The sequence below is a fragment of the Tachyglossus aculeatus genome, unplaced genomic scaffold (assembly GCF_015852505.1).
Source record: "Tachyglossus aculeatus isolate mTacAcu1 unplaced genomic scaffold, mTacAcu1.pri scaffold_219_arrow_ctg1, whole genome shotgun sequence".
Lineage (NCBI taxonomy): Eukaryota > Metazoa > Chordata > Mammalia > Monotremata > Tachyglossidae > Tachyglossus > Tachyglossus aculeatus.
In genome coordinates, this window is record NW_024044935.1 from 84,612 (window position 1) to 155,561 (window position 70,950).

Sequence of the window (70,950 nt, forward strand, 5' to 3'; positions counted from 1 at the left end):
CAGCAGAGAACACACTCGCTGGTCCTTCCGTCCCCCCCCCCACCCCCCGCATTCAGTGGGGCGCCGATTTGTTGGGTCAAGGGATTTCCCTGCAGCTCTAGGGCGCTGCCAGGCTATGGCGCCCTCGCAGCTTCTCCCATCGCCCGCGAGTAAGTGGAGTGCGGGGATTGGCTGGGGCCGAGGATTCCCCTGTAGCTCTTGGACTCTGTCAGCAGGGGGCGCCCCCTCAGCTTCTCGCGTCCCCTCCAAATGAACTGGTGCTTGGGGATCGGCTGATGTCGGGGATTCTCCTTAAGCTCGCGAGGCCACCTAGCAGGGAGCGCCCTCGAAGCTCCTCCCGTTCCTTCCAATCAACTGCTGCTTGGGGACTGGCTGCGTTCGGGGGTTCTCCTGCACACAAGCTCAGCCAGCAGATGACGCCCTAGCAGCTCTTCCCGTTTTCCCCCTTCTCCTTAAATGAGTGGACCGTGGGGATCGGTTGGAGCCCGGGAACCACTTTCCGCTCCTGGGGTCGGCCAACAGAGGGCGCCCTCTCAGCTGCTCCCGGCCCACCACACATTCAGTGTAGCGCGGGGATTGGCTGGGGTCTTTGCCCGTCCTGCAGGACTCTGGTGGGGGCCAGCCGAGAGCACCCTCCCAGCTCCTCCCGTTCCCCCCAATCAACTGGTGCTTGGGAATTGGCTGGGGTAGGGGATTTTCCTGCCGCTCGCGATCTCGACCGGCAGAGGACGCCCTCGCAGCTCTTCCCGTTTCCCCCCTCTCCTTAAAGGAGTGAAGCGTGGGGATCGGCTGAAATAGGGGACCGTCCTGCAGCTCCGGGGCTCGGCCAACAGGTGGCGCCCTCGCAGCTCCTCCCGAACCACACCCGATTCTGGGAAGCGCGGGGATTGGCTGGGGAAGGGGCCCGTCCTTCAGGTCTCTCGGTGGGCCAGCAGAGGGCGCCCTCACAGCTCCGCCTGTTCCCCCCAATAAACTGGTGCTTGGGGATTGGCTGGGGTCGGGGATTCTCCTGCAGCTCGTGAGGTCTGCCAGCAGAGGAAGGCCTCGCAGCTCTTCCTGTTTTGCCGCCTTCCATTTAAATGAGTGGAGCGTGGGGATCGGCTGGAGCTGGAGACCGTCCTCCAGATCCTGTGCTCCGCCAGCAGAGAGCGCCCTCGCATGTCTTCCTGACCCGCCCCCCACAAAATCCAGTGGGCCACGGAGTGGTTGTGGTAAGGGAATTCCCTGCAGATCCAGAGCCCGGCCAGCAAATGGCGCCCGCGCAGCTTCTCCCGTCGCCCCAAATCAGTGGAGTTCAGGGATTGGCTGGGGCAGGGGATTCCCCTGCAGCTCTTGGACTCGGTCAGCAGAGAGCGCCATCTCAGCTACTCCCGTCCCCTCCAAATCAACTGGTGCTTGGGGATTGCCTGAAATCGGGGGTTCTCCTTAAGCTCGTGAGATCGGCCAGCAGGGGGCACCCTCGCAGCTCCTCCCGTTCCCCCTAATCAATTGGTGCTTGGGGATTTGCTGGGGTCGGGGATTCTCCTGCAGCTGAGCTAGGCCAGTAGAAGACGTCCTAGCAGCTCTTCCGTTTCCCCCTTCTCCTTAAATGAGTGGAGTGTGGGGATCTGCTGGAGCTGGGGAATTCCCTGTAGCTCCTGGGATAGGCCAACAGAGGGCGCCCTCGCAGTTCCTCCCGGCCCACCCCTCATTCAGTGAATCGCGGAGATCTGCTGGGGCAGGGGACCGTCCTGCAGGTCTCTTGGTGGGCCAGCAGATGGCGCCCTTGCAGCTTTTCCCATCGCCCCAAATCAGTGGAATGCAGGGATTGGCGGGTCCCGGGGATTCCCTTGCAGCTCTTGGACTCGGTCAGCAGAGGGCGTCCTCTCAATTTCTCCCATCCTCTCCATATCAACTGGTGCTTGGGGATCGGCTGAAGTCGGGTGTTCTCCTAAACCTCGCGAGGTCGGCCAGCAAGGGGCACCCTCGCAGCTCCTGCAGTTCCCCCCAATCAACTGGTGCTTGGGGATTGGCTGGGGTCGGGCCTTTTCCTGCAACTCACGAGCTCGGCCAGCAGAGGACGCCCTCGCAGCTCTTCTCGTTTCTCCCCTTATCCTTAAATGAGTGGAGCGTGGGGATCGGCTGGAGCCGGGGACCGTCCTGCAGCTCTTGGGCTCGGTCAAATAAGGGCGCCCTCGCAGGTCATCCCTCACCGCCCCCCCATTCAGTGTGGCACGGATTGGTTGGGGCCAGGGATTTCCCTGCAGCTCGAGGGCCCGGCCAGCAGATGGCGTCCTCGTAGCTTCACCAGGAGCCCCCGAATCAGTAGAATGGGGGCATTGGCTGGGGCCTGGGATTCCCCTGTAGCTCTTGGATTCGGTCAGCATAGGGCGCCCTCTCAGCTTCTCCCGTCCCCTCCAATTTAACTGGTGCTTGGGGATCGGCTGAAGTCGTGTTTTCTCCTTCAGCTCGCGAGGTCGGCCAGCTGAGGGCGCCCTCGCAGCTCCTCCCGTCCACCCCAATCTACTGGAGCTTGAGAATTGGCTGGGCTCGGAGATTCTCCTGTAGCGCGCATGGTCGGCCAGTAGAGGACTCCGTCACAGCTCTTGCTGTTTCCCCCCACTCCTTAACTAAGTGGAGCATGGGGATCGGTTTGAGCCAGGGACTGTCCTGCAGCTCCCGGGTTCGGCCAGCAGAGAACGCACTCGCTGGTCCTCCCGTCCTCGCCCCATTCAGTGGGGCGCGGATTGGTTGGCACAAGGGATTTCCCAGTAGCTCGATGGCCCGGTCAGCAGATGGCACCATCGCAGCTTCACCCGTCGCCACAAATCAGGTGAGTGCAGGGATTGGCTGGGCCCGGGGATTCCCTTGCAGCACTTGGACTCGGTCAGCAGAGGGCACCCTCTCAACTTCTCCCGTCCCCTCCAAATCGACTGGTGCTTGAGGATTCGCTGGGGTCGGGCATTCTCCTGGAACTCGCGAGCTGAGCCAGCAGAGGACGCCCTCGCAGCTCTTCCCCTCCCCCCCCCTTAACTAATTGGAGCATGGGGATCGGTTTGAGCCAGCGACTGTCCTGCAGCTCCCGGGATCGGCCAGCAGAGAACGCACTCGCTGGTCCTCCCGACCCCCACCCCACCCCCATTCAGTGGGGCGCGGATTGGTTGGGGTAAGGGATTTCCCTGAAGCTCGATGGCCAGTTCAGCAGATGGCGCCCTCACAGCTTCTCCCGTCGTCCACGAATCTGTGGAATGCGGGGATTGGCTGGGGCCGGGGATTCCCCTGTAGCTCTTGAACTCTCCCCCTTCTAGACTGGGAGCCCACTGTTGGGTAGGGACCGTTTCTATATGTTGCCAACTTGTACTTCCCAAGTGCTTAGTACAGTGCTCTGCACACAGTAAGTGCTCAATAAATACGATTGATTGATTGATTGACTCGGTCAGCAGAGGGCGCCCTCTCACCTTCTCGCGTCCCCTCCAAATTGCTGTTTGGGGATCGGCTGATGTCGGGGATTCTTCTTCAGCTCGGGAGGTCGCTTAGCAGGGGGCGCCCTCTAAGCTCCTCCCGTTCCTCCCAATAAACTGTTGCTTGGGGACTGGCTGCGTTCGGGGATTCTCCTGCAAACAAGCTCAGCCAGCAGAGGGCACCCTCGCAGCTCCTCCTGCTTCCCCCAGTCAACTGGTGCTGATTGGGGGAACTGGCTGGGGTCGGTCATTCTCCTGGAACTCGCGAGCTTGGCCAGCAGAGGACGCCCTCGCAGCTCTTCCCGTTTCCCCCCTTATCCTTAAAAGAGTGGAGCGTGGGGATCGGCTGGAGCCGGGGACCCTCCTGCAGCTCCTGTTCTCAGCCAACAGAGGACGCTCTCGCAGCTCCTCCCGGCCCACTCCAAATAAAGTGGAGCGTGGGGTTTGTCTGGGACCGGGTACCGTCCTGCAGGGCTCTGGGTGGACCAGCAGAGGGCGCCCTCGCAGCTCCTCCCGGTTCCCTCAATCAATTGGTACTTGGGGATTGGCTCTTGCAACTCGCGAGCTCAGCCAGCAGAGGACGCCCACGCTGCTCTTCTCGTTTCCCCACTTATGCTTAAATGAGTGGAGCGTCTGGATCGGCTGGAGTCGGGGACCCTCCTGCAGCTCCTGGTCTCAGCCAGCAGAGGGCGCCCTCGCAGCTCCTCCCGTTTCCCCCAATGAATTGGTGCTTGGGGATTGGCTGGGGTAAGGGATTTTCCTGCAGCTCGCGAGGTTGGCCAGCAGAGGACGCCCTCGCAGCTCTTCCCGTTTCTCCCCCCTCCTTAACTGAGTGGAGCATGTGGATCGGTTTGAGCCAGGGACCGTCTTTCAGCTCCTGTGCTTGGCCAGCAGAGGACGCCCTCGCAGCTCCTCCCGTTTCTGCCCATCTCCTTAAATGAGTGTAGCGTGGGGATCAGCTGGAGCCTAGAACCTCCCTGCAGCTCCTGGGCTCGGCCAACAGAGGGCGCCCTCGCAGCTCCTCCCGGCCCACCCCACATAAAGTGGAGCGCGGGGTTTGGCTGGGACCGGGTACCGTCCTGTAGGGATCTGGGTGGGCCAGCAGAGGGTGTCCTTGCAGCACCTTCCGTTTCCCCCAATCAACTGGTGCCTGGGGAATGGCTGGGGTCGGGGATTCTCCTGGAGCTCGCAAGATCGGCCAGCAGAGGACGACCTCGCAGATCTTCCCGTTTCCCCCCTTAGCCTTAAATGAGTGGAGTGTGGGGATCGGCTGGAACCGGGGACCGTCCTGCAGCTCTTGGGCTCGGTCAAATAAGGGCACCCTCGCAGGTCATCCCGCCCCCCTCCCCCCCCAACATTCATTGGGTCGCGGATTGGTTGGGGCCAGGTATTTACCTGCAGCTCGAGGGCCCGGCCAGCAGATGGTGCCCTCGCAGCTTCACCAGTCGCCCCCGAATAGGTGGAGTGTGGGGATTGGCTGGGGACAGGGATTCCCCTGTAGCTCTTGGACTCAGGTAGCAGAGGCCGTGCTCTCAGCTTCTTCTGTCCCCTCCAAATTAACTGGTGCTTGGGGATCGGCTGAAATCGTGGTTTCTCCTTCAGCTCTCGAGGTCGGCCAGCTGAGAGCTCCCTCGCGGCTCCTCTCGTTCACCCCAATCACCTGGTGCTTGGGGATTGGCTGTGGTCGGAGATTCCCCTGCAGCTCGCGAGTTCGGCCAGCACAGGATGCCCTCGTAGCTCTTCCCGTTTCCCTCCCTCTCCTTGAATGAGTGGAGCGTGGGAATCGCCTGGAGCAGGGGACCGTCCTGCAGCTCCGGGGCTCGGCCAACAGAGGGCGCTCTCGGAGCTCCACCATTCAGGGAAGCGCGGGGATTGGCTGGGGCAGCAGCCCATCCTGCAGGTCTCTGGGTGGGCTAGCAGAGGGTGCCATTCCATCTCCTCCTGTTCCCCCCAATCAACTGGTGCTTGGGGATTCGCTGGGGTCGGGGATTCTCCTGCCGCTTGCGAGGTCGGCCAGCAGAGTACGCCCTCGCAGCTCTTCCCATTTCCCCCCTCTCCTTATTTGAGTGGAACCTGTGGATCGGCTGGAGACGGTGACCGTCCTCTAGGTCCTGTGCTCGGCCAGCAGAGAGCGCCATCTCAGGTCCACCCCATTCAGTGGGGTGCGGATTGGTTGGGGCAAGGGAATTCCCTGCAGGTCCAGGTTCCGACCAGCAGATGGCGCCCTCGCAGCTTTTCCCATCACCCCCAAATCATTGGAGGGCGGGGATTGGCTGGGGCCGGGGATTCCCCCGCAGTTCTTGGACTCGATCAGCAGAGCGCCCCCTCTTAATTTCTCCCGTCCCCTCCAAATCAACTGGTGCTTAGGGATTGGCTGAGGTCGGGGATTCCCCTGCAGCTCACAAGGTCAGCCAGCAGGGGCGCCCTCGCACCTACTCCCATTCCCCCCAATCAACTGGTGCTTGAGGATTGGCTGGGGTCGGGGATTCTCCTGTAGGTCACGAGCTCAGCCAACGTAGAACACCCTCGTAGCTCTTCCCATTTCCCCCTTCCTTAAAGGGGGGATCGGCTGGAGCCAGACTGTCCTGCTGCACCTGGGCTCGGCCAACAGAGGGCACCCTAGCAGCTCCTCCTGTCCCACTCCCCATTCAATGGAGTGCGGTGATTGGCTGGTGCCTGGGCCCATCTTGCAGGGCTCTGGGTGGGCCAGCAGAGGGCACCCTCTCAGGTCCTCCCTTCCCCCATCTTCTGTGGGGCGCGGATTGGTTGGGGCTTGGGATTTTCCTGCAGCCCACAGGCCCGGCCAGAAGATGGCGCCTTCTCAGCTTCTCCCGTCACCCTCACATGAGTGGAGAATGGGGATTGGCTGTGGCCGGTGATTCCCCTGCAGCTGTGCTACACGGTTAGCAGAGGGTGCCCTCTCAGGTATTCCCATACCCTCCAAATCAACTGGTGCTTGGGGATCGGCTGAGGTCAGGGATTCTCCTGCAGCTCGCGAGGTCGGCCAGCAGAGGACGCCCTCGCAGCTCCTCCCGTTCCCCACAATCAACTGGAACTCGGGGATTGTCTGGGGTCGGGGTTGCTCTGGCAGCTCGAGAGCTCGGTCAGCAGAGGACACCCCCGCAGCTCTTCCCTTTCCCCCTTCTCCTTAATTGAGTGGATTGCGGGGATCGGCTGGAGCTGGGGACACTCCTGCAGCTCCTGGGCTCGGCCAACACAGGGCATCATCGGAGCTCCTCCCAGCTCGCCCCCCATTCCGTGGAGCGAGGGGTTGGTTAAGGCCGGAGCCAGTCCTGCAGGGCTCTGAGTGGGCCAGGATAGGGCCCCCTCTCAGCTCCTCCCGTTCCCCCAATCAACAGGTGCTTGGGGACTGGCTGGGGTCGGGGATTCTCCTGCAGCTCGTGGACCCGGCCAGCACAAGACGTCCTCGCAGATCTTCACGTTTCCTCCCCCCCTTAAAATGAGTGGATCGTGTGGAATGGCTGGAGCCGGGGACCCTCCTCCAGCTCCTGGGCGTGGCCAAGTCTGGGGGCCCTGGCTGATCTTCCTGGCCCACCCCACATTCATTGGAGCGCGGGGATTGGCTGGGGCAGGGGCACGTCCTGCAGGACTCTGGGTTGGCCAGCAGAGGGTGCCCCCCCCCCAGCTTCTCCCTTTCCCACCAATCAACTAGTGCTTGGGGATTGGCTGGGGTCGGGGATTCTCCTGCAGCTCGCGAGCTCGTCCACCAGAGGACGCCCTCGGAGCTCTTCCCATTTCCCCCCTTCTTAACAGAGTGAAGCCTGGGGATCAGCTGCAGCCAGGGATGCTCCTGTAGCTCCTGGGCTCGGCCAGGAATGAACGCCCTTGCAGGTCCTCCCGTCCTCCCCCCATTCAGTGGGGCAAGGATTGGTTGGGGGAAGGGATTTCCCTGCAGATCGCGGGCCCGGCCAGCAGATGGAGTCCACACAGCTTCTTCCATCGCACGCAAATCAGTGGAGTGTGGGAATTGGCTGATGTCGAGAATTCTCCTTAAGTTCGTTAGGTCATACACAGGGGGCGCCCTCGCAGCTCCTCCCGTTCCCCTCAATCAACTGGTGTTTGGGGATTGGCTGGGGTCGGGGATAACCCTGCAGTTCACGAGCGCGGCCAGCAGAGGACTCCCTCGCAGCTCTTCGCCTTTACCTCCCTCTCCTTACCTGAGAGGAGCGTGGGGATCGGCTGGAGACGGGGACCCTTCTGCAGCTCCTGGGCTCGGCCAACAGAGGGCATCCTCGCAGCTCCTCCTGAACCACCCCCTATTCAGTGGAGCACGGGGATTTACTGGGACCGGGACCCGTCCTTCAGGGCTCTGGGTGGGCCAGCAAAGGGCGCCCTCGCAGGTCCTCCTGCCCTCCCCACTTCAGTGGGGCCCGCATTTGATGAGGCAAGGGATTTCTCTGCAGATCGCGGGCCCGGCCAACAGATGGCGCCCTTGAAGATTCTCCCGTTGCCCTCAAATCAGTGGAGTGCGGGGATTGGCTGTGGCCGGGGATCCCCTGCAGCTCTTGGACACGGTCAGCAGTGGGCACCCTCTCAGCTTCTCCCATCTCCTCCAAATCAACTGCTGCTTGGGGATCGGGAGAGGTCAGAGATTCTCCTGCAGCTCGCAAGAACTGTCCCCCTCAGTCTTTCAGCCCTGGTCCCCTTCTCCCTCCAGACCTAGGTCTAATCTACCTCCCTGCCTTGGTCCCCATCTTCTGTCCGGACCTGGTCGCCCTCTGACTACCGGCATTGGTGCCCCGGTTACTCCCAGCCCTCGTTGCCTTGTACCTCTCAGCCCTGGTCCCCCTGTGTCTCCCGGCACTGGTCCCCTTGTACCCGCCAGCCCTGGTCTCCCTCTTCCCCCAGGCCCTGGCCCCTTTCTCCGTCCCAGCCCTGGATCCCCTCTAACTACCGGCCTAGGTGCCCCTGTCTACAGGCCCAGGTAATCCTCTGCTTCCCAGCCCTGGTTTCCCTCTCCCTCTCTGCCCTTGTCACCCCTGCTTCTCGGAACTGGTCCCCTTTGCCTCCCGTCCCTGGTGCAACATCCACCGGCCCAGATATCCCTCTGCCTCCTGACCTTGGTACCCCCTGCCTCTTGCTCCCACTCTGACTCCCTACCCTCCCTACCCGGCCTGGGTCCCCCTCTACCTCCCGGCCCTGGTCCACCCCTCCTCTTGGCCCTGGTCCACCCAGCCACCCTGCCCTGGTCCCTTTCTCCGTCCTGGCCCTGGATCCCCTCTATCAACCGGAATAGGTGTCCCTGTCTACAGGCCCAGGTACCCCTCTTCTTCCTGACCCTAGTCCCCTATCTCTCGGCCCTGGTCCTCCTCTGCCTCTAGGCCCTGGTCGCCCTCTGCCTCCCGACCCTGGTCCCCTTAAGCCTCTTGGCACTGGTCTCCCTCTACCTCCAGGCCACTGGGTCTCTCTTCGTCCCGGCCACGGGTCCCATATACCTCCGGGCCTTGGTACCCCTGTTCTGCCAGCCCTGGTCTCCCTCTACCTCCAGGCCCTGGACCCTCTCTCCGTCCCGGCCCCGGGACCCTCTACCTCCTGGCCTAGGTCCCCCTGTCTCCCAGCACTGGTCCCCCTGTCTACTGGCCCTGGTCCCTCTCTGCCTCCCTGACCTTGCCTGTCCCTCCCGCTTCTCGGCCCTACTCCTGCTTTGCCTCCGGGCCCAGGGACCCCTCTGCCTCCTGGCCCTGGTCCCCCTAGGCCTACCGGCCCTGGTCCCCCGTCTACCTGCCCGGGTCCCCCTCTGCCTCCAGGCTCTGGTTCCCGTTTCCCGGCCACGGTCACCCTCTGCCTCCTGTCCCTGGTCCCCCTTTGCCTCCCGGCCCTGGCCCCTTGAGCCTCCCAGCCCTGGTCTCCCTCTACCCCCAAGCCCTAGCCCCTCTCTCCATCCCGGCCCTGGGACCCTCGACATCCTGGTCTAGGTCCCGCTGTCTCCCGGCCCTGAGCCCCCCGTCGCCCAGCCCAGGTAATCCCTTGACTCCCAGCCCGGGTGCCCTCTGACTCCATGCCCTAGTCACCCCCGCTTCTTGGCCATGGTCCCCCTTTGCCTCCCGTCCCTGGTACCCCTCTGCCTCCCGTCCCTGGTACCCCTCTGCCTCCTGGCCCTGGTTCCTCCCTGCCTCCCTGCCCGGGTACCCCTCTGCCTCCTGGCCCTGGTCCCACCCCTGAATCCTGGCCCTGATCCCCATCTGCCTCCCTGCCCAGGAACCTCTCAGCCTGCTGGCCTGGTCCCCCGTCTACCGGCCCTGGTAACCCTTTGCCTCCTGGCCATGGTCCCCCCTTTCCGCCCTGTTCTGGTCCCCCTCTGCCTCCCAGCCCTGGGTTTCCCCTACCTCCCGGCCCTGATCCCGTCTCCCAGACCAGGTACCCCTCTGTCTCCTGGCCCTGGTCCCTCTCTGCCTCCAGAAACAGATCCCCCTCTGCACCCCTGCCCTTGTCCCTCACCGCTTCTCGGCCCTGGTCCCCCTTTGCCTTCCGGCCCAGGTACGCCTCTGCCTTCTGGCCCTGGTCCTCCTCTTCCTCCCAGCCCTGGTCCCCCACTCCCGGCCAAAGTACCCTTCTGCCTCCTGGCCCTGGTCCCCCACTGCCTTCTGGCCCTGGTCCCCATCTGCCTCCGTGCCCAGGTACCACTTAGACTGCTAGCCCTGGTCCCCCCTCTGCCTCCCTGCCCAGGTACCCCTCAGACTGCTGGCCCTGGTCCCCCATCTACCGGTCCCCCTCTGCCTCCCGGCCCTGGGTCCCCTCTGCCTCCCGGCCCTGGTCCACCTGTCTCCTGGCCCAGGTACCCCTCTAAATCCCGGCCCAGGTCCCCATCTGCCTCCCGGCCCTGGTTCCTATGTTACACCAGCCCTAGTTCCCCTTTTGTTCCACAAAGCAGGGGGACAAGGGTAGGGAGGCAGAGGAATCCCCCTGTCTCTCGGCCCTGGTCCCCCTGTCTCCTGGCCCAGGTCCCCCTCTGCCTCCCGGCCCTGGGTCCCCAGTCTACCATCCCTGGTCCCCCTCTGCCTCCCACCCGTTGTCACCCTCGCTTCTCGGCTTTGGTCCCCTTGGCCTCCCATCCCTGGTACCCCTCTGCCTCCGAGCCCTGGTCCCCCCAGCCTCCTAGCCCTGGTCCTCGTCTGCCTCCTTGCCCAGGTGCCCCTCAGCCTGCTGGCCCTGGTACCCCTCTGTCTCCTGGCCATGGTCCCCCCCTTGTCACCCTGTCCTGGTCCCCCTCTGCCTCCCGGCCCTGGGTTCCCCCTACCGCCCGGCCCTGGTCCCCCAGTCTCAAGAACCAGGTACCCCTAGGCCTCCTGGCCCTGGCCCCGTGTCTCCTGGCCTAGGTACCCATCTTCCTCCTCTCCATGGTCCCCCTTTGCCAACCCACCGTGATCCCCATCTGCCTCCCGGCCCAGGTACCCCTCTACCTCCCGGTCCTGATCCCCCTGTCTCCTGGCTCAGGTACCCCTCTGCCTCCTGGCCTTGGTCCACCCCTGCCACCCTGCCCTGGTCCCCCTCTGCCACCCAGACCTGGTTACTCTGTGCCTACCAGCCCTGGTCCCCCACGGCCTCCCAGCCTTGGTTTCTTCCACCTCCAGGCCCTTGCGTGAGTCTCCGTCCCGGCCCTGGGTCCCCTCTACATCCCGGCCCTGGTCCCTTGTCACCTGGCCTAGGTACCTCCCTGCCTCCTGGCCCTGGTCCCTACCTGCCTCCCAGCCCTGGTCCCCCTCTACCTCTTGGCACTGGTCCTCCTCTGTCTTTCGGCCCTGGTCCCCTTGTCTCCCAACCAAGGTACCCCTCTGTCTCCTAGCCCTGATTCTTCTCTGCCTCCAGGCCCTGGTCCCCCTAGGCCTCCCTGTCCTCGTCACCCCCGATTCTCTGCCCTGGTCCTGCCCTGGTCACTCTTTGCTTCCCGGCCCAGGAACCCCTCGGCCTCCCGACCTGGTCTCCTTCTGCCTCCAGGCCCTTGTTTCTCTCTCCATCCCGGACTTGGGTCCCTTTTACCTCCAGGCCCTGGTCCCGCTGTCTCCCGGCATAGGTACTCCTCTGCCACCTGGCCCTGATCGACCTCTGCCACCCTGTCCTTGTCCCCCTTTATCTTTAGGCCCTGGTCCCTCTGTGGCTCCGGGCCCTGGTCTCCTTTTCATTCATTTAATCGTAATTATTGAGTGCTTACTGTGTGCAAAGCACTGTACTAAGCGCCTCCCGGCCCTGATCCCCATCTCTCGGCCCAGGTAACCCTCTGCGTCCCGGCCCTGGTCCCTCTCTGCTACCCTGCCCTGGTCTAGCCCTGCCTATCGACCCTGTTCCCCCTCTGCTTCTCGGCCTTGGCCTCTTGGCTTCGGCCTCTTCTAGACTGTGAGCCCACTGTTGGGTAGGGACTGTCTCTATATATTGCCAACTTGTACTTCCCAAGCACTTAGTACAGTGCTCTGCACACAGTAAGGGCTCAATAAATACAATTGATTGATGGATTGATTGATTGGTCCCCCATCTCCCGGCCCACACACCCCTCTGCCTCCCTGCCCTGGTCCCCCTGCGTCCCGGCCCAGGTACCGTTCTGCCTCCCGGCCCTGGTCCCCCACCTCCCAGTCCAGGTAACCCTCTGCCTCCTGGACCTGGTCGCCCTCGGCCTACCTTCCCTGGTCCTGCTGTCTCCCGGCCCAAGTACCTCTCTGCCTCCTGGACCTGGTCCCCCTCTGCATACATGCCCTCGTCCCCATCTGCCTCCCAGCCCTGGTACTCTGAGGTCTCCCTGCCCTTGTCTCCCCCGATTCTCGACCCTGGTGCCCCTTAGCCTCCCGGCCCAGGTACTACTCTGCCTCCTGGCCCTGGTCTCCACCTGCCCCCATGCCCTGATCCCCCTCTGCATTCCGGACCTGGTCCCTCTGTGCCTCCAGGTCTTGGTTTCCTTGTATCGCCAGGCCCTTGGGTGAGTCTCCATCCCGGCCCTGGGTCCCCTCTACCTCGCAGCCCTGCTCCCCCTGTCTCCCGGCCCAGGTACCCCTCTGCCTCCTGGCCCTGGTACGCCCCCACCACCCTGCCCTGGTTCCTCTGTGCAACCGGCACTGGTCCCCCAGGGCCTCCTGGCCTTCTTTTCTGCTACCTCTACGCCCTTGGGTGAGTCTCCGTCCCGGCCCAGGTCCCCTCTACCCCCTGGCCCTGGTCCCCCTGTCTCCCGGCCTAGGTACTACTCTGCCTCCTGGCCCTGGTCCCCCTCTGCCTACCCATTCTGGTCCCCATCTGGTTCCCGGCCCTGGTCCCCCTCTTCCTCCCTGCCCTTGTCCCCCCCCCCCCACCCCCGCTTCTCGACCCTGGTCCCCCTTTGCCTCCCGGCCCAGGTACCCCTCTGTCTCCCGGCCCTGGTCAGCCTCTGCGTCTATGACCTGGTCGTCCCGTGCCTCTCGGCCCTGGTCCCACTCTGCTTCTCAGGCCTTCTCCTCCTGTCTCCCGACCCAGGTACCCCTCTGCCTCCTGGCCCTGGTCCCCTGTTTCCCGGCCCAGGTACCCCTATGCTTCCTGGCCCTGGTCCCCACCTGCCTCCCTGCCCTGATCCCCGTCTGCCTCCTGGCCCTGGACCCTCTGTGCCTCCCGGCCCTGGTCTCCCTGGACCTCCAGGCCCTGGTCCCTCTCTCCATCCCGGCCCAGGTCCCCTCTACACCCCGGCCGGTCTCCCTTTTCTCGGCCCAGGTACCCCTCTGCCTCCCGGCCCTGGTCCGCCTCGGCGTCTATGACCTGGTTGCCCCGTGCCTCTCGGCCCTGGTCCCCCTCTGCTTCTCAGCCCTGGTCCTACTTTCTCCTGGCCCAGGTACCCCTCTGCCTCGCGGCACTGGTCCCGTTTCCTGGCCCAGGTACCCCTACGCTTCCTGGCCCTGGTCCCCCTCTGCCTCCCCGCCCTGGTCCCCATCTACCTCCCGGCCCTGGTCCCCCTGTCTCCCGGTCCAGGTCCCCCTATGCCTCCCGATCCCAGTCCCCAATACTTCTTGACCATGGTCCCGCTCTACCTCTCGACCCAGGTACACCTCTACCTCCTGGCCCTGGTCACCTTCTGCCTCCCAGCCCTGGTCCCCCATCTTTCCCTGCCTCTGGGTCATGGTCTCCCTGTCTCCGAGCCCAGGGCCTCCTCTGCCTCCTGGCCTTGGTCCCCCTCTGCCTCCCTGTTCTGATCCCCATCTGCATGCCGGGTCTGGTCCCTCTGTGCCTCCCGGCCCTGGTCTCCCTCAACCTCCAGGCCCTGGTTCCTCTCTCCGTCACGGCCCTGGGTCACCTCTACCTCCAGGCCCTGGTCCCCGTTTCCCGGGCCGGGTACCCCCCTGCCTCCTAGCCCTGATCCTCTCTGCCTCCAGGCCCTGGTCCCCCTCGGCCTCCCGGCACTGGTCCCCCTCTGCTTCCCTGCCCTCATCTCCCCCGCTTTTCTGCTCTGGTCCCCCTTTGCCTCCATCAATCAATCGTATTTATTGAGTGCTTGCTGTGTGCACAGCACTGTACTAAGCGCTTGGGAAGTACAAGTTGGCAACATATAGAGGCCAGGGCTGAGAGGTGAAGGGGGGCAAGGACCGGGAGGCAGAAAGGAGCCTGGGCCGGGAGACAGGGAGACCACAGCCTAGAGGCAGAGGGGGACCAGGGCAGGGAGACGGGCAGCAGGGCCGGGTGGCACATCGGACCCAGGGCTGGGAAGGAGAGGGGGACCCGAGCCTTGAGGCAGAGGGGGACCCGGGCCTGGATGCATAGTGGGACCAGGGCAGGTAGGAAGAGGGGACCCAGGGCCAGAAGCCAGAGGGGTACCTGGGCCGGGAGATGGGGGTCAGGTCCGGGAGGCAGAGAGGTACCTGGCCGGGAGACAGGGGAACTTGGGCCAGGAGGCAGAGGGGTACCGGGGCCGGGAGACAGGGGGGCCAGGGATGAGAACTAGAGGCGGACCAGGGCCTAGAGGTAGGGGGTGACCAGGTCAGAGAGGCAGAGGCAGACCAGAGCCGGGGGGAGGTAGAGGGCTACTTGGGCTGAGAGACAGGGGACCAGGGCCGGGAGGCAGAGTGTGAGCAGGGCCAGAAGGCAGAGGTCTACCTGGGCCGGGAGGTAGACTGGGATCAGGGCCAAGAAGGCCGACGGGGGGGAACAGGGCCGGGTGGCAGAGGGGGACCTGGCCAGGAGACAGGGGGACCAGGGCCGAATGGCAGAGGGGGACCAGGACCCGGGGGCAGAGTGTTACCTAGGCCGGGAGACAGGGGGACCAGGGCCGGGAGGCAGAGGGGTAACTGGGCCGACAGACGGGGACCAGGGCCTGGAGGCAGAGAGTGACCAAGGCCAGGGATCAGAGGCGTACCTGGGCCGGGAGGCAGAGAGTGACCAGGGCTGGGAAGCTGGGGGGACCAGGGCAAGGAAGCAGAGGTGTACCTAGGCCAGGAGACGGGGGACCAGAGCCGGGAGGTAGAGATGACCCAGGGCCGGGATGAGGAAAGGCCCACGGGCCTTGATGTAGAAGGAGACCAGGGCCGGGAGGCAAGAGGGACCAGGAGGCAGAAGGGTACCTGGGCTGGGAAACAGGGGGACCAGGGCCGGGAGGCATAGGGGTACCTAGGCCGGGAGACGGGGTACCAGAGGGGGAAAAGGGGCCAGGATGCAGCCAGGAGGCGGCAGGGTACCTAGGGCGGGAGTCAGAGGGGGAACCGGGCCAAGAGGCAGGGAGACCAGGGCAGGGAGGCAGAGGATGAGCAGGGCCGAGTGGTAGAGGGGGACCAGGACCAAGAGGAGGGGGAGACTAGGGCAGGGAGGCAGAGGGCGACCATTGCCGGGAGGCAGAGGGGGACCAGGGCCAGGAGTCAGGAGGGATCAGGGCCACGAGGCAGTGGTAGACCATGGCTGGGAGGCAGAGGGGTACATGGACCGGGAAACAGGGGAACCAGTGCCGGGAGGTAGAGGGCTACCTGGGTCAAGAGACAGGGAGACCAGAGCGGGCAGGTAGAGGGTACCCAGGGCTGCAACAGAGAGAAAACCAGGGCCTTGAGATTGAGGGAGACCAGGGCCGGGAGGCACAGAGGGACCAGGGCCTGGAGGCCTATGGTGATCATGGTGGGGAGGCAGAGGGGCTATTGGGCCGGTAGACAGGGGGACCAGGACTGAGAAGCAGAATGGTCTGAGAGGCAGGGGGCAACCAGGTCAGAGAGGCAGAGGTGTACCAGGACCAGGAGGCAGAGGGGTCCTGGGTCAGGAGACAGGGGGACCAGGACCAGACCAGACCAGGACCAGAAGATGGAGGGGATCCAGGGCCAGGAGGCCGAGGGGTACCTGGGTCAGGAGACAGGGGGACCAGGGCAAGGAGGCCGAGGGGTACCTGGGTCTGGAGATGGGGACCAGGGCCAGGAGGTAGAGGGGACCTAGGGCCAGGATGGAGAGAGACCCAAGGGCCTGGAGGTGGAAGGAGAGCAGGGCCAGGAGGCAGAGGGGGACCAGGGCCAGGGGGCAGCAGGGGGGACCAGGGCCGGGAGGCAGAGGGTTACCTGGGCTGGGAGACGGGGGATCAGGGCCGGGAGGCAGAGGGGAACCAGAGCCGGGACAGAGATAGACCAAAGGGCCTGGAAGTAGAAGGACAAAAGGTCTGGGAGGCACAAAGGAACCAGGGCCTGGAGGTAGAGGGGGACCAGGGCCAGGAGGCAGAGGGGTACCTGGGCCACGAGACGGGGACCAGTGCCGGGAGGTAGAGGGGACTCAGGGCCGGGAGGGAGAGAGACCCAAGAGCCTGGAGGTAGAAGGATACAAGGGCCGGGAAACATAGAGGGACTAGGGCCGTGAGGCAGCGAGTGACCAGAGCAGGGCGGCAGAGGGGGACCAAGGCCAGGCAGCACAGGAAGACCTGGACCAGAATGCAGAGGGATCAGAGCACAGAGGCAGAGGGGTACTTGGGTTGGGAGATGGGGGACCAGGGCCGGGGGTCAGTGGGAGACCAGGGCCAGGAGACAGAGGGGTACCTGGGCCAGGACATAGGGTGGCCGGGGTCAGAAGCTGGAGGGGACCCAGAACCGGGATGGAGAGAGACCCAAGGGCCTGGAGGTAGAGGGAGACCAGGGCCTGGAGGCATTGAGGGACAAGTGCCAGGAGGCAGAGAGGGACCAGGGCCGGGAGGCAGAAGGGGACCAGGGCAGGGTGGCAGAGGGGGACCAGGGCAGGGTGACAGAGGGGGACCAGGGCCTGCCAAGAGGCGGAGGGGTACCTGGGCCGGGAGGCAGAGGGGGACCACTTCACTTCAAGTTTATCCTTTCCTGCCTTAACTCAGCCCTCTCCTTTGCCAGACAAAACTATTTCTCCTCCCTCATTGACACCCATGCCGATCATCCCCGCCAGCTCTTCCATACATTCAACTCCCTTCTCAGACCCCCGGTTCCTTCCTCTCCTCCTTCCCTCACCCCCAAAGATCTGGCCTCCTACTTCATTAACAAAATTAAATCCATCAGGTCCGACCTCCCCAAAGTCACGTCCCCCCCCTTCTCCAACCCCCCGGCTCTCAACACTCTCTGCTACTCTCCCATCCTTCCCAGCAGTATCCTCAGAGGAGCTCTCCTCCCTGCTCTCAAGTGCTACTCCAGCCACCTGTGCTTCTGACCCCATTCCCTCTCATCTCATGAAATCTCTCGCTCCATCCCTTCTCCCCTCCTTAATTTCCATCTTCAACCGATCACTCTCCACTGGTTCCTTCCCCTCTGCCTTCAAGCATGCCCATGTCTCTCCCATCCTAAAAAAACCCTCTCTTGACCCCACCTCACCTTCTAGTTATCGCCCCATATCCCTCCTACCATTCCTTTCCAAATGCCTTGAACGAGTTGTCTACACACACTGCCTCGAATTCCTCAGCACCAACTCTCTCCTCGACCCCCACCAGTCTGGCTTCCGTCCCCTACATTCCACGGAAACTGCCCTCTCAAAGGTCACCAATGACCTCCTGCTTGCCAAATCCAACGGCTCATACTCCATCCTAATCCTCCTCAACCTCTCAGCTGCCTTCGACACGGTGGACCACCCCCTTCTCCTCAACACGATATCTGACCTTGGCTTCACAGACTCCGTCCTCTCCTGGTTCTCCTCATCTCTCCGGTCGTTCATTCTCAGTTTCTTTTGCAGGATCCTCCTCCCCCTCCCATCCCCCTACTGTGGGGGTTCCCCAAGGTTCAGTGCTTGGTCCCCTTCCGTTCTCGATCTACACACACTCCCTTGGTGACCTCATTCGCTCCCACGGCTTCAACTATCATCTCTACGCTGATGACACCCAGATCTACATCTCTGCCCCTGCTCTCTCCCCCTCTCTCCAGGCTCGCATCGCCTCCTGCCTTCAGGACATCTCCATCTGGATGTCTGCCCGCCACCTAAAGCTCAGCATGTCCAAGACTGAACTCCTTGTCTTCCCTCCCAAACCTTGCCCTCTCCCTGACTTTCCCATCTCTGTTGACGGCACTACCATCCTTCCCGTCTCACTAGCCCGCAACCTTGGTGTCATCCTCGACTCTGCTCTCTCATTCACCCCTCACATCCAAGCTGTCACCAAAACCTGCCGGTCTCAGCTCTGCAACATTGCCAAGATCCACCCTTTCCTCTCCATCCATGCTGCTACCCTGCTCGTTCAAGCTCTCATCCTATCCCGTCTGGACTACTGCATCAGCCTTCTCTCTGATCTCCCATCCTCATGTCTCTCCCCACTTCAATCCATACTTCATGCTGCTGCCCAGATTGTCTTTGTCCAGAAACGCTCTGGGCATGTTACTCCCCTCCTCAAAAGTCTCCAATGGCTACCAATCTGCGCATCAGGCAGAAACTCCTCACCCTGGGCTTCAAGGCTTTCCATCACCTCGCCCCCTCCTACCTCACCTCCTTTCTCTCCTTCTACAGCCCACCCCGCACCCTCCGCTCCTCTGCTGCTAATCTCCTCACCATGATTCGTTCTCGCCTGTCCCGCCATCGACCCCCGGCCCATGTCATCCCCCGGGCCTGGAATGCCCTCCCTCTGCCCATCCACCAAGTTAGCTCTCTTCCTCCCTTCAAGGCCCTACTGAGAGCTCACCTCCTCCAGGAGGCCTTCCCAGACTGAGCCCCTTCCTTCTCCCCCTCGTCCCCCTCTCCATCCCCACCATCTTACCTCCTTCCCTTCTCCACAGCACCTGTATATATGCATATACGTTTGTACATATTTATTACTCTATTTTACTTGTACATATCTATTCTATTTATTTTATTTTGTTAGTACGTTTGGTTTTGTTCTCTGTCTCCCCCTTTTATACTGTGAGCCCACTGTTGGGTAGGGACTGTCTCTATATGTTGCCAACTTGTACTTCCCAAGCGCTTAGTACAGTGCTCTGCACACAGTAAGCGCTCAATACGATTGATTGATTGATGATCCTCCCTCTCCCCCGAAGCGCGCGCCGACTGCGCATGCTCCGCCCTCTACAGGGCGGGGCCCCTCCTCCCCTCGCCGAGTCTCCGACTGCGCATGCGCCCCGCTCCGAGCTCCCTGCCTTCTCCCCGTTTCCCGGACTTTGACTGCGCGTGCGCTGCGCTCTCCAGGGCTGAAGATATAGATTTGGGGACTATATTGTTCATTCATTCAATCGTATTTATTTATTGAGTGCTTACTGTGTGCACAGCACTGTACTAAGCCCTTGGGAATAGGATAGTATATAGTATATTATAGTATAGTACTATACTATACACTACACTATACACTATAGTGTGGTTCAGTGGCAAGAGCCCGGGCTTTGTCAGAGTCAGAGGTTCAAATCCCAGCTCCACCGGTTGTCAGCTGTGTGACCTTGGGCATGTCACTTCACTTCTCTGGGCCTCGGTTCCATCTGTAAAATGGGGATGAAGACTGTGAGCCCCGCGGGGGGCAACCTTATCACCTTGTAAACCCCCAGCTCTTAGAACAGTGCTTCATTCATTTTATTGAGCGCTTACTGTGTGCAGAGCACTATACTAAGCGCTTGGGAAGTAGGGAAGCAGCCTGGCTCAGTTGAAAGAACCCGGGCTTTGAAGTTAGAGGTCATCGTTTCAAATCCCAGCTCTGCCACTTGTCAGCTGTGTGACTTTGGGCAAGTCACTTCACTTCTCTGGGCCTCAGTTACCTCCTCTGTAAAATGGGGATTAAGACCATGAGCGCCAGGTGGGCCTGATCACCTTGTAAATTCCCCAGCCCTTAGAACAGTGCTTTGCACATGGTAAGCGCTTGATAAATGCCATCATTATTATCCTAGAGCTATCCCCCCGCCCCCACTCTGCCTAGTGCTATCCCCCCTACCCCGCCTCGGGCTGTTGCCCCCCGCCCCGCCTAGTGCTAGGCCCCCTACCCCGCCTACGGCTGATGCCCCCCGTCTAGGGCTATCCTCCCCGCTCTGCCTAGTTCTATTCCCCTGCCCTACCTACTGCTGTCGCCCCCTGCCCCGCTTAGTTCTGTCGCCCCCCAGCTCCACCTACTGCTATCCCACCCTGCTCCGCCTAGGTCTGTTGCCCCCCGCCCCGCCCGGGTCTGTCGCCTTCTGCCCCGCCTAGGTCTGTCGACCCCGCCCCGCCTAGTGCTAATCCCCCAGCTATCACCCCCACTCTGCCTAGTGCTATCCCCCCCCTGCCCTGCCTACGGCTGTGGTCCCCGCCCCGCCTAGTGCTATCCTCCCGCTCCGCCTAGGGCTGTAGCCCCCCCCCCCTAAAATCCCCTGGCTCTGTCTATTGGGATCCCCCAGCTCTGCCTAGTACTATACCCCCCAGCTCTGTCTAGTGCTGTTGCCCACTGCCCGGCCTAGTGCTGCCCCCCGCCCCCCGCACCGCCTGGCCTAGTACTGTAGCCCCCCGCTCCGCCTAGGGCTGTCGTGTCCCCACCTGATGCTGTCAGCCCCTGCCCCCCGCCGAGGGCTGTCGCCCCACACCCCGCTAATGGCTGTCGCCCACTCACCCTGCCTATCGCTATCACCCTGCTCCGTCTAGTGCTATCCCCCCCATGCTCTGCCTAGTGCTAATCCCCCCCCACAAGTGCTGTCCCCCAGCTACGTCTAGGGAATAGTTCCAGACCGAGCAAGGCAGGAATAGTTCCAGACTGAGTCTGGAGAGAGCGAGCGGGGGCAAGTCTGGAGGGAGCGGGGGGGGGGAGGCAGGTCCAGAGGGAGCAGGGGGGGCAAGTCCGGAGGGAGCTGGGCTGCAGAACCAGAGAGAGAAGGGGGCAGAACCAGACAGAAAAGGGGTGACAGAACCAGGTAGAGAAGGAGAGATAGGACCTTACAGGGAAGGACAATAGGTATAGAGGGAACAGGGAGCATAGGCCCATACAGAACACTGGGGATAGGTCCAGACGGAGCTGGGGGCGGGGGAATAGTTCCAGACAGAATGGGGGAGGAGGGGGGGATACTTCCAAAAAGAGCGGGGGGGGCGGTCCGGAGAGAGCAGGGGGGCCGGGGCCGGAGAAAGCAGTAGGGGCGGGTCCGGAGAGACTCGGGCTGTAGAGCTAGACAGAAAAGGGTGGCACATCCAGACAGAGAATGGGTGATAGGACCCGTTAGAGAAGGACCTTACAGAGAAGGACAATAGGACTAGAGGGAGCAGGGGGAATAGTTCCATACAGAAGAGTGGGGATAGGTCCAGACAAAGCAAAGGCGGGGAATACTTCCAGATGGAGCAAGGTGGGAATAGTTCCTGATAGAGCCGGGTTGGGGGGGGGGGTGGAGAAATACTTCCAGTCGGACCAAGGCGAGAATATTTCCCGACAGAATGCGGGGGGTACGGCGTGGAAATACTTCCAGAAAGAGCGGGGGGGACGGTCCAGTGACAGTTGGGGGTGGGGGGGGAGGTCCAGAGAGCGGGCTGCAGAGCCAGACAAAGGGGGCAGAACCAGACAGAAAAGGGGTGATAGGACTAGACAGAGAAGGAGAGATAGGACCTTACGGAGAAGGCCAACAGGACTACGGGGAACAGGGGAGATGGTTCCAGACCGAGCAAAGGGGGGGAGGAATAGTTCCAGACCGAGCAAAGGGTGGGGGGGGGACTAGTTCCAGACCGAGCAAAGGGGGGGGGACTAGTTCCAGACCGAGCAAAGGGAGGGGACTAGTTCCAGACCGAGCAAAGGGGGGGGGGACTAGTTCCAGACCGAGCAAAGGGGGGGGACTAGTTCCAGACCGAGCAAAGGGGGGGGGAGAATAGTTCCAGACCGAGCAAGGGGGGGGGGGGTAATTCCAGACTGAGCAAAGGGGGGGAGGAAAAGTTCCAGACCGAGCAAAGAGGGGGGGGGGGAATAGTTCCAGACCGAGCAAAGGGGGGGGAGGAATAGTTCCAGACCGAGCAAAGTGGGGGAGGAATAGTTCCAGACCGAGCAAAGGGCGGGGAGGAATAGTTCCAGACCGAGCAAGGCGGGGCGGGGGGGGCGGGAGAATAGTTCCAGACCGAGCAAGGCGGGGGGGGGGGGGGGGGGAGAATAGTTCCAGACCGAGCAAGGGGGGGGGTAATTCCAGACTGAGCAAAGGGGGGGAGGAATAGTTCCAGACCGAGCAAAGGGGGGGGGGGGAGGAATAGTTCCAGACCGAGCAAAGGGGGGGAGGAATAGTTCCAGACCGAGCAAAGAGGGGGGGAGGAATAGTTCCAGACCGAGCAAAGAGGGGGGGAGGAATAGTTCCAGACCGAGCAAAGAGGGGGGGAGGAATAGTTCCAGACCGAGCAAAGGGAGGGAGGAATAGTTCCAGACCGAGCAAAGGGCGGGGAGGAATAGTTCCAGACCGAGCAAGGCGGGGGGGGGGGGGGGAATAGTTCCAGACTGAGCAAGCGGAGGGAATAGTTCCAGACCGAGCAAGTAGTTCCAGACAGAGCAAGGTGGGAATAGCTCCAGACAGAGCGGGGGTGGGGGGGAAAAATACTTCCAGAAAGATAGGGGGTGGGGGGGGGGCGGTCCAGAGAGAGCACGGGTCCCAAGAGAGCAGGGTGGGCGGGCACGTACAGAGGGAGCAGGCGGGGGCGGGTGCGGATGGAGCAAGGTTCACAGCCAGACACAGAAGGGGGGCAGAACCAGAAAGAGAAGGGGTGATAGGACCAGATAAAGAAGGGGACATAGGACCTTAGAAGGACAATAGGACTAGAGGGAGCAGGGGAGGCTAGGTCCATACAGAACAGTCGGGATAGGTCCAGACAGAGCAAAGGTCGGGGGGGGGGGGCGGGGGGATATTTCCAGACGGACCAAGGCGGGAATAGTTACAGACAAAACTCGGTGGGGGAATACTTCCAGACAGCGGGGGTAGGGAGAGCGGTCCAGATAGAGTGGGGGGCCGGTCCAGAGAGAGCTCGGGGGAGGGCGGCCCAGTGATCTGGGGAGGGGCGGTCGAGAGAGAGCAGGGGTAGGGATCCAGAGAAAGTGGGGGGGAGAGACCTTACAGAGAAGGACGATAGGGCCAGACGGAGCAGGGGGAATAGTTCCAGTCAGATGGGGGGGCGCATCGGACCCGACGGAGAACGCGTAGCTGGGAAGGATGACGGTGGTTGTGGAGTGGTTGAGGAATATTTGGAGACAAGGCAAATCCAGTGGCTCAAGTCTCTGATAGCAAAGTACTGGTTATGCAGAGTAAATTATTAAGCCCTGGAAGTTGCCTCCTTTGAGAAGGAAGGGGTTGTGGTCCCTGGGGGCTCAAGGTAGGAATTAAGTCTACAATAGATGGTCAAGGAAATAGGCATGGGAGTCAGTGAGAGAGGGGAATCACTGTTGCTGAGCAGATGACAGACCAAGTTAAATTACTTCTCACCGGTTATATCGTTGAGGTGGTCCTATTGCCGAGATTTCCCCCAGCAGCGCTTCATGGAAGGATAGGTCTGATGGTGTTCCTGCAAGTTGAGAAGGAAATGAGTAGAGATGCAAATGACGCAGTTTCTTTAACAGAGACATTCCTCCAATACCCCACAAGTCAACCTGGTTTTCAGTAGGTGTGAGAGAACAGCCAAAGATAGCCTGGATTCTCCACCTTCCCTACCCCTGCCATTGAATCTCCATACCCCCAGGTTGGGACAGGCCTGGACTTAAAGGACAAGTCTCCAGTGGCAGACTAAACAGTGGAGTGGGAAGGCTTGCAGTACTCTGTAACCAAACCCTTCTATGTTCCCTGCAAAGATGCACGTTGGATGCTACCGAACTCCACATGAGAATAGGATGGACGAACAGACGGACACGCGCATGCACACACACACACACACACAAACACACTTTATTTTCCCTTCCAACTCACCCATGCACTTAATCCCACCCCCCAAGAAATGAAGCATTCACCCCATATGAAGTATATGAAATTAGGTACATATACTTAGCTCTTTCTCTCACTTGTATCAGCTGGGACCCTCCAATAAACTGATGCTGGACCTAGACTATTGAAAAGGAACTATGTTACAATATGTAAGACATGCCTAACAGTCTCAAGGAAGGAGACACCACAATGAGCACACAAGTGGGGACAAGTGTGCTGTGGTGGTGAGTCTGGGCTACAGGGAACACACCTGCTAATTCCACTGCACTGTACTCTCCCCAAGCACTTAGGTTAGTGCTCTGCATGTAGTAAACATTCCAGTACCATCGATCGATTGCAGGAACCCAGTGTCCATCAGAACTAAACACAGCCACAGCAAGAAGCTGAAGACCGGAGAGGCAGCGTGAGTGGCCAGATAGCCTTCCTATATGGGGTGCTAGGCCCTTCGCCCCTCTACCCACCCCTGACCCCCAACGCAGGCATTAATGAGATCAGGATAGGGGAGGGATGATATCCCCCATAAACGGCCCCGGGGAAAGTTGGGGAAATTTCCTGGCCTAGAAGAACTCACGGCTAGCAAGCCAGAAAGCACCTAGCCAGCTAGACTATTAAACACTAGATTCCCCCTCCTCCCATTCACCTGCCCCTGACATCCTCCTGACTCCCTCAGAGGTAGTCACTGTCACACACAGAGGGATTCCAACTCTGGAAGGACTGAGGATGTGGCATGGTGACCCTATGGCTGGGGCCACATCATGTACCTATCTTTTTACTCATATCCTTCCCTTACCTGTGTTGTATCATCTGGGACTCCCCAACAAACAGATGCAGGACTTATAAGATGGAAAGGGAACTCTTAGAATTGCAGTCAACTGGGGACAGGTGTTCTGAGATCATGAGTCACGGTGGCAGGCAACAGGTGTGCTAATTCTATTGCTTTGTTTACTCCCAAACACTTAGTACAGTGCTCTGCATATACTAAGCACACACATACCATTGATGAATTGCAGGAGCCAAGAGTCCTTTGTAACTTCCACAGCCACACTGAGAAGCTGGAGAATAAAGGGGCAGTTTGAGTGGACAGGAAGCCTTCTGAGAGGGAGCCTTAAGACATTCACCCCAGTATCAATCCCTGACCCAGGGCATTAATGAGGTCAACATCCCTCTGGATGATACCCCCAAATAACAGTCCTGCAGGGAGAACCTTGGGGAAGTTTTCCCGGGCTACAAAGGCTCATGTCTAGCAAGCCACAGAACACTAGACTCTTCCCCACTCCCCTCTCCCCCAACACCCTCCCAGCTCTCTCAGAGGCAGTCACTGTCAAGCACAGAGGGGTTCCACCTCTAAAGGAACTGGGGATTTGCAGGGTGACCCTGTGGACAGGACTGCATTCAGGGAGAAGTGACCCCTCTATAGAATTAAGGACCCTGGGTCTTCTCAGTCCCAGAGTCAGACAGACCCAGTTTCCTACGCAGAGCCTTAGCCCCAGTTGGTAGAACCAGCCACAGTACTGAGAGTGACAGGCACCTCTGCACACCTGGTCCTCCTCTTGCAGTAACCCCTAGTCATCCCCACATGCCCCCCTATCACCTTCCCTTAGAGATGGAAGCTCAGCTCTGCATTCCTCATCTCCGTGGGGATCAGCTGCTCTGGGTCCCCACTGAAGGGGCAACAGTCCTCATGGCCAGGAAGGTTGGTGAGAAGGTTCTGGGAAGGGAAATCCACTGGTCCACCTCTTCCCGTCATCAGGACTCCGACATCCACCTTCACACGACACTTACCTGGGATTAGAAAAAGCCTGAAAGTTCCAGCCTGCTCCTTATGCCTCACTTGGACCACATCCTCCCTCCGCCCCCAACCCCCCCACTTTCCCAGTGGATCTCCCAACCTTCTTCCACATCTTGAAAACCCCTACTGAAATTTTTTCATCTCTAACAGGCCTTCTCTGATAAGCTCTCATCCCCAGTGCCGGCCCCCAATGCCTCCACCTCTCCAAACATGCATTTTATTTTCACTTCCAGCTCACCCATGCACTTACTATCACCCACTAAGCCCTGAAGCATTAATCCCCATTAAGTACATATCTTTTTACTCAGATTCTTCCCTTACCTGTATTGTATCATCTGGGTCCCCCTCATTATATTGATGCTGGACCTATAAGATTGGAAGAGAACTCTGTTAGAATTGCAGACAAGTGGGGACAGGTGTGCTGAGGTGGGTGAGGGAGGGTGGCATGCAACAGCTGTATTGCAGTCTACTCTGCCAAGCACTTTGTACCGTGCTCTGCATATACCAAGTCCTCACATACCATTGATGGACTGCAGGAGCCAAATGCCCTTTAGAACTTCCACAGCCACAGCAAGAAGCTGGAGAACAAAGAGGCAGTTTGAGTGGCCAGGTAGCCTGGCGAGAGTGTTAGGCCCTTCAACCCGTACCCAGCCCTGACCCTGAACCCAGGTATTAATGAGGTCGACGTCCGTGAGGACGATACCTCCACAGAACAGCCCCGCATGGAGGGCCTTGGAGAAGTTTCCTGGCCCAGTAGATCTCACATCTAGCAAGCCACAGAACACTTCAGTCAGTTTCACTCCAAACACCAGTAGATCTCACATCTAGCAAGCCACAGAACACTTCAGTCAGTTCCACTCCAAACACCAGTAGATCTCACATCTAGCAAGCCACAGAACACTTTAGTTTCACTCCAAACACTAGGCTCTTCCCTGCTCACCACCCCCACACCCAGCCCACCCTCCCAACTCCCTCAGCAGCAGTCACTGGCAAGCACAGAGGGGTTCCACCGCTAGAGGTGCTGAGCTTTGCAGGGTGACCCTGTGGACAGGACTATGGGTTCAGGCAGGAATGACCCATCTATAGAATTAAGGGTCCTCGGTCTCCCCAGTCCCAAAGTCAATATGCAGAGCCTTAGCCCCAGTTGGTAGAACCAGCCACAGTACTGACAGTGACAGGCCCTTCTACTCAGCTTGTCCTCCTCCTGCATTAATCCCTACTCATCCACACATGGCCCCATCACCTTCCCTTAGAGATGGGACCTTCTCTGTATGTTGCCAACTTGTACTTCCAAAGCACTTAGTACAGTGCTCTGCACACAATAAGCGCTCAATAAATACGATTGAGTGAATGAATGAATGGAAGCTCAGCTCCTGATTCTTCCACTCCATGGGGATCAGCTTATCTGGGTCCTCACTGAAGGGGCAACAGTCCTCATGGCCAGAAAGGGTGCTGAGAAGCTTCTTGGAGGAGAAATGAACTAGTCCTTCTATTCTGCTCTTCAAGACTCCTTCGACATCCACCTCCGGACGACACTCACCTGGGATTAGGAAAAGCCTGAAAACTCCAGCCAGCTCCTTATGCCTCACTTGGACCACATCCACTCTCAACCCATCCCAAATATCCTCCCATCTGGCACTTCCACCCCACACCTACCCAATCAATGTACCAGGAGTCTTCCACCTCTTTAAAAGGCCTACTGAAGTTGTTTCTTCTTCAACAGGCCTTCCCTAACTAAAGTTCTCATCTCCCTAGCCCCTCCCCAAACATTTTATTTTCCCTTCCAGCTCACCAATGCACTTAATCCCACCCCCTAAGCACTGAAGCATTCACCCCATATCAATTAAGTACCTATTGTTTTACCTAGAATCTTCCCTTACCTGTATTGCATCATCTGGATCCGATCCCCCTCATTACACCGATACTGGACCTGTAAGATTCAAAGGGAACTATGTCAGCATGCACAAGACAGGCCTATCTAAAGGTTTAAGGGAAAACAACACCATAATGAGAACAGAGAACTGGGGACAGGTTTGTTGAGGTGGTGAGGCAAGGTTGCAAGAAACCTGTCTACTTAATCTGTTCTATTACGCTCTCACAGGCAGAGTACAATACTCCTCCCAAAGGAAGATCTCAAATGCTGTTGATTGATTGCTACAGCAAAGCGTCCTTTAGAACTTCCCCTGCCAGGGAGAGAAGTGGTAGAACAAAAAGGCAGTTTGAATGACCAGGAAGCCATCTAAGATGGAGCAGTAGGCCCTTTTGCCCACTACCCACTCCTACCCCCCCAATGCAGGAATAAATGAGGTCAGGGTAAAGATACCCTCTCAGCACAACCCTACAGGCAAAACCTTGGGGAAATTACGTGGCCTTAAAGAACTCCCAGCTATCAAACCAGTAAGCAGATTCAAGGCTCCCAAATCATCAAAACCACCTTCCAAAAATCCCCTTATTCTCCCCAGCTCACCAAACCCAGCCCTTACAATGATTCAAAGACAATCAGCCCTGAAGTGAGTGGGGCCCTGTAGGCTGTGGGGCCCTGTAGGGAGATTGTGGGGGCAGGGTGTGCATGCGTTAGTCACTAATTCCCCTGATTGGAAACAGCTGGGGTAGAGATCAGTTGTCCCTGAGGGAAGGTCCAGCTGCATCATTGGATGAAGGTATGGATGCCAGAAATATAGAGTAGGGCAGGTTGGCCTTTCCAGACCGAGCCCCCTCTTTTCCTTTGCTCCTCCTCCCCTCTCCATCGTCCCTACTCCCTCCCTCTGCTCTACCCACTTCCCCGCCCCACAGCTCTTGTGTATAGTTCTACATATTTATTATTCTATTTATTTTGTTAATCATGTGTATTTGTCTATAATTCTATTTATCTATTCTGATGCTAGGGATTCCTGTCTACGTGATTTGTTTTGCTGTCTGTCTTCCCCTTCTAAATTGTGAGCACACTGTTTGGTAGGGATTGTCTCTGTTGCCAAATTGTCCTTTCCAAGTGCTTAGTACAGTGCTCTGCACACAGTAAGTGCTCAATAAATACAATCGAATGAATGAATAGGATAGGATGAACGTGTTTGTCCAGAGAAACACTAATTCCAAACGCCTCTCCAGTCAGTCTCATCTCCGGCCCGACCCCCACCCCCCTTTCCTATCCTGTCTCAGTTCCCTCCTCACAACCCCCACATCCGGGCCACTGACACTGGACCCAAGGAATGGCCAGGAAGGCCTGGCCCTTCCAATTAAACAGCCCACCACTCTCCCCACCTTCAGAGCCCGGAGAGAACATGGGCTTGGGAGTCAGAGGATGAGGGTTTCAATCCTGGCTCCTCCACTTGTCTTCTGTGTGACCTTGGGAAAGCCACTTAACTTCTCTGTGCCTCAGTTACCTCATCAATAAAGTGGGGATTGAGATTAAGATTGTGAGCCCCATGTGGGACAACCCTAGTACCTTGTATCTACTCCAGTGCTTAGAACAGTGGTCGATGCAGAATAAGCGCTTAACAAATGCCAGAATTATTATTATTATTATTATCTCCTCTAAAAGGTCTTCCACAACTAAATTCTCATTTCCCCTATTTGTTCTCCCTTCTATGTGGCCTGTGCACTTGGATGGTATCCCTCTAAGCACTTCTGTCTGTCTTCCCCTGTAGACTGCAAGCTTCTTAAGGACAGGGATTATGTCTATCAACTTTACTGCAGAGCACTTTCCCAAGCACTTAGTACAGTGCTCTGCACAGAGTAAACGCTCAATAGATACGACTCTCCGATAACTGTTAGATGGCGGCTCGGGCTATGGGAGGCCAGCAAGCGACCCCCATATTGCGATGGGCTCCGGTGCCTCGGTCTAGGGTGTGGCAGGGGGTTAGCAAAGGAAACCCCAGGCTTACAGACTAGACCCAGTCTTCCTGCTCCTGTCTGTATCTCCTCCTTTCTGACCTCGAATTGGGGGAGTGTGATCATCACTCTCCCGTGACGATGAAATGCTTTTCCGTGGTAAAACAATGTTTTTCTGTCTAAAACACAAACCCGGTTCTGGGAGTCAGAAGGTCATGGACTCTAATCCCAGCTCAGCCACTTGTCTTCTGTGTGACCCTGGGTAAGTCACTTCACTTCTCTGTTCCTCACTTCCCTCATCCGCAAAATGGGGACAAGGATTGTGGGCCCCAAAAGGGACAGGGACCGTGTCCAATGTGATTAGCTAGTTTCTGCCCAATCAATTAGTACAGGGCCTGGCACAGAGCGAGCACAAAAAATTCCTATGAGTTACAATGCCTGACAGTGTGCCGGAATCCCGGACAGGTGGGCCGAACACAGGTCGACACAGTTCTCATCTGCCCCTTGATGGTTTCGGAGTCTAGACGTGGCAAGGCCTAGTGGATAGAGACAGGGCCTACTAGTCAGAAAGACCCGTGTTCTAACCCCAGTTCCGCTACTTGTCAGCTGTGTGTCCTTGGGCAAGTCGCTTCACTTCTCTGTGCCTCAGTGACCTCGTCTGTAAAATGGGGAATAAGACTGTGAGCCCTATGGGGGAAAGGGACTCTGTCCAACCCGATTATTTTGTATCAACCCCAGCACTTAGAACAGTGCCTCGCACATAGGAGGTGCTCAACAAATACCATTCAAAAAACAAAATCAAGAAAAAGTCTTTCACCAGTTCCTCTTCTCCCTCCATCCCTTAACTTGTATGGATCGCTTGAGGTTCTCTTCTGAGAACTTTTCCATCTGACTTTACACTCACTCCCTCTGGGGAGCTCATTCACTTCCATGGCTTTAACTGTCGCTGTTCCAGGTGAGATTTGTGGAAAATACCCTGGGCAATAGAGAGACCGGAGACAGAGGGACCAGTGAGGAGACCGATACGGTAGTCAAGCTGGGACGGGACAATATTTGCCGGACTTGGTGGGCTGTCAGGAGATGACGTTTGCAAAATGTTTTGAGCTTCTCGTCAGAGGGCCATAAAATGCAGCCAAAGCTTGAATACCCATATTAATGGTGAGAAGCAGAGTAGCTGAGAGGATACAGCCCGGGCCCGAGAGTCAGAAGGACCTGGGTTCTAATCCAAGCTCCACCACCTGTCTGCTGTGGGTCCTTGGGCAAGTCACTTCACTTCTCTGGGCTTAGGTTCCATCTCCTGGAAAATGGGGATTAAGGCCGTTAAGCCCCATGTGGGACATGGAAATGCAGATGGAAATGGAAAGTGACAGAGGAAATGGAGAAAGGAAGAGCTGTGAAGAACCAAATAGCGTTATGGGACCTGCTTTTGGACGGAAGAATCAAACTGCAGAAGGCCCTGCTCACCACCAACCAGCTTCCACAGCCAGATATGTTCCCCATATTCAAGGACAAAGGAGGATCAGAGTTTGCCAGCATCCTGAAAAACAATCACAAGGCACTTAAAGCATTATTGAGGTCTCTGGTGGATCTTCAGGATGAACTGTTTTACCAGCATCCAGACACGAGGCACCTGTTAGGTAGGAAAAAACCCACAGCAGAGAGTGAGGCGGAAATTTCCAGTGAAGAGGAGGAGGAATTGCTTGCTGAGGAGGGACAGCAGCAGCAGCAGCTGTGGAGGAAAGGGCCACCTAAGCAGAAGCAAGCTAGAGATGAGTGACTACCCTGACTTCATGGCAAAACGCTTTGCTGATTTCACATCCTATCGTAACCGGACACTGCAAAAATGGCACGGCAAAACCAAATTGGCTTCTGGCAAGCCGGGAAAGGGTTTTGGAGCCTTTGAGCGCCCAATCCTGACTCAGATAGATCATATTCTGATGGACAAAGAGAGATTACTTCAGCGGACGCAGACTAAGCGCTGTTTGTACCGTGTTCTTGGCAAGGCCGAGCCAGAACTCCAGCCTATCTGTCCCCGACAGCGTGCCAGGACAGCAGGAGATTTTGCCTCAGGCTCCAGCCAACACTCACTTGAAGGACCTGGATGAAGAGATCTTTGATGATGATGACTTTCACCACCAGCTTCTGCGAGAACTTATAGAACAGAAGACCAGTTCCTTGGATCTGAATGATCAGTTGGCCACGGCCGGGCAATGGCTGGCTATTCAGAAGTTACGGAGTAAAATTCACAAGAAAGTGGATAGGAAAGCCAGCAAAGGAAGAAAACTCCGGTATCATGTGCTTAGCTGCTGAGCTTCATGGCACCCACTGACCACACTACAGTGAATGATGATGCCAGGGTTTAGTGTGCTGTGGCTCGTGTCATTTTCACACATCCTATCTCGCCTGGATTTCTGTGTCAGCCTCCTTGCTGACCTCTCAGCCGTCTGTCTCTCCCCACTACAGTCCATACTTCATTCTGCTACCTGGATTGGTTTTCTACAAAAACTTCCAGTGGTTGCCCATCCACCTCTGCATCAAACAGAAACTCCTTACCATTGGCTTTAAAGCACTTAATCGCCTTGCCCCCTCCTACCTCACCTTGCTAATTTCCTACTATAACCCAACCCACGAACTTCGCTCCTTACTCCTCAAAGATCTCCAGTGGTTGCCCATCAACCTTCGAATCAAGCAAAAACTCCTCACTCTTGGCTTCAAGGCTCTCCATCACCTCGCCCCCTCCGACCTCACCTCCCTTCACTCCTTCTTCAGCCCAGCCCACACGCTCTGCTCCTCTGCCGCTAACCTTCTCACCGTGCCTCATCCTCACCTGTCCTGCCTTCGACCCCCGGCCCATGTCCTACCTCTGGCCTGGAATGCATTCCCTCCACACATCCACCCAACTAGCTCTCTTCCTCCCTTCAAAGGCCTTCCCAGACATAGACTGCCCCCACCCTTTTTCCTCTCCTTCTCCCCTCCCCATTGCCCCCCTCCCTCTGCCCTACCCTCTTCCCCTCCCAACAGCATGTGTACATATTTGTACATATTTATTGCTCTATTTTATTTGTACATATTTATTACTCAATTTATTTTATCAATGATGTGTATATAGCTATACCTCTATTTATTATGATGGTATTGACACCTGTCTACTTGCTTTGCTGTCTGTCTCCCCCTTCTAGACTGTGAGCCCGTCGCTGGGTAGGGACCGTCTCTATATGTTGCCGACTTGTACTTCCCAAGCACTTAGTACAGTGCTCTGCACAGTGAGCGCTCAATAAATACGATTGAATGAATGAATGAATGAATACTATTGAATGAATGAATGAATGACTTGGACTGCGTCCAGCAGGATTACCTTCTATCTACTCCAGCGCTTAGTACAGTGCCTGGCACATAAGCGCTTAACAAATACCATAACAAAAAAGAGACAAGGCTATCCAGAATTTTGTAAGCTCGGCGTTGAGAGGGAATGTGTCCGTTTGTTGTTGTTTTGTACTGTCCTAAGTGCTTAGTGCAGTGCTCTACACACAGTAAGAGCTCAAATAATTCCATTGAATAAATGAATAAATGAACATCAATCGATAATTCCATTAGGTTCCATTCCTTCTCCATCTGCCTCCTAAAATCTTTCTAACCAATGGAAACATGGACTAATTTGAATTTCCCCTTCTCTTCCTGCAGCGAGGCACTTTTTCCTTCTAGAGATCCCGCATCATTAGGCCTAAGCTCCTAAAAGACCAGGAGGTGTCGGATCTTGTAAGTTTTTTATGCTCTCAGCTACATAGTAGAGTGCTCTTGCATAAAGCAGGCATTCAGTAAATGCTGCTGAGGATGATGATGGATAAGCCTCACTTTTCTTCTTCTCCCACTCCCATCTGCATCACCCTAACTCACTCCCTTTTATCTTCCCCCCGCCCCCCACAGCAGTTAAGTATAGCTCTGTAATTTTATTCATTTATATTGATGCCCATCTCTCCCCTCTACCCCCCCGGAAGTACCTCTACCTCCCCTCATTGTGGGCAGGGATGGTCACTTTTGATTGTTGTATTGTTCCTACCCAAGCATTTAGTACAAGTGCTCTGCATACAGTAAGCACTTAATGAATACAACTGAATGAATGAATCGTTCAATCAAAGGCATTTAATGAGTGCTTACTGTGCATGCAGGGCACTGGACTAAAAACCTGGGAAAGTACAGTACAGCGGAGTTGGTAGACATACTCCCTGTCCACAAGGAGTGTACAGTCTACAGGTAAAAGAACAACAAACTGCGATATTTACTGGTGAGTACTTGGCACTATTCTCAATATTTCAAGCAGGAGAAGCAGCATGGCCTAGCGGTTATGGCACGGGCCTGGGAGGCAGAAGGGCCTGAGTTCTAATCCTGTCTCTACAACTTGTCTGCTGTGTGACCTCGAGCAAGTCACTTCACTTCTCTGGGCCTTCTGACCTCATCTGTAAAATGGGGATGAAGATTGTGAGCCCCATGTGGGACAAGGACTGTGTCCAATCTGATTGACTTGCATCTACCCCAGTGTTTAGTACAGTGCCTGGCACATAATTCGTGCTTAACGAATGTCATTAAATAAAAAAAGTAAGAAAATGGTTTGAATGCAGACAGCCAAAAGGAGACTAATGAGCGCCCAGGTGACCGGGATAAAAATGGAGGTAAAACAATCCTCTTTCCACAGTTCTTATCTTACAGTGTAATTACTCCGGTATCCCATTCGCTTCACAGTGTCGTGAACACCACAGGTATTGAGAATACATAGGTGCAGCTAGGATCAGTGATCTTGTATTCTGCCTAAAAGGAAACAAATCAAGTGTTTTATTATTTGTTTTTTAAAAGGGACAGAAACAGAACTTTCGGTCAAGACAAACTCTTAAAAGACATGAAAACTGAATACAAAATGTTCTCCTTGGTATCTCCAGGGAGCTGTAATTAAGGGAATATATATCTATATCGAGTTGGATATACCCCTACCCAAATTTGCCATATTACCCGATCAGAGGCCCAGCGGGAACTTGGAGAGGTTGTCTAGAATATTCCCCTGCCCCCAGGCAAGGCTACTTTTAAACCATCTCAGACAAACAACATTGAACCCTTCTTTAAAAGATCTGCAAAGGCTCTTCCCTTGGTTTCTTTGCTAATGCTTCAATAATTATTGTGGCATCTGTTATGGCCTTACTAGGTGCCAGGCTCTGTACTGAGCGCTGGGGTAGATACAAGCTAATCTGGTTGGACAGAGGCCCTGTACCCACATGGGACCCACAATCTTAATCCCCATTTTCCAGATGAGGTCACAGAGGCCCAGAGAAGTGAAGTGACTTGCCCAAGGTCAGGGAAGCAGCGTGGCTCAGAGGAAAGAGCATGCGCTTGGGAGTCAGAGGTCAGGGGTTCTAATCCCGGCTCCACCACTTGTCAGCTATGTGACTTTGGGGAAGTCAGTTAACTTCTCTGGGCCTCAGTTACCTCATCTGGAAAATGGGGATTAAGACTGTGAGCACCATGTGGGACAACCTGATTACCTTCTATCTACCCCAGCGCTTACAACAGTGCTTGGCACATAGTAAGTGCTTAACAAAAAACCAAAAAAAAGGTCACACTGTGGACAAGCGGCCGAGCCGGAATTGGAACCCAGGTACTTTGACTCCTAAACCCGTGTACTTTCTGCTAGGCCATGTGCTTTGATGTGTCCCTACCCAGCCCAAAATCTTCCTAGTGGCTTCAATTTAGAACAGTGCCTGACACATAGGAAGTGCTGAACAAATGCCACAATTATTAATTTTTTCATTTTCTATCACATTCTATGAAATGTCCCCGATCATTGTTGGGGTTTTTTGGTTTCGTTTTTTTTTTTTTAAATAGCATTTGTTAAGCACTTACTATGTGTCAAGCACTGTTCTAAGCATTGGGAGTTACCAGGTTGGACACAATCCTCATCCCACATGGGGTTCAAAGTCTAAGTAGGAGGGAGTAGGGTTTAAGCCCCATTTTACAGCTGAGGAAACTGAGGCCCAAAGAAGTGAAGTGACTTGCACAAGGTCTCACAGCAGGTAATGGACAGAACAACTGACTGACAAAGCTGGAGGAGATAGTTATCAGTTACCGAGAATAACGGCTTACCATCACTCGTATGATACCCATAAATTCCATCATATTTATTGAGTGCTTACTGTGTGCAGAGCACTGTACTAAGCACTTGGGAAGTACAATTCAGCAACAGTTAGAGACAATCCCTACCCAACAATGGACTCACAGTCTAGAAGATATCTAGAAGATATGCTATTCCTTCACACCCTTGGGTTCCGTGATTAAGACCTCTCACGTTCTCCAAGCAGGGAAACCCGTTTTTAATCTTGCTTCTAATCTTCCTTTCATTTAACCTTACTTTAAACATTTCTATCATTCTCTTTTGGTCCCTCCAAATAGTCCATATTCCGCTTCAGCTTTGGGTTTCCTCGGAGAACTACATTCCCAGATAGAGGTATGATCGATGCAGATTATAAAGGAGGAAGGAAGATTAGCAGGAGAAGCAATGTGGCTAGTCGATAGAGTGCGGGCCTGGGAGTCTGAAGGACCTGGGTTCTAAACCGGGCTCCGCTGCTTGTTTGCTGGATGACCTTAGGCAAATCACTTCAATTCTCTGGGTCTCAGTGACCTCATCTGTAAAATGGGGATTAAACCTGTGAGCTGTGGAAGCACAGTGGTCAAGGTCATGCTTTGGTCCACCCTTCTCTCTGAACTTGCCCTCTGCCTAGACTGGCTTCACCATGCTGGGTGTGGCTGATGGGTGGATTGACTCGCGGCTTGGTTAACTGATTCAAGCCAGTCAAGCCCAGTAGTTTGATTAATTCAAATTACCTGTTTACTTGATTTACTCAAAGCCAAGCCCAATCATTTGACTGACTCAAATAACTTGGCCATTTGATTGACTCAAGTAACTTAGCTATTTGACTGACTCAAATACTTGCCCAGTCACACAGCTGAGAAGTGGCAGAGCAGGATTAGAACTCATGACCTCTGACTCCCAAGCCCATGCTCTTTCCACTGAGCCATGCTGCTTCATCAGGTTGCCCACGTGGGATTCACAGTCTAAGTAAGAGAGAGTAGAATTGAATCCCCATTTTACAGATGGGATAACTGACACAGAGAAGTGTTAGACTGCAAATCCCATGTAGGACAGGGAGTGTATCTGATTGTATCTACCCCAGCACATGGCACGGGGCTTGGCACTTAGCTGCTTGGAGAACCAATGCAGAGCAATGAATGGAGCATGGGCCTGGGGACCAGAAGGACCTGGATTCTACTACCAGCTCTGCCATTGGTCTGCTGGGTGACCTTGGGGAAGTCACTTCACTTCTCTGTGCCTCCGTTACCTCATCTATAAAATAGGGATTAAGACTATGGGCCCCATGTGGGACAGAGTCTGTGTCCAACCTGATTAGCTTCCATCTACCTCAGCATTTGGAACAGTGCTTTATACCTAGTAAGTGCTTAAATATCATCATTATGAAGAGGACAAAGAGGAGGAGCAGGAGGAGGAGGAGAGGGAGGAGGTAGGGGTGGAGCTGGTGGAGGGGGAGGAGTAGGCTGAGGGGGAGCACGTAATCTGTAGTCTCCAAGGAGTGGAGCTTGATATTTGGGGGATCGAGGAGGTGGTTGAAAAGGAAGTAGTAGAGGGGGCTGGTACAAATGACCCACTCTAGAGTTTTGGACAGGAATGGTAAGGAGATGAAGTGAGCAGTGGGTGGGATTGTGGAGTACAGGGCAGGGTTTTTTTTCATTGTTGTTTAAAACTAGGGGAAGTTTGGGCATGTCTGAAACCAGCAGGTAAGGAATCGATTCAGAACAGAGTAGCTGGTTGAAGATGCCAACCAGGAGGGGAGAAATGTGGATGCAAGTGTTCAGGCAGTGTGAAGGAAGAGCAATCTGAAGCAAAGTTTCAGGGGACTGATTTTGAAATCAGGCAGATGAGAGGTAGCTGGAAAGGAAGAGTGTGAATGTGGGTTTGGTGGGGAAGATGTGGGGGCAGGGAAAATCCAGTGGCTTCAGTATCAGTAGAGTCTTTGAGAGTAGGAGGAGTATTTAATAATAACAATAATAATAATGTCGGTATTTGTTAAGTGCTTACTATGTGCAAAACACTGTTCTAAACGCTGGGGAGGTTACAAGGTGATCAGGTTGTCCCACGGGGGGCTCACAATTTTAATCCCCATTTTACAGATGAAGTAACTGAGGCACAGAGAAGTTAAGTGACTTGCCCAAAGTCACACAGCTGACAGTTGGCAGAGCTGGGATTTGAACCCATGACCTCTGACTCCAAAGCCCAGGCTCTTTCCACTGAGCCACAGCAGCTTCTCCAATTTTTTTTAGTACCTGCTTCCTAAAGTGCAGAGTATGGTATTAAGCACTGACAGTTGCCTCGGTGATAAGGAAGGAGTTGAGGGCACGTGGACGTTTTAAGCAAGAGTTAAAAGTCCAGAGTAGATGGTAAAGGCATTAGGCTTGGGAGTCCTTAAGGGAGGGGAATCATTGTCGCTAAGCAGAAGAGAGAGCAAAGTTTAATTCCTTCTCACTGGCTCTGAGATGGTTGAGGTGGTCCTAGTGCCTGGATTCCCCCCAAAAGCACTCCGTGGTATGAGTGGTCTGATGGTGCCCCTGCGAGTTGAGAAGGAAATGGGAGCAGATGCAAATAATACATTTTCTCCAAAGCAGAGAAAACGCCCTCTCCCCTCACCCTCATCAGGGAGCCAGGGAGTGCCGGTCACTTGAAGGCACGTCCATTCCCGCAGGCAGAGGAGGAGAGGCTCAATTTTGGTCACACTGAGACGCTCACGGGCTCCTGGCTTCAATCTGGAGCAAGGAGCAGGGAAGGAGACCCATTTCTAGAATATTCATTTTTTATGGTATATGTTAATATACCATACCATATACCACCTATGTGATCTACCATAATACCATATATTATGCCATATTAATATACCATAATAATCACTTATTAAGTGTCAACCATTGCTCTAAGTGCTGGGGTTGGTACAGGTCAATTAGGTCGGACACAGTCCCTGTCCCTCATGGGTCTCACAGTCCAAGTATGAGTGAGATCAGGTATCGAATCCCCATTTTGCAGTTAAGGAAACTGAAGCCCAGAGAAGTTAAGTGACTTACCCAAGGTCACATGGCAATCAAGTGCTTTCCAAGCACTTAGTACAGTGCTCTGCACACAGTAAGCACTCGATAAATATGATTGATTGAATGAATGAATGAAAGAATGAATGAATGAAGTGGCAGAGGCAGAATTAGAATCCAGGCCTTCTGACTCCAAGGCCCAGGTTCTTTCCGCTAGCTTCTTTGAAATCACTGGGAATTTCACAGCGTTTGAAGAGCAGTCTGCCAATATTTGGGGAATCCATCATCATCAATCATATTTATTGAGCGCTTACTGTGTGCAGAGCACTGTACTAAGCGCTTGGGAAGTACAAGTTGGCAACATATAGAGACAGTCCCTACCCAACAGTGGGCTCACAGTCTAAAAGGGGGAGACAGAGAACAAAACCAAACACACTAACAAAATAAAATAAATAGAACAGATATGTACAAGTAAAATAAATAAATAAATAGAGTAATATGTACAAACATATATACATATATACAGGTGCTGTGGGGAAGGGAAGGAGGTAAGATGGGGGGATGGAGAGGGGGATGAGGGGGAGAGGAAGGAAGGGGCTCAGTCTGGGAAGGCCTCCTGGAGGAGGTGGGCTCTCAGTAGGCCTCAGTAGGGTATGGCTACCGATCAATCTGCGCATCAGGCAGAAACTCCTCACCCTGGGCTTCAAGGCTCTCCATCACCTCGCCCCCTCCTACCTCACCTCCCTTCTCTCCTTCTACTGCCCAGCCCGCACCCTCCGCTCCTCCACCACTAATCTCCTCACTGTACCTCGCTCTCGCCTGTCCCGCCATCGACCCCCTGCCCACGTCATCCCCCGGGCCTGGAATGCCCTCCCTCTGCCCATCCGCCAAGCTAGCTCTCTTCCTCCCTTCAAGGCCCTGCTGAGAGCTCACCTCCTCCAGGAGGCCTTCCCAGATTGAGCCCCTTCTTTCCTCTCCCCCTCGTCCCCCTCTCCATCCCCCCGCCTTACCGCCTTCCCCTCCCCACAGCACCTGTATATATGTATATATGGTTGTACATATTTATTACTCTGTTTATTTATTTATTTATTTATTTTACTTGTACATTTCTATCCTACTTATTTTATTTTGTTGGTATGTTTGGTTCTGTTCTCTGTCTCCCCCTTTTAGACTGTGAGCCCACTATCGGGTAGGGACTGTCTCTATGTGATGCCAATTTGTACTTCCCAAGCGCTTAGTACAGTGCTCTGCACATAGTAAGCGCTCAATAAATACGATTGATTGATTGATTGATTGAAGGGAGGAAGAGAGCTAGCTTGGCGGATGGGCAGAGGGAGGGCATTCCAGGCCCGGGGGATGACGTGGGCCGGGGCTCGATGGCAGGACAGGCGAGAACGAGGTACGGTGAGGAAATTAGCAGCAGAGGAGCGGAGGGTGCGGGGTGGGTTGTAGAAGGAGAGAAGGGAGGTGAGGTAGGAGGGGGCGAGGTGATGGAGAGCCTTGAAGACCAGGGTGAGGAGTTTCTGCCTGATGTGCAGATTGATTGGTAGCCACTGGAGATTTTTGAGGAGGAGAGTAATAATGCCCAGAGCGCTTCTGGACAAAGACAATCCGGGCAGCAGCATGAAGTATGGATTGAAGTGGGGAGAGACACGAGGATGGGAGATCAGAGAGAAGGCTGATGCAGTAGTCCAGATGGGATAGGATGAGAACTTCAATGAGCAGGGTAGCGGTATGGATGGAGAGGAAAGGGCGGATCTTGGCAATGTTGCGGAGCTGAGACCGGAATCCATGTGAGTCGTCCTCAGCGTGGCCAGCTGTGGAAGGGTCTAACCACCCGGTCTTCTGTGGTCTGGTCTGGACTTCTGGGTAGGACCCAACCCACCCCGAATGTTCTCTCTGGCCAGATGCCTCATCATCAGGGAAGGTTCGTGGGCTCGGGTTTTGATGACACTTCACTGGGGCAAAGAATCCAGAGTGTGACCTTGAGCAAGTCACTTCACTTCTCTGGCCCTCATTTCCCTCATCTGTAAAATGGGGGTTTAAGACCGTGAACCCTCTGTGGGATGAACGTTGTCCAACCTGGCTACCTTGTATCTACCCCAGCACTGAGTTCGGTGCCTGACACATTGGAAGCCCTTAACTAGACTGTAAGCTCGTTGGGGGCGGGGAATGTGCCTGCTTGTTCATTCATTCATTCATTCAATCGTATTTATTGAGCGCTTACTGTGTGCAGAGCACTGTACTAAGCGCTTAGGAAGTACAAATTGGCAACATACAGAGACGATCCCTACCCAACAGCGGGCTCACAGTCTAGAAGGACTCTCTATGTTGCCAACTTGTACTTCGCAAGTGCTTAGTACAGTGCTCTGCACACAGCAAGCGCTCAATAAATACAATTGAATGAATGAATGAATGCTCTGCACACAGTAAGTACTTAATAAATATGATGGAATGAATGAAAACAGTAGAACAGAGTTGGTAGTCACGTTCCCCACCCACAATGAGCTTACAGTCTAGAGGGGGAGACAGACACTAATATAAATAAATTACAGATATGGACCCAACTGCTCTGGGGCTGAGGGAGGGGTGAATAAAGGCAGTAAATCAGGGTGACCCAGAAGGGAGTGGAAATGAGGGAATGAGTGCTTAGTTGGGGAAGGCTTCTTGGAAGAGATATGCCTTCAATAAGGCTTCAAAGGTGGGGAGAGCGATCATCTAGCAGATAAGAAAGAGGGAGGGCATCCCAGGCCAGAGGTAGGACGTGGACGAGAGGTCAGCGGTGAGGTAGACGAGAACAAGGTACACTAAGAAGGTTGGCATTAGAGGAACCAAGCGTGTGGGCTGGGTTGTAGCAGGAGAGCAGCAAGGTGAGGTAGGTAAGTAGCAAGTAGGATGGAAGGTGGTCCCAGGACATTCTCTAGCAGATTGTTTTCTTCGGGGGAGGAAAGTGTGGGAGGAATTCTTGGAATCTTTTAAGTGGAGTTGCTCCCGTGGGTGAAGTTGCTCCAGCAGTTGCGGCGGCTGCCAAGGTGGCTGCTTGTGGGCGTAGTGTCTGTGGACTCTGAGCTGGGGAGAACCTGAAACTCTTCTCCTGTAGCAATGCACCCTGCTATTCTTGTTGCAGTAATCGCCTTCCTCCTTTCTCTGGTCAATCAATCAATCAATCAATCGTATTTATTGAGCGCTTACTATGTGCAGAGCACTGTACTAAGCGCTTGGGAAGTACAAATTGGCAACACATAGAGACAGACCCTACCCAACAGTGGGCTCACAGTCTAAAAGGGGGAGACAGAGAACAGAACCAAACATACCAACAAAATAAAATAAATAGGATAGAAATGTACAAGTAAAATAAATAAATAAATAAATAAATAAATAAATAGAGTAATAAATATGTACAACCATATATACATATATACAGGTGCTGTGGGGAAGGGAAGGAGGTAAGATGGGGGGATGGAGGGGGGACGAGGGGGAGAGGAAGGAAGGGGCTCAGTCTGGGAAGGCCTCCTGGAGGAGGTGAGCTCTCAGCAGGGCCTTGAAGGGAGGAAGAGAGCTAGCTTGGCGGATGGGCAGAGGGAGGGCATTCCAGGCCTGGGGGATGACGTGGGCCGGGGGTCGATGGCGGGACAGGCGAGAACGAGGTACAATGAGGAGATTAGCGGTGGAGGATCGGAGGGTGCGGGCTGGGCAGTAGAAGGAGAGAAGGGAGGTGAGGTAGGAGGGGGCGAGGTGATGGAGAGCCTTGAAGCCCAGGGTGAGGAGTTTCTGCCTGATGCGCAGATTGATTGGTAGCCACTGGAGATTTTTGAGGAGGGGAGTAATATGCCCAGAGCATTTCTGGACAAAGATAATCCGGGCAGCAGCATGAAGTATGGATTGAAGTGGAGAGAGACACGAGGATGGGAGATCAGAGAGAAGGCTGGTGCAGTAGTCCAGACGGGATAGGATGAGAGCTTGAATGAGCAGGGTAGCAGTTTGGATGGAGAGGAAAGGGCGGATCTTGGCAATGTTGCAGAGCTGAGACCGGCAGGTTTTGGTGACGGCTTGGATGTGAGGGGTGAATGAGAGAGCGGAGTCGAGGATGACACCAAGGTTGCGGGTTTGTGAGACGGGAAGGATGGTAGTGCCGTCAACGGAGATGGGAAAGTCAGGGAGAGGGCAAGGTTTGGGAGGGAAGACAAGGAGCTCAGTCTTCGACATGTTGAGCTTTAGGTGGCGGGCGGACATCCAGGTGGAGATGTCCTGAAGGCAGGAGGAGATGCGAGCCTGGAGGGAGGGGGAGAGAGCAGGGGCAGAGATGTAGATCTGGGTGTCGTCAGCGTAGAGATGATAGTTGAAGCCGTGGGAGCGAATGAGGTCACCAAGGGAGTGAGTGTAGATTGAGAACAGAAGGGGACCAAGCACTGAACCTTGGGGAACCCCCACAGTAAGAGGATGGGAGGGGGAGGAGGAGCCTGCAAAAGAGACTGAGAAAGAACGACCGGAGAGATAAGAGGAGAACCAGGAGAGGACGGAGTCTGTGAAGCCAAGGTCAGATAGCGTGTTGAGGAGAAGTGGGGGGGGTTTCATTTCATTGGTCCCTCGGTTTTCATTTTTCATGGGTCCCCATCGGTCTGTCACTGGTGCCCCCTGGGGGTCAGGGACTGTCATCTCATTCAGTTATTTATTTCCAGGGCTTGGCACAGTGTTATTTTGACCTAATTCATTAAGCGCTTTCTATTTCTTCATTCATTCATTCAATCATATTTATTGAGTGCTTACGGGGTGCAGAGCACTGTACTAAGTGCTTGGGAAGTACAAATCGGCAACATATAGAGAGGGTCCCTACCCCACGACGGGCTCACAGTCTAGAAGGGGGAAATGTATCAAGCACTGTTCTAAGCCCTGGGGGAGATACAAGTTAATCAGTCCAGCTACAGTCTCAGTCCCACATGGGGCTCACGGTCAAGTAGGAGGGAGAACAAGTATTGAATCCCCATTTTGCAGCATGGACTAGGGAACAGAGCATGGGCCTGGGACTCAAAAGGTCTGGATTCCAATCCTAGCCCCGCCACTTTCATTCATTCATTCAATTATATTTATTTAGCACTTACTGTGTGCAGAGCACTGTACTAAGTGCTTGGGAAGTACAAGTCGGCAACATAAAGAGACGGTCCCTACCCAACAACGGGCTCACAGTCTAGAAGGGGGAGACAGGCAACAAAACAAAACATGTAGACAGGTGTCAAAACCATCAGAATAAATAGAATTATAGCTATATGCATATCATTAATCAAATGAATAGAGCAGTAACTATGTACAAGTAAAATAAAGTAATAAATCTGTACAAATATATACAAGTGCTGTGAGCAGGGGAAGGAGGTAGGGCAGAAAGGGGGGGTGATGGGGAGGGGAGGAGGAGAGGAAAAAGGGGGCTCAGTCTGAGAAGGTCTCCTGGAGGAGGAGAGCTCTCAGTACGGCTTTGAAGGGAGGAAGAGAGCTAGTTTGGCAGATGTGTGGAGGGAGGGCATTCCAGGCCAGGGGAATGACGTGGGATGGGGGGTCGACGGCGGGACAGGAGAGAACGAGGCACAGTGATGAGGTTAGCGGCAGAGGAGCGGAGGGTACAGGCTGGGCGATAGAAGGAGAGAAGGGAGAGGAGGCAGGACGGGGAGAGGCAACGGAGAGCCTTGAAGCCAAGAGTGAGGAGTTTTTGTTCGATGTCACCCAGCCGCTTGTCTGCTGGGTGGCCCTGGGCAAGTCACTTGATATCTCTTCCCTCATTCTTAAAACAGGGACTAAGCCCATGAGCCCCACAAGTGGAACACGGACTGCGTCCAACCCTATTTGCATGTCTCTGCTCTACTGCTTAGGTACAGCCCCTGGCACATAGTGAGCACTTAGCAAATGCCAAAGTTATTATGATTATGATTATGATGATTGTTTAGCAGTTGAAGAAACTGAGGCTCAATGACTGGCCCAAGGTCACAAAGCAGGAGAACGGTGGAACTGGGATTAGAACCTGGGCCCGTGCTCTATCCACTGGGTCACCCCGCCTCCCAGTGCTTGGCACCCAGTAAGTGCTTAATCAATACTACTGCTTCTACTGGGAAGCAGCGTATCCTAGTGGCTAGAACCCAGGCCTGGGAATCAGAAGGACCTCGGTTCCACTTGTCTGCTGGGTGAGCTTGGGCAAGTCATTTCACTTATCTGGGCCTTGGTTACCTCATCTGTACAATGGGAATTGAGACCGTGAGCCCTTAGTACAGTGCTCTGCACACAGTAAGCACTCAATAAATGCGATTGAATGAATGAATGTGGGACAGGGACTGTGTCCAACCCCCTGATAGCTTGCATCTACCCCAGTGCTTAGCACAGTGACTGGCACATAGTAAGCACTGAACAAATACCACAGTTATCATTAGTATTATCACCGAGGCGTGGCACCCTCCAGACGACGCTGCATGCCCTGCTGCCCTCCCCCAAGGGGGCCTCATCTATTTCCACTGACCCTGTCTCCCAGGAAAATTGAAAGGTCAGAAGTGCTCCACCCCCGCCCGGTTACACTATCTCCTTCTCACTTTGGAAGGTTGGACATGGTCCCTGTCCCACATGGGACTCACAGTCTTGATCCCCATAACAATAATAATAATGATGATGGTGCTATTTACTAAACACTTACAACGGGCCAGGCACCACACTAAGTGCTGGGGGGGGATACTGGCAAATCGCCTTGAACACAGATTCTGTCCCATTTCGGGCTCCCGGTCTTAATCCTCATTTTACAGACGAGGGAACTGAGGCCCAGAGTAGTGAAGTGACTTGCCCAAGATAAAACAGCCAACAAGTGGCCAAGCCGGGATTAGAGCCCAGGTCCTTCTGACTCCCAGGTCTGTGCGCTATCCACTTGCCTGCTGTGTGACCTGGGGCAAGTCACTACATTTCTCTGCCTCAGTTTCCTCATCTATCAAATGGGGATGACCGGAGATGAGGAGGAGGCAGGAGAGGGTGGGGGACAGGGTGAGGATGAAGGGAGGGGGTGCCTATGATGGATTGGGGGTGGGGGGGCCTTCATGGGCCACAGCAACATGGAGGCTATTGAGGGGAGGGCATTGAACGGCTGGGAAACAGGTCAGCTTGGCAGGCAGCAATCAGAAAGTGGGTAACTATATTTGGGCAGCGACTCTGGGAAGATCGGATGGTCAAGAAGGAGGAGAGAGAACAACTCGCTTCTCTATGGGCAAAAAATACCCCAAGGTCACGTGAGATGAGATCTCTATAGCCCCACCCGTGTGTACTGCTCTTTTTAGCTGGGCTCCTAAGCACCAGTAAAATCTCTCTGATAGAGAGATTACTGATAATACTGATAGTAGCAGCGTGGCCTAGTAGGAAGAGAAGCAGCATAGTCTAGTGGATAAAACACAGGCCTGGGAGTCGGCAGGATCTGGACTGGGGTAGATTCAAACTACCAGATTGGGCACGGTACATGTCCCACATGGGGTTCACAATCCCCAAATTACAGATGAGGTAACTGAGGCTCAGAGAAGGTAAGTGACATCCCCAAGGTCCCGCAGCAGACCAGTGGCAGAGCTGGGACTAGAACCCAGGTCCTTCTGACTCCCAGGCCCGTGTTCCAGCCACTAGGCCAGGCAGCTACATCTCTGCCCCTGCTCTCTCCCCTCCCTCCAGGGTCGCATCTCCTCCTGCCTTCAAGACATCTCCATCTGGATGTCTGCCCGCCACTCAACATTTCCAAGACTGAACTCCTTGTCTTCCCTCCCAAACCCTGCCCTCTCCCTGACTTTCCCATCACTGTTGACGGCACTACCATCCTTCCCGTCTCACAAGCCCGCAACCTTGGTGTCATCCGCGACTCTGCTCTCTCGTTCACCCCTCATATGCAAGCCGTCACCAAAACCTGCCAGTCTCAGCTCCGCAACATTGCCAAGATCCACCCTTTCCTCTCCATCCAAACCGCTACCCTGCTCGTTCAAGCTCTCATCCTATCCCGTCTGGACTACTGTATCAGCCTCCTCTCCGATCTCCCATCCTCTTGTCTCTCCCCACTTCAATCCATACTTCACGCCGCTGCCCGGATTGTCTTTGTCCAGAAATGCTCTGGGCATGTTACTCCCCTCCTCAAAAATCTCCAGTGGCTACCATTCAACCTACGCATCAGGCAGAAACTCCTCACCCTCGGCTTCAAGGCTCTCCATCACCTTGCCCCCTCCTACCTCACCTCCCTTCTCTCCTTCTACAGCCCAGCCCACACCCTCCGCTCCTCTGCCACTAATCTCCTCACCGTGATTCGTTCTCGCCTGTCCCGCCGTCGACCCCCGGCCCACGGCATCCCCCTGGTCTGGAATGCCCTCCCTCCCCACATCCGCCAAGCTAGCTCTCTTCCTCCCTTCAAGGCCCTACTGAGAGCTCACCTCCTCCAGGAGGCCTTCCCAGACAGAGCCCCCTCCTCCCCCTCTCCATCCCCCCGCCTTACCTCCCTCCCTTCCCCACAGCACCTGTATATATGTATATATGTTTGTATGTATTTATTACTCTATTTCTTTATTTAGTTTACTTGTACATATCTATTCCACTGTCCTACGCGCTTGGGAGAGTACACTATAACAGAGTTGGTAGACGCGTTCCCTGCCTACAGTGGGCTTACCGTCTAGAAAGGGAGTCTGTCAGTCTGTATTTATTGAGCGCTTACTTTGCAGAACACGGTACTAAGCTCTTGGGAGAGGATGATGTAACCGAGTTGGTAAACTCATTACCTGCCCACAAGGAGCTTACAGTCTAGAGGGGGAGACAGACATTAAAGTACATTACAGATATACACATAATCACTCAATCCATCAGTGGAATTCATTGAGCGCTTATCCTGTGCTGAGCACTGCACTAAGCCCTCGGGAGCGGACCATAAGACAGAATTAATGGATACGTTCCCCGCCCAAGGCGCCTCCAATCTAGAGGGGGATGCGGACGTCAATGTACAGAACTAATTACTAATATTCAATTTTTAAAAGTGCAGTGGGGCTGAGGTTGGGGACGGATAAAGTCCTCTACACTGTAAGCTGGATCATGAATTTCTTAATCGCGGTTTTGCCCAAATTTCAACTTGGCACTCCAAATTGATGAGTCAAAGATTGAGGAGCCGGAGACAGGGGAATGGCAAATGACTCTCCTCCCCGACTGGGGTTTTGCGAATCGAAAAGTCTGGCTTGCCAGGGTGATACTGGTTTAGAAACGCCCAGATGTGGAGAGTGTCATTCCAAATGGAGTCACCAAGGGCCTGAGAGTCAGAAGGACCTGGGTTCTAATCCTGAAACTGCCACTTGTCTGCTGCCGTTTGACTTTGGCCAAGTCACTTCACATCTCTGGCCCTCACTTCCCTCATCTGGAAAATAGGGATGAAGACTGTGAGCCCCATGGGGGACGGGGGCTGTGTTCAACCTGATTAGCTTGGATCTACCCCAGAGCTTAGTACAGTGCCTGGCATAGTAAGTGAACGGCTTTCGATCTATATCAGTGCCTAGTACGGTGCCTGGCTCAGAGTAAGTGCTTAACAAATACCAGTGAAAACTAAAAATAAAAAGGAAAGGGGCAGAGAACCAGTGAAAATCACTGCAAGGCCCAGCTTCTGGCTTCTCAGCAGGGGAAAGCCCTGCCTCTCTGAAGTGTGCACTTGGCTCCTCCCTAAACACCAGATTCAATCGAATGCCCTTAGGCATTTTGCTTCCCAGGATTGCACGTGAGCCAGACCTATTTTCTCCAAGGGCAGACCTAAATAATAATAATGGTATCTGTTAAGCGCTTACTATGTGCCAAGCACTGTTCTAAGCTCCGGGGTAGATACAAGATTATCAGGTTGTCCCACGTGGGGTTCCCAGTCTTAATCCCCATTTGACGGATGAGGTTAACTGAGGCCCAGAGAAGTGAAGTGACTTACCCAAAGTCACACAGCAGACAAGGGGCAGATCCGGGATTAGAACCCATGACCTCAGACTTCCAAGCCCGAGCTCTTTCCACTAAACCATGCTGCTTCTTTTAAATATTGACACACACACTCACCCCCCCACCTCCTACCCCCTGCCGCCGCCGGGATGCGTGCAAGATGTCTTCTAAGGGCAGAAGACAATGGAACTGTAATTGGTCCGGAAGAAGCTGGAAATAATGCTTAACCAGCTGCAGAGTGGAAAGGCTGCTGGGCGGGGAAATGCCTGTGGCTGCTGCTGCTCGCCCTTCTGGGTAAGGCCAACCGAGTCCACCAAGGCCGAGGGCACCGTCCGAGAGGATGCCCACATTGCTCTCAGCCCCTGCTTGGCTGCTCACTGGCCTCTGAAGGGAAGGAAGGCAGGGCGACAGCCAGGGAGGAAGACCTTTTGGCAGTCGGGGGGGAAACGCCCCGGGCCGGGCCGGGCCCTTCAGGCCCTGAACAATGGGACTGATCATCCGGGGAAGGAAATTCTCAAGACCCCTAGGCTGAGAGCTTCCTTAGTGTCAGAGATCTCATTGCCTCTGGACTGAGGGCTTAACAGAAGCAGGATCCTTTGCGCTTGATGTGATTCTGTATGTTCAGAAATGCTTTCTTTCTGTGATACTAAATATCGTGGTTGGTTATTATTATTAATATAATAATAATAAATAATAATAATAATAATAATAATGGTATTTGTTAAGCTCTTACTATGTGCCAGGAACTGTACTAAGCACTGGGGTAGAAACAAGATCATCAGGTTCAGTTCCTGTTCCATGTGGGGCTCACAGGCTCGAATCCCACTTTACAGATGAAGTAGCTAAGACACAGCGAAGTGAAGTGACCTGCCCAAGGTCACACAGCAGGCAACTGGAGGACCTGGGATTAGAAACCCTGACCTTCTGATCCCCAGGCCCTTGTTCCATCCACTAGGCCATGAGGGTTGAGAAGCAGTGTGGCTCAATGGAAAGAACCCAGGCTTGGGAGTCAGAGGTTCTAATCCTGGCTCCGCCACTTGTCCGCTGTGTGACTTTGGGCAAGTCACTTCACTTCTCTGGGCCTCCGTTCCCTCATCTGTAAAATGGGGATTAAGACTGTGAGTCCCACGTGGGACAACCTGATTACCTTGTATCCCGCCCAGCGCTTAGAACAGTGCTTGGCACATAGTAAGAGCTTAACAAATGCCATTGTTATTATTATTGCTTGGTCCGAAAAGCTGAGGCATGAACCGCCTCACCCACCGTCCCTGTCCCAAATTGACTCTACTGGGACGAAACGGTCTCCGATCCAATGCTGCCTTCACCGGCCTCTTCCCTTTGGGATCTTGCCTTTGTGCACTGTGTTCACGATCACTATGATATTTGTTAAGCACTTACTTTGCACCAAGCGCTCTGCCAGGCACTGGGGTAGGTAGTACACATGGCATAATCAGATGGAAATCGAATCCCCATCAGTCAGTCAGTCAATCATATCTATTGAGCGCTTACTGTGTGCAGAGCACTTGGGAGAGGACAATATAACAACAGATACATTCCCTGCCCGAAATGAGCTTACAGTCAAGAAGCGGAGACAGACAGTAAAAGAAATAAATAAATGACTGATATGGACAAAAGTGCTGCAGGGCAGGGAGGGTTGGAGGGGTGAATAAAGGGAGAAAGTCAGGGGGAAGCAGAAGGGATAATAAATACGATTGAATGAATGAATGAAAGGGAGTGAGAGAAGAGGAAAGAAGGGCTTAGTAAGGAAAGGCCTCTGTCCTTATGGGGCCCCAAGTCTAAGGGGAAGAGGGAAAATTCAAATTTTCCCCTGTAGTAACCATGGTATTTCATATGCGCTTATTAGAGGTTCATTCATTCTTTCAATTGAATTTATTGAGCGCTTACTATGTGTAGAGAACTGTACTAAGCGCTTGGGAAGTACAAGTTGGCAACATTATAGAGATGGTCCCTGCCCAACAACAGGCTCGCAGTCTAGAAGGGGGAGACAAACAACAAAACAAAACTTCTGGACAGGTGTCAAAATCGTCAGAACAAATAGAATTATAGCATTATGCACATCATTAACAAAATAATGACCTTGAGCAAATCACTTCACTTCTCTGTGACTCACTTGCCTCATCTGTAAAATGGGCATTTAGGGCTGTGAGCCCCATGTGAAGCAGCTTGGCTCAGGGGAAAGAGCGCGATGTCATGGGTTCAAACCCCAGCTCTGCCAACTGTCAGCTGTGTGATTTTGGGCAAGTCACTTCACTTCTCTGGGCCTCAGTTACCTCATCTGTAAAATGGGGATTAAGCCGGTGAGCCCCCCGTGGGACAACCTGATCACCTTGTAACCTTCCCAGCACTTAGAACAGTGCTTTGCAATCAATCAATCAATCAATCGTATTTATTGAGCGCTTACTATGTGCAGAGCACTGTACTAAGCGCTTGGGAAGTACAAATTGGCATCGCATAGAGACAGTCCCTACCCAACAGTGGGCTCACAGTCTAAAAGGGGGAGACAGAGAACAGAACCAAACATACCAACAAAATAAAATAAGTAGGATAGAAATGTACAAGTAAAATAAATAAATAAATAAATAGAGTAATAAATATGTACAACCATATATACATATATACAGGTGCTGTGGGGAAGGGAAGGAGGTAAGACGGGGGGATGGAGAGGGGGACGAGGGGGAGAGGAAAGAAGGGGCTCAGTCTGGGAAGGCCTCCTGGAGGAGGTGAGCTCTCAGCAGGGCCTTGAAGGGAGGAAGAGAGCTAGCTTGGCGGATGGGCAGAGGGAGGGCATTCCAGGCCCGGGGGATGACGTGGGCCGGGGGTCGATGGCGGGACAGGCGAGAGCGAGGTACAGTGAGGAGATTAGTGGTGGAGGAGCGGAGGGTGCGGGCTGGGCAGTAGAAGGAGAGAAGGGAGGTGAGGTAGGAGGGGGCGAGGTGATGGACAGCCTTGAAGCCCAGGGTGAGGAGTTTCTGCCTGATGCGCAGATTGATCGGTAGCCATTGGAGGTTTTTGAGGAGGGGAGTAGTATGTCCAGAGCGTTTCTGGACAAAGATAATCCGGACAGCAGCATGAAGTATGGATTGAAGTGGAGAGAGACACGAGGATGGGAGATCAGAGAGAAGGCTAGTGCAGTAGTCCAGACGGGATAGGATGAGAGCTTGAATGAGCAGGGTAGCAGTTTGGATGGAGAGGAAAGGGTGGATCTTGGCAATGTTGCGGAGCTGAGACCGGCAGGTTTTGGTGACGGCTTGGATGTGAGGGGTGAATGAGAGAGCAGAGTCGAGGATGACACCAAGGTTGCGGGCTTGTGAGACGGGAAGGATGGTAGTGCCGTCAACAGAGATGGGAAAGTCAGGGAGAGGACAAGGTTTGGGAGGGAAGACAAGGAGCTCAGTCTTCGACATGTTGAGCTTTAGGTGGCGGGCGGACATCCAGATGGAGATGTCCTGAAGGCAGGAGGAGATGCGAGCCTGGAGGGAGGGGGAGAGAGCAGGGGCAGAGATGTAGATCTGGGTGTCATCAGCGTAGAGATGATAGTTGAAGCCGTGGGAGCGAATGAGGTCACCAAGGGAGTGAGTGTATATTGAGAACAGAAGGGGACCAAGCACTGAACCTTGGGGAACCCCCACCGTAAGAGGATGGGAGGGGGGGGAGGAGGAGCCTGCAAAAGAGACTGAGAAAGAACGACCGGAGAGATAAGAGGAGAACCAGGAGAGGACGGAGTCTGTGAAGCCAAGGTCAGATAACGTGTGGAGGAGAAGGGGGTGGTCCACAGTGTCAAAGGCAGCTGAGAGGTCAAGGAGGATTAGGACAGAGTATGAGCCGTTGGATTTGGCAAGCAGGAGGTCATTGGTGACCTTTGAGAGCGCAGTTTCCGTGGAATGAAGGGGACGGAAGCCAGACTGGAGGGGGTCGAGGAGAGAGTTGTTGTTGAGGAATTCTAGGCAGCGCGTGTAGACAACTCGTTCAAGGAGTTTGGAAAGGAATGGTAGGAGGGATATGGGACGATAACTAGAAGGTGAGGTGGGGTCAAGAGAGGGTTTTTTTAGGATGGGAGAGACATGGGCATGTTTGAAGGCAGAGGGGAAGGAACCAGTGGAGAGTGAGCGGTTGAAGATGGAAGTTAAGGAGGGGAGAAGGGATGGAGCGAGAGATTTCATAAGATGAGAGGGAATGGGGTCAGAAGCACAGGTGGCCGGAGTAGCACTTGAGAGGAGGGAGGAGAGTTCCTCTGAGGATACCGCTGGGAAGGATGGGAGAGTAGCAGAGAGTGTTGAGAGCCGGGGGGTTGGAGAAAGGGGGGAAGAGACTTTGGGGAGGTCGGACCTGATGGATTTAATTTTGTTAATGAAGTAGGAGGCCAGATCGTTGGGGGTGAGGGAAGGAGGAGGGGGAGGAACCGGGGGCCTGAGAAGGGAGTTGAATGTACGGAAGAGCTGGCGGGGGTGATGGGCACGGGTGTCAATAAGGGAGGAGAAATAGTTTTGTCTGGCAGAAGAGAGGACTGAGTTAAGGCAGGAAAGGATAAACTTGAAGTGAACGAGGTTGGCATGGTGTTTAGACTTTCGCCAGCAGCGTTCAGCAGCTCGAGCATAAGAGCGAAGGAGGCGGACAGTGGCAGTGATCCAGGGCTGTGGGTTAGTGGTGCGAGAGCGGCGAAGGGAAAGGGGAGCGAGCGAGTCTAGCTGAGTAGAAAGGGTAGAGTTGAGAGCAGTAATCTGATCATCAAGACTGGGTAGAGAGGAGAGGGCGGCGAGGTGGGGTGTGAGGCGCTCCGAAAGATGGGTGGGGTCCAGAGAGCGGAGATCTCTGTGAGGGAGTAATACGGATTTACGGGGGAAAGGTGTGTGAGTGAGGAGGCAGGTGAGAAGATTATGATCAGAGAGAGGGATCACAGAGTTGGTGAGGGTGGACACAGTGCAGCGGTAGGAGATGATGAGGTCGAGGGTATGACCAAGTTGGTGAGTGGGTGAGGTGGGGTGGAGGAAGAGGTTGGCAGCGTCAAGTAGAGATAGAAGGCGGGAGGCAGAGGAGTCGTTAGGGATATCCATGTGGATATTGAAGTCTCCGAGGATCAGAGTGGGCATGGAGAAGGAGAGAAGGAATGTGAGGAAGGGGTCAAAGTCGTTAAAGAAGTTGGAAGTGGGGCCCGGAGGGCGGTAGACGACGGCTACAAGAATCTGGAGGGGGTGGTAGAGGCGAATAATGTGGGCTTCAAAGGAAGGGAAGGAAAGGGAAGGGGGAGGAGGGATAGTGCGAAAGCGACATTGGGGGGCGAGAAGGAAACCGACACCTCCTCCTTTTCCGGTGAGTCTGGGGGAGTGGGAGAAGAAGAGGCCTGCACTGCAGAGAGCAGCAGAAGAACCACATAGTAAGCGCTTAATAAATGCCATCATCATCATCATTATTATTATTATATGGGATGTGTACTGTGTCCAACCCGATTAGCTATATCTGCCAAGCACTGTTCTAAGTGCTTAACAAATGCTACAGTTATTATTATTATTAGCATCATCATCATCATCATCTTCACAATTACCTTGGCAGAAAATATGGCAAGAATAAATCTGTAGGTTTGAAACTCTGGTTACACTTATATTTAAAATGGACAACTGGAAGGTTTCCAAGACCTCCTATGGCTACCGATCAACTTATGCATCAGGCAGAAACTCCTCACCCTCGGCTTCAAGGCTCTCCATCACCTCGCCCCCTCCTACCTCATCTCCCTTCTCTCCTTTTACAGCCCAGCCCGCACCCCTCACCGTGCCTCGTTCTCGCCTGTCCCGCCGTCGACCCCCAGCCCACGTCATCCCCCTGGCCTGGAATGCCCTCCCTCCGCACATCCTCCTCTCTTCCTCCCTTCAAGGCCCTACTGAGAGCTCACCTCCTCCAGGAGGCCTTCCCAGACTGAGCCCCCTCTTTCCTCTCCTCCTCCTCCCCCTCTCCATCCCCCCCACCTTACCTCCTTCCCCTCCCCACAGCACCTGTATATATGTATATATGTTTGTACGTATTTATTACTCTATGTATCTATTTTACTTGTACATATTCTATTTATTTTATTTTGTTAATATGTTTTGTTTTGTTCTCTGTCTCCCCCTTCTAGACTGTGAGCCCACTGTTGGGTAAGGACCGTCTCTATATGTTGCCAACTTGTACTTCCCAAGCGCTTAGTACAGTGCTCTGCACACAGTAAGCGCTCAATTAATATGATTGAATGAATGAATAGTAAATCAATCGCCCGCTGAGGAATCTACTAGGACTCGGATAGGGGCTCAGGTAGTAGGCCGAGGGTAGAACTACAGATCAAAGACAGTTTTAACAAATGAGTGGTGAGACCACGCATCTCGATAACCCGGGAAACCTTTGGGACAAGGAAAGATTGAATCAAACACCACAGAGGTCAAGCCATGGCATTCTATAATATAGGGAAAATCCCAGTGTAAGTAATACAGAAGCAGCATGGCCTAATGGGTAGAGCCAGGGCCTGCGAGTCAGAAGGGCCTGGGTTCTAATCCCTGCTCTGCCGCTTGCCCACTTTATGACCTTGGGCACGTCACTCCACTTTTCCGGTGCCTCAGTTCCCTCATCTGAAAATGGGGGTTAAGATTCTGAGGCTCACATGGGACAGGGACTGTTTCCCATCTGATTAGCTTGTATCTACCCCAGGTGCTAAGTACAGTGCCTGGCACATAGTAAGTGCATAACAAATACTGAAAAAACCTTAAAATGCTGAATTGGATCGTTGTTTTCAAAACCCAATAGACATGCCCATCCTTTCCATAAAACATGCCCATCCTTTCCATAAAATGACTCCTTATTCACCATTCCTTCCTTGGTTGTGTAACGCTTTCTGCTACATTAAAGGGATCTCTTTCATTCATTCATTCACTCATTTATTCATTCAATTGTGTTTATTAAGTGCTTACCGCGTGCACAGCACTACACTAAGAGCTTGGGAGAGTATGAAAGAACAATAAACAGACATGTTCCTTGCCCACAATGAGCTTACAGTCTAGAAACAATGAGCTTTTGTAGGAATTCAAGGGAGGGAATTCCTGACAGGGAGGGGTATCCCTAGCTTGCTGGCCCCTTCCAATCCAACCCTAGTGGCCTCTGACTTGTTTTATCTTTCACTATGTCTGTCTCTCTGTCCCGCCAGTTTTTTTCCCTCACTATATTTCTTGAATTCTCCCCTTTCCTCCTTACCCTTTACCCACACCCCCCGGGGTTCAAAGTCTGGTCACCTCCCGTCTGGACTCTCCGATCACTCTCCTCATCAGTCTCCCGATCTCAACCCATCCTGCACGCTCATGCCCAGATCATCTTCTGAAAGCATCAATCAATCCATCAATCAATGGTATTTATTGAGCACTTAATGTATGCAGAGCACTGTACAAAGTGCTTGGGAGAGGACAATACAACAGAGTTGGTAGACTCGCTTCCCCATCTACCTCACCAGTCTCCTACACAATTCGCCCTTCTCCCACAACAACCAGCCCTCACTCCTCGCTCCTCTGGTGCTAAGCTTCTCACTGTACCTCGATCTCGTCTATCTCGCCGCTGACCTATCACCCACGTCCTGCCTCTGACCTGGAACGCCCTCCTTCCTCATGTCTGACAATCAATGACTCTTCCCCCACTTCAAAACCTCACTAAAGGCACATCTCCTCCAAGAGGCCCTCCCTGACTAAGCCCTCCTTTCCTCTTCTCTCATTCCCTTCTGCATCACCCTGACTTGCTCCCTTTATTCATCCCCCGCTCCCAGCCCCACTGCACTTATGTCCATATCTGTAATTTATTTATGTAGATGAATATCTGTTTCCCCCTCTAGACTACAAGCTCACTGTGGGCAGGGAATGTGTCTGTTTATTGCCATATTCTATTTTCCCAAGCACTTAGCACAGTGCTCTGCACACAGTAAGCACTTAATAAATATAACTGACTGACTCTAAGCTCTTCGAGGACACGAAACTTGTCTACCAACTCTGTCATCCTGTTATATTGTAAGTGCTCAATATATACGATTCATTGATTCTCTTCCCACAATGAACTTCAAGTGTGAAAACATCATTTAAAATATGTGCTCCCCCTCCTCAAAACTTTCCAATGTCTACCCATTTCTCTCCACAGGGAACAGAAGCCCAAACTATTGACGGCAAGACTTTCCACCAACTCCCTTTTTACTTTTTCACTCTCTTCTCCCGCTACACCCCAACTTGTACACTTGGCTCCTCCCAAGCCAACATGGCCTAGTGCCTAGAACACGGGCCCGAGAGGCAGACGAACATAGGTTCTAATCCCGGCTCTGCCACTTGTCTGTTGTGTGACCTTGGGCAAGTCACTTAACTTCTCTGTAAAGTGCCTCAGTCACCTCAACTGTAAAATGGGGATTAAGAGTATGAGCCCCATGTAGGATAGGGACTGTGTCCAACCTGATAAACTTGTATCTACCTTAGCACTTGGAACAGTGCCTCACACATAGTAAGTGCTTAACAAGTACTGCTGTTATTATTATTATTATTATTATGCAAATTTCACCCCCATTGCAGAACCCCTGTAACATTACCACCTGGTGGGAATGCATTCACTCATTCCAGCGTGGCTCAGTGGAAAGAGCCCAGGCTTTGGAGTCAGAGGTTGTGGGTTCAAATCCCAGCTACGCCACTTGTCAGATGTGTGACTTTGGGCAAGTCACTTCACTTCTCTGGGTCTTAGTTCCCTCATCTGGAAAATGGGGATGAAAGACTGTGAGCTCCCCGGTGGGACAACCCGATCACCTTGTAACCTCTCCAGCGTTGAGAACAGTGCTTGGCACATAGTAAGCGCTTAATAAATGCCATTATAATTATTATTATTTATTGAGCACTTACCATGCGCAGAACACCGTACTGAATGCTTGGGAGAGTACAATAGAATGATTAACAGACACATTCCTTGCGCACAGCAGAAATGGAGGGCACAGGGTTGGGCAGACACGTGCCTATCCCGGTGAACTTCCATTATCTGGTCTGTGGGTGGCTGACCCACTGTGGTTTGGGCAGGACAACCTCCTTCTCTGACGCAAGTAAGCAAGTGAAACAGTAACCCGGCGCAAGATCAATTAAGACATGGAACGATGTTTCCCCAGTCTCTGTTGCTTGTAAGCAGCGATCCATCCCCGTCCTCCATCACACCCACCCACACCCACACACGCATGCCTAGTCAGGTACGCACACATTCACATACTGTCGGGTGCCCAAATGTACACCGCCCGCCCCCCATGAACGCACACAAATAATCATGATATTTGTGATATTTAGTAATAATAATAATGTTGGTATTTGTTAAGCTCTTACTATGTGCAAAGCACTGTTCTAAGCACTGGAGGGGGATACACGGTGAACAGGTTGTCCCACGTGGGGCTTACAGGCTTCATCCCCATTTTACAGATGAGGTAACTGGCACAGAGAAGTGAAGTGACTTGCTCAAGGTCACACAGCAGACAAGTGGCGGAACTGGGATTAGAACCCATGACCTCTGACTCCCAAGCCCACACTCTTTCCACTGAGCCACGCTGCTTCTCTATTTGTTATTCTTACTGTACCGTGCACTGTACTAAGCGCTGGGGTAGATACGTGAGCTCCATGTGGAGCTCCCCACCTGAGTTGGAGTGAGAACAATCCCCATTGTGCAGAAGAGGGAACTGAGGCCCAGAGAAGTGAAGTGCTTTACCCAAGGTCACACAGCAGGTATAGTAATAATAATAGTGATGGCATATGTTAAGTGCTTACTATGTGCCAGGCACCGTACTAAGTGCTGGGGTGGATACAAGCAAATCGAGTTGGACACAGTCCCTGTCCCAGGTGGGGCTCCCAATCTCAATCCCCATTTTACAGACAAGGGAACAGAGGCCCAGAGAAGTGAAGTGACTTGCCCAAGGTCACCCAGCAGACAAGTGATGGAGTCAGGATGAGAACCCAGGTCCTCTGCCTTTCAGGTACGTGCTCTTTCCACTAGGTCATGAGTCAATCAGTCAATCAATCAATCAATCCACAGTATTTATTGAGCACTTACTGTATATGCTTGGGATGCCGTAGGACCCCTTCCTCTAGACTGAAACTATGCACTAGGGAGAGTATAATACAATCGGTAGGTACACCTGTGTTGTGAGGGATTATAATAATAATAACAATGATAATAGTATTCAATATGTACTTGAAAAGCCCTTTTGGTAATGGGAAGTTAATTTATGTCTTTCCAAAGGCGCGGTCCTGTCTGAAGAGCTTTCCTGGAGATCCTCCTCTGGGCAGATGATGGGAGAGAATAGCTGATGCTGAGGTCAAGCTTCAGAAATGACTCAGGGGCCTTCTCATCTTCTCTGTTTTCTTCTTGTCTTATGGTATTTATCAAGTGCCTAGTACGTTCTAAGCACTGGGGTAGATAAAGCTAATCAGGCTGGACACAGCCCATGTCCCACAGGGGCTCACAGATTAAGATTAAGATTACAGATGAGGAACCTGAGGCCCAGAGAAGTGAAGTGACTTGCCCAAGGTCACACAGCAGGCTATGAAGCAGCATGACCTAGTGGAAAGAGCATGGGCCCGGGAGACAAAGGACCAGAGTTCGAATCCTAAGTCTGCCACTTCTCTGCTGCATGATCTTGGGCGAGTACATCAGTTTTCTCATCTCTAAAATGGAAATTGGATAGCTGTTCTCCCTCCTATTTAGACTGTGAGCCCCACACGGGACGGGGACCATGTCAGACCTGAGCCCCACGTGGGATGGGGACCGTGTCAGACCTGATGAACTTGTACCTACCCCAGTGCTTAGAACAGTGTTTGGCACATAGTAAGCCCTTAACAAGTACCATAATTATTGTAATTAAAAAAGTACCACATTTATTTGATGGAGGAGGTAGGATTAGTACCCAGGTCCTATAGACTCTCAGCTCCTTGTGGGCAGGGAATGTGTCTGCTGATGGTTTTATTGTACTTTTCCAAATGCTCAGTACAGTGCTCTCAACCAACACAGTAGGCTCTCAATAAATATGACTGACTGAATGAATGAAATCTGACATTCCACGTTCCCTAACTGTGAACTGTGGCTATTTTTAAGGTGCTTTTTTTCAGAATGCATTTCTTACGGATGAGTGAAATTGGCTGAACGAAGAAGCTAGCGTTCCGCCTTTTGTTTCGGGGGGTAGGTTTGGGGGGAACAGACACGATTCAATCTACGTGACAAAGCAGTACATGCCATCCCACCAAGGGAGTGATCACTGACCTTTCTGGAGAAGACCGGGATGCCAAACAGGGAGTGTTGGGTTTAGGCCTGGATGCCACTTGTCCGGTTGCTGTCCCGCTAGGCAGTCCCTCCGTGGGGGTGGGAGACCCCCGGACCGAGGAGGCCCCCGGATGCAGGGACACTCTGAGAATGCAGCAGAAGTATCTCTGTGCACTGGTTCAGAAGATGAGGTTGTGCAGAGGCGATTCCACTGGATTCCTGGGGATGCGGGGGCCGGCGGCTCGGTCCCCTCGGTCACTCGGTCGGTTTTCTCACCTTCTGCAGCATCTCTATTGGCTTCCACTGCTGGTTAATCGAGAGCAACTGCAGAGCAGAGAGACAGAATCTCTGTTCCAGGAACCACAGCCCTGGGGAATACATTCCCCTAGATCTTAAGGTCTCTAACCTCCTTATGCCCATATCTGTAATTTATTTGTTTCTATTAACATTGGATCCCGCCTCTAGACTGAAAGCTTGTTGTGGGCAGAGAACGTATCTAGTTATATTGAACTTTCCCAGTACAGTGCTCCGGGCTCATTAGCGACTCACTGAGGGCAGGAATGGTGTTGACTGTCATTGTCCCCACCTAGGCACTCTGTACACTGCTCTGCACACAGTAGTTGCTGGGGAACTACTGCCAATTGAGAAGTAAATAAAAAGCAATTTCCCTTGATTTTCACTCTTTGTGCAACAGGGACTGCGTCAGCACGGCGTAGTAGGTAGAGTATAGGCCTAGGAGTCAGACAGTCATGGGTTCTAATCCTGGCTCTGCCACTTGTCTGCTGTGGGACCTGGGACAATTCACTTCATTTCTGTATGCCTCAGTTCCCTCATCTGTAAGCTGTAACTGTGAGCTCCCATGTGGGGCAGGGACTGTGTCCAAACTGATTAGCTTGTATCTACCCCAGTGCTTAGAACAGGTCCCTGGCACATAGTGAGTGCATAATAAATAGCATGAAAAACAAGTCACTTTTCTTCCCTGTGCCTCAGTTCTCTCATCTGTAAAATAGGAATTAAAACTGTGAGCCCTACTGTGTCCAACCCGATTAGCTACCCCAGCGCCTGGGATGGTGCCTGGCCCACAGGAAGCGCTTAACAAATGCCAATTAACAAAAAAGCGGCCATTCCCGCCCATAGTGCCCCTCCTCTCCTCAAGGTCCGATCAGGGTTTGGGATGGTAAAGATGCTGTAGTCAGCCTTTCTGGCCCATTTGCTCTCCCACGTCTGACCCATTTGCTCTCCCACCCTGCCCAAATGCCCCCATGCTTCCTTCCTCCCCCGCCCATACACCAAGAAGTGGCACCGATGTCCCCTTCCCTGGGGCCCAGAAGGTAGGGCAGGGAGGCTGCAGGCAGCTGCCCCTCTGTGAGGATCAGGATCAGGACCAGGCTCATCCGGTCAAGCCTCTGGCTTGTCAAGGAGCCTGCCATCGTTCAGCGGCGGGGGCGACCAAGGTCGGACGGAGGGGCCGAGGTGGGCCCGGTACCTTTTGAGGTTGGGTAGGATCCATGCTCTCCCATGGCCCTAGACTTTAGGACCTGCTGAGGCTGAAGACCAAGATGGCATCAGTAAGGAATAACCCTAAGAAGTCGCAGTTGCCCCCTAGAAGTGACGTTCCTGAACTTCCCATTCCCTTCTCTACACTGAGAACTCGCTCAGTGTATTCCCAATTATATAACATCTGTTATACTGGATGCTCCCAAGTGCTTAGTGCAGCGTTCTGCCCACAGTAAGAGCTCAATAAATACCATCGACTGCAAGCTAGTCCCTGGACTGCAAGCTCGTTGTGGGCATGGAAAGTGTTTACCAACTTGGTTATATCATGCTCGCCCAACCGACCTAGATCCGAATGCACTTAGAGATCATCATCATCATCATCAATCGTATTTATTGAGTGCTTACTGTGTGCAGAGCACTGTACTAAGCGCTTGGGAAGTACAAATTGGCAACATATAGAGACAGTCCCTACCCAACAGTGGGCTCACAGTTTAAAAGGGGGAGACAAAACCAAACATACTAACAAAATAAAATAAATAGAATAGATATGTACAAGTAAAATAAATAAATAAATAGAGTAATAAATATGTACAAACATATATACATATATACAGGTGCTGTGGGGAAGGGAAGGAGGTAAGATGGGGGGATGGAGAGGGGGACGAGGGGGAGAGGAAGGAAGGGGCTCAGTCTGGGAAGGCCTCCTGGAGGAGGTGAGGGGTTAGGGGATCTGTTCCATGTGGAGAGAAATGGGTAACCGCTGGAAAGTTTTGAGGAGGGGGAGCATATATTTTAAATGATGTTTTCAGACTTCAAGTTCACTGTGGGAAGGGAATCATTGAATCGTATTTATTGAGCACTTACAGTGTAACGGGATAACAGAGTTGGAGGATACGTTCCCTGCCCTCAAAGAACTTAGAGTTAGTCATGTTTATTGAGCGCTTCCTATGTTCAGAGCATTGTGCTAAGCACTTGAGGGAGTACAATACGACAATAGATACATTCCCTGCCCACAGTGAGCTTATGGTCTAGAGGGGGAAACAGCTATCAATATCAATAAATAAATAAATAAATCACAGATATGGACATCGTGCTGTGGGGCTGGGAGCGGGGGATGAATAAAGGGACCAAGTCAGGGGGATGCAGAACGGAGTGGGAAAAGAGGAAAGGAGGGCCTAGTCTGGAAGGCCTCTTGGAGGAGATGTGCCTTCAGTGAGGTTTTGAAGTGGGGGAAGAGTCATTGTCTGCCAGATATGAGGAAGGAGGACGTTCCAGGTCAGAGGCAGGACGTGGGCAAGAGGTCGGCGGCGACAGAGACGAGATCGAGTCACGGTGAAAAGGGTAGCACCGGAGGAGCGAAGAATGTGGGCTGGGTTGTCGTGGGAGCATGGCAAGGTGAGCAGGAGACTAGCGAGGTAGAGGGGGAAACGTGTCTACCGACTCTGTTGCATTGTCAAGCGCTTTGTACAGCGCTCTGCATGCATTAAGCACTCGATAAATACCATTGATTTATGGATCGATTTATGTTTTCAGAAGATGATCTGGGCACAAGAATGCAGGACAAGCTGAGATGATAAGAGGACAGGGGCCAGGAAACCGGTAAGGAGACTCATCCGAGAGTCCAGGTGGGAGGTGATGAAAGTCTGAAACCCCGGGCGTGGATAAAGGGGACAGAGGAAAGGGGAAGATCCAAGAAACACTGTGGAGGGAAAACCGGTGGCAGGACGGAGGGACGGACGCAGTGAAAGATAAAATAAGTCAGAGGCCACCGCAGTAGGATTGAAAGAGGCCAGCAGAGGTAGGTATACCCCTCCCTGTCAGGAATCCCCTCCCTTTCCTGGAACAGTCTAGGAAGTTAAGAATTCCTACAAGACCTCGTTGTCTCTAGACTTTAAGCTTATTGTGGGCAGGGAACATATCTGTTTATTGTTCTTTACTACTCTCCCAAGCGCTTAGTACAGTGCTCTGTACAAAGTTAACATTCAATAAATACAATTGAATGAATGAATGAATGAATGAATGAATGAATGAAAAAGATTCCTTTAACATAGCATGAAGTGATATACAACAAGGGAGGAGTGGTGGCTAAGGGGTCATTCTACAGAAAGGAAGGGCCTGCTTCAGTGAACCAACTCAGAATTTTAATTTTTTTTTTTTAGTATTTGTTAAGCACTTACTATGTGCCAGGCACTGCACTTAGCACATGGGGTAGATACCAGCTAATCAGATTGGACACAGTCCCTGTCCCATCTAGGGCTCACAGTCTCAACCCCTATTTTACAGATGAGGGAACTGAGGCACAGAAAAGTGAAGTGACTTGCCCAAGGTCACACAGTAGGCAAGTGGCAGAGCTGGGATTAGAGCCCAGGTCCTTCTGACTTCCAGGCCCTGGTTCTATACATTAGGCCATGCTGCTTCTGTAATACTACTTACATTACAATCCCCCTTTTAGACTGTGAGCCCACTGTTGGGTAGGGACTGTCTCTCAATATGTTGCCAACTTGTACTTCCCAAGCACTTAGTACAGTGCTCTGCGCACAGTAAGCGCTCAATAAATACGATTGATTGATTGATTAGCATTTTCCATATACTATAAAATGCCAAGGCTTGACCTCTGTGGTGTTTGACTCAATCTGTCCTTGTCCCAAAGGTTTCCCTGGTTATCGATAGGCGTGGTCTCAGTACTCACTTGTTATAACTGTCTTTGATCTGTAATTCGACTCAAGTGCCTAGTATCTGAGCCACTAGGTGGGTCCAAGTAGATTTTTAGTGGGAGATTCCCCCCACATTTAAGGGGTCTTTGATACCTTCCAGCTTGTCCATTTCAAAAATAACTGTAACTGGAGTTTCAAACCTGTAGATTTATTCTTGCCATATTTTCTGCCAAGGTAACCATGAAGGTGATGATGATGATAATAATGATAATAACTGTAGTATCTATGTGCCAAGCACTGTTCTAAGCACTGGGCTAGATACGGGCCTATGGGGTCGGACAGAGACCATGTCCCAAATGGGGCTCACAGCCCTAATGCCCGTTTTACAGATGAGGGAACTGAGTCACAGAGAAGTGAAGTGACTTGCTCAAGGTCTCACAGTAGACATGTGGAGGAGCCAGGATTGGAACCCATGACCTTTTGACTCCCAGGCCTGGGCTCTATCCACTATCCTATACTCTGGATGTCCAGCCCAAACAGCTCTAGGTGAACCAGTGCTCTCCTTCCGCCCCCTCTCCCCCACTACCCCCCCAAAACACGGCCCAGAACCCAGGGGTGGCATGCTCCCTGTGGTCTGTGGGAAGCCTGTCGGGCTCTGGAGACCATTTCATTCTTTTAATCGTATTTATGCACTGTAGTGTGTGCACAGCACTGCACTAAGCGCTTGGGAAGTACAAGTTGGCAACATATAGAGATGGTCCCTACCCAACAATGGGCTCACAGTCTAGAAGGGGAAGACAGACAACAAAACAAAACATATTAACAAAATAAAATGAATAGAATGGTAAATATGTACAAGTAAAATGAATAGAGTAATAAATCTGTACAAACATATATACAGGTGCTGTGGGGAGGGGAAGGAGGTAGGGTGGGGTGGATGGGGAGGGGGAGAGGAAGGAGGGGGCTCAGTCTGGGAAAGCCTCCTGGAGGAGGTGAGCTCTCAGTAGGGCTTTGAAGGGAGGAAGAGAGCTAGCTTGGCAGACGTGTGGAGGGAGGGCATTCCAGGCCAGGGGGAGGATGTGGGCCGGGGGTCGATGGCGGGACGGGCGAGAATGAGGCACAGTGAGGAGGTTAGCGGCAGAGGAGTGGAGGGTGAGGGCTGGGCTGGAGAAGGAGTGAAGGAAGGTGAGGTAGGAGGGGGCGAGGTGATGGAGAGCCTTGAAGCTGAGAGTGAGGAGTTTTTGCTTGATGCATAGGTTGACTGGTAGCCACTGGAGATTTTGATAGGGGGAGTAACATGCCCAGAGCGTTTCTGCACACAGATGATCCAGGCAGCAGTGTGAAGTATAGACTGAAGTGGGGAGAGACAGGAGGATGGGAGATCAGAGAGGAGGCTGATGCAGTAATCCAGTCGGGATAGGATGAGAGATTGAACCGGCAGGGTAGCGGTTTGGATGGAGAGGAAAGGGAGGAACTTGGCGATGTTGCGGAGGTGAGACCTGCAGGTTTTCGTGATGGACTGGATGTGAGGGCTGAACGAGGGAACGGAGTCGAGGATGTCACCAGGTTTGAGGGCTGGTGAGACGGGAAGGATGGTAGTGCCATCTACAGTGATGGGAAAGTCAGGGAGAGGGCAGGGTTTGAGACCAGGGTTGGGCCAAGCTGCCTGGCCAGAGCCGCTTGGCTTAAACAAAGAGGAATTTCCATTTCCTCTTGTCGGGCAATCATTGAGTACTTATTATGTGGAGAGCACGGTACTAAGGCCCCTTGCAGGGTCACGCCTGGAGAGTTTCCAGTAGTACTCTACCAGTCTCCATTACCGGAGGGAGATCAAGCAGAGGCCTACCCGTTCCATTCCTAGCTTGGGCCGTGGCTAGCGAGTGGAAGGGAATCTGCTACCAGTCAAAACTTGCCTGTGCTGGAAACCAGCGGCAAGTGAGAGAGTTGAGGGTGGAGACTCAAGTTTACTGTGCGAAAGGTGGCAATGGTAAACCACTTCCAGATTTTTACCAAGAAAACAATCTGTATACACTACCAGAACGATGGCAGATGCAAGTGGGACATTCTGGGAGAGATGCGTCCATGACGTCGCTATGGGTCGGGGAGGACTCGACAGCACAAGACAGCAACTGTACTAAGGGTTTGGGAGAGTACCTGGACCCCTGCCCTGGTTCTTGCCCTCTGCTATGGGTGGGGCTGGGCCCCCCGCTGCCTCCCCGACTCACAACACTGTGGAACACTCTCTCTGTCTATCTCTGGCTCTGTTTCCCTCTCTTCTCTCCATATCTCTGTCTTTCTCTCTTACTCTTCTTTCTGTCTCTCCATTCTCTCTGTGTCTATCTCTATCCTCTCTGTCTGTCTCTCTTCCTCTCTCTCTCTTTCTCTCTCCCCTGGGGAGGGGCCGCCTTCGGTGACATCTCCATTGGTCAGGGGCTTTAGCTTGAGGGGATAATGGGGCCCTCTCTACCAATACAACTGCTCTCTTCACATTCCAGACCAATGACTTCACTTTCTCCTCCTCCTCCTCCTCCTCCTCTCTTGGCTTTAACTGACTCCCCTATACTGCTGGTTCTCTGGCCAAGCTCCAGGTGGGGTGAAGGTGGCTACCTCATGAGCCAACCGGTTGGGGCACAGGCTGGGTAGCCCACCCTGACCCCTTCCTGCCCCCACCACAGCCTCTGCCCACCCCAGCTCCCCAAGGTCTTCCAGGGGTCCAGACAGACAGAGCCTGGGCCTGGGAATCAGAAGGACCTGGGTTCTAATGCCCATTCTGCCATGTATCTGCTGTGAGACCTTGGGCAAGTCGCTTTACTTCTCTGGGTCTCAGTTCCCTCATCTGGAAAATGGAGATTAAGAGAGTGAGCCCAAGCTTCTTAACTTGTATCTACTCCGGCACTTTGAAAAGTGCTTGGCACCTAGTAAGCGCTTAACAAATACTATTATTATTAATAATAATAATAACACTATTAATAATCATAATGGTAGTAGTAGTAATAGTAATGCTAACTTTGTTAAGTGCTTAGTACATGCTAAGCAGTGAGTGTAATAAGCACTGGGGTAGATACAACATCATCAGATTGGACACAGTCCCCATCCCACATGGGCCTCACAGTCCATGAGGGAGGGAGAAGAGGAATTTACTCCCCCTTTTGCCCATGAGGACATTGAGGCCCAGAAAAGTTAAGTGGCTTGTCCGAGGTCACACAGCAGGCAAGGTTCGGTGGTCAACATTCTTAAGTTCCCCTGTCATTTTACATAATTCATTACATTAAACGTGACACAAGAACACCCTTGTTCAGTTGAAAATCACTTTGGCAACAAAGCCCAGGTAGGATTCAGTCCTACTTACAAATTAGTCTATCTCCCGGCCTTACTACATGCACATGCTCTCCAAGAGGCCTTCCCTGACTACGCCCTCATTTCCTCTTCTCCCACTCCCTTCTGCATCACCCTCACACTTAAATTTGCTCCCTTTATTCACCTCTCAGCACCGGATCACTTACTGTAATTTCTTTCTGTCATGTTTGTCTTCCCCCTCTAGACTCTGAGCTCACTGTGGGCTGGGACTGTGTCTCCTGACTCAGTTGTATTGGGTTCTCCCAAGCGCTTAGTATGGTGCACTGAACACAAAAATATCACTGATTGATAGATAATTGGCTTAAGGAAAAGTAATCTCCTGTCTTGGCACCCTTGTGACAGGAAGAGAGTTTGGGAGAGTGAACTACATCAGTGTCTATGCCCTGCCCATATCGAGCTTACCAGCTAGAGGGGAAGCATTGACTTTGGAACAATATGGTACAACTGCTTCAAAGAGTTCAACACTACATAGCATACACGACCCCTACTCCTTAGAAGCTTTCAGGCTACAGGACAGGCAATGGTGGAATGATATATACAAATTTGGTACAGGAAGTTGCACATGCTGGACCCAAGGTAAGCTTGAAAGGGCAGTACAAGTATATAGAAAACAGAGTAAATTAGGTGGCAGTATTGCATTAATACAGCCATAGTGATTATTGAAGACTCTTTGGCAGAGCACTGAATGAAAACTCTATATATGTATATATGGTTGTACACATTTATTACTCTATTTATTTATTTATTTATTTTACTTGTACATATCTATCCTATTTATTTTATTTTGTTAGTATGTTTGGTTTTGTTCTCTGTCTCCCCCTTTTAGACTGTGAGCCCACTGTTGGGTAGGGACTGTCTCTATATGTTGCCAATTTGTACTTCCCAAGCGCTTAGTACAGTGCTCTGCACATAGTAAGCGCTCAATAAATACGATTGATGATTGATGATGATGAAAACCCCGATGGGGGTGAGAGGCCTCAATTACTAAGGATGCCAGTTTCAGTCAGTCAGTTGTATTTATCTGACACTTACAGTGGGCAGAGCACAATACCACAATCGACAGAAATATTCCCTGGCCACTACAAGCTTACCGTGCAGAGCGGGAGACACACACTTTATTATTATTATTATTATTATTATTATTGAGTGCTTACTGTGGGCAGAGCACTGTACTAAGCACTTGGGAGAGTACAATCTGACATGGCTTGGTGGATAGAGCACGGGCCTGGGAGTCAGAAGGCTGTGGGTTCCAATCCAGACACTGCCACTTATCTGCTGGGTAACTTTGGACAAGCCACTTGACTTCTCTGTGCCTCAGTTTCCTGTAAAATGGGGATTAAGAATGTGAACCTTGCATGGGGCAGGGACTGTGTCCAACCCAATTTGCTTGTATCCACCCCAGCACTTAGTATAGTGCTTGGAAGTGCTTAGTACAGTACATGGAAACCATATATATATATATGGAAGCAGCATGGCATAGTGGCTACAGCACGGGCCTGGGAGTCAGAAGGTCACGGGTTCTAATCCCAGCTCTGTCACTTGTCGGCTGTGTGACCTTGGGCAAGTTACTTCACTTCTCTTGGCCTCCTCAGTTCCCTCATCTGTCAAATGGAGATTGAGACTGTGAGCCCTATGTGGGACAGGGACTGTGTCCCCGGCCCACGTCCTCCTCCCCCCCACCCCGCCCCGGCCCACGTCCTCCCCCTGGCCTGGAATGCCCTCCCTCCGCACTGCCACCAAGCTAGTTCTCTTCCTCCCTTCAAAGCCCTTCTGAGAGCTTGCCTCCTCCAGGAGGCCTTCCCAGACTGAGCCACCTCCTTCCTCTCCCCCTCTCCCTCCGTCCCCGTCCCCCCTGCCTTAAATCCTTCCCCTCCCCACAGCACCTATATACAAGTATATATGTTTGTACATATTTATTACTCTATTTATTTTACTTGTACACATTTATTCTATTTCTTTTATTCTGTTAATATGCTTTGTTTTGTTGTCTGTCTCAATCAATCAATCAATCGTATTTATTGAGTGCTTACTGTGTGCAGAGCACTGTACTAAGTGCTTGGGAATGCAGAGCACTGTACTAAGTGCTTGGGAAGTACAAGTTGGCAACATATAGAGACAGCCCCTACCCAACAGTGGGCTCACAGTCTAGAGGGGGGAGACAGAGAACAAAACCAAACATATTAACAAAATAAATACAATAGATAAGTACAAGTAGAATAAATAAATAGAGTAATAAATATGTACAAACATATATACTTACATACAGGTGCTGTGGGGAAGGGAAGGAGGTAAGACGGGGGGATGGAGAGGGGAACGAGGGGGAGAGGAAGGAGGGGGCTCAGTCTGGGAAGGCCTCCTGGAGGAGGTGAGCCCTCAGTAGGGACTTGAAGGGAGGAAGAGAGCTAACTTGACGGATGGGCAGAGGGAGGGCATTCCAGGCCAGGGGGATGACGTGGGCCGGGGGTCGATGGCGGCACAGGCGAGAACGAGGCACGGTGAGGAGATTAGCGGCAGAGGAGCGGAGGGTGCGGGCTGGGCTGTAGAAGGAGAGAAGGGAGGTGAGGTAGGAGGGGGCGAGGTGATGGAGAGCCTTGAAGCCGAGGCTCCCCCTTCTAGACTGTGAACCCGCTGCTGGGTAGGGACCGTCTCTATATGTTGCCAACTTGTCCTTCCCAAGCGCTTAGTACAGTGCTCTGCACGCAGTAAGCGCTCCATAAATACGATTGAATGAATGAATGAATGAATGAACCCAATTTGCTTGACTCCATCCCAGCGCTTGGAGTACAGTGCCTGGAATACAGTAAGTGCTTAACAAATACCATCATTATTATTCATTCATTCAATCGTATTTATTGAGCGCTTACTGTGTGCAGAGCACTGTACTAAGCGCTTGGGAAGTACAAGTTGGCAACATTATTAGTATTATTATATAAGTACTGTGGGGCTGGGAGGAGGAATGAATAAAGGGAGCAAGTCAGGGCAATGCAGAAGGGAGTGGGGGAAGAGGAAAAGAGGTTTAGTCAGAGAAGACCTCTTGGATGAGAGAAATGTGCCCTCAATAAGGCTTTGAAGTAAGGGGAGAATAACTGTCTGTCCATTTGAGGAGGGAGGGCATTCCAGGCCAGAGTCAGGATGAAGGCAACTGGGGAGAAATAGAAGAAGTCGAAGTACAGAGAAACAGCCTTAAAAAGAGCAAAGTGTTTGGGCTGGGCTCTAGTAGGAGACATTTGTGGTGGGAAGCTGAAATTGACTAGTAACAATGCTCAAAGGTAACATTCTCCTGCTCAAAGTATCACCCCCCCTCTGCCCCACTCCTCTCCAGCCTCCCTTACCCTGGCCCTGACACTAATTTCCCAGGGCCTGTGAATTCGGGATTGGGTGGGCTTCTTAGGAGTGACTAGAGTGGTTGAATACATGTGTGACTCAAAACTCACAAGAGGCCTTATTAGAAAGCAACAGGAGGAAATAAATACCCAAAGGAAAGCACAGAACAAGGTGGGGAGGGGAGGGAGGGAGTGGCATAAGAACCAACAAGCCAAGATTAGTGAGAGCAATTGGAATTAGAGTCTTAATAGCCGGTGCCAGATTGATCTGTCACCAAATTCCCCAACTCCTTGAAGTTTTAACTTCAAGCTTGTTCAATGTTTGTTACAATGTTTCGGGCCAATTTTTCAGTTTGTTTCAAAAAAACAAAATTACAGAGCTGGCCAAAAACAGCAATCTGTTTTCCAAACTCAGAGCTGAAATCCTGTGAAAGGTTGATTGGGCCTCCGGGGACTTGCAAGGTCAGTCTCCATAGCAAC

General features: G+C 53.4%; 1 long non-coding RNA gene and 1 pseudogene across 2 annotated transcripts; one reads left to right on the top strand and one right to left on the bottom strand.

Moving 5' to 3' along the window:
- Positions 1 to 19,227: 19,227 nt before the first annotated feature.
- On the bottom strand, positions 19,228 to 26,719 carry LOC119923698. 2 transcript variants are annotated; one of them, XR_005448939.1, is made up of 5 exons: positions 26,704 to 26,719; positions 24,666 to 24,723; positions 23,749 to 23,792; positions 23,180 to 23,258; positions 19,228 to 19,264 (listed from the first exon to the last, which is right to left on the bottom strand). It is a non-coding gene; the product is annotated as an uncharacterized LOC119923698 (long non-coding RNA). The 2 variants fall into 2 exon arrangements; XR_005448938.1 differs by lacking the exon at positions 26,704 to 26,719 and having other exon boundaries at positions 24,666 to 25,158.
- A 3,935-nt stretch (positions 26,720 to 30,654) lies between these two features.
- LOC119923697 lies at positions 30,655 to 31,651 on the top strand (annotated as a pseudogene).
- The last annotated feature ends 39,299 nt before the right edge of the window (positions 31,652 to 70,950 follow it).